At 37.5% G+C, this 72,089-nt stretch overlaps 1 protein-coding gene across 1 annotated transcript; it reads right to left on the bottom strand.

Annotated features, from left to right (window-relative positions):
• Window positions 1–36,286: 36,286 nt before the first annotated feature.
• On the bottom strand, window positions 36,287–60,110 carry DIPK2A (divergent protein kinase domain 2A). Its single transcript, XM_041734200.1, has 3 exons — window positions 59,172–60,110; window positions 44,025–44,328; window positions 36,287–39,132 (listed from the first exon to the last, which is right to left on the bottom strand). Exons 1-3 carry the CDS (start codon window positions 59,826–59,828, stop codon window positions 38,801–38,803), a joined length of 1,293 nt encoding a protein of 430 aa, XP_041590134.1. The 5' UTR covers window positions 59,829–60,110; the 3' UTR covers window positions 36,287–38,800.
• Window positions 60,111–72,089: the final 11,979 nt, after the last annotated feature.

The raw sequence follows: 72,089 nt of genomic DNA, 5'->3' as shown, positions 1-72,089 counted from the left end.
GCTTCAGTTGAAAGTGGCCAAGGGAAAGTCTGGCTGGTTAGAAGGTGGTTCAAGAGAGATGCTGATCTTTATTTTTATGTAAAACGTTTGTGCCTTCAAACATTGGTTCCCAGCTCACAAAGCCAACAAAATGAAACACTGCAAGGGCAAACAAAAGAGTTTTGCTGTCAAACTCAAGACATAGATAGCCATTTTGCAACGTGCTCATCAAAAAATATTGAGTCAACTAGTCAAGCTGGTGGAAGTGAGATTTCCTCTTTGGGCAAAACTGAGAGTAAAGAGAACAAGAAGGCACTGGTTTAAGGGGGGAAAGCAAAAAGAAGGTGAAACATATTTTGGAAACCTCACAATTTTGCTCATTCTAGTCCTGTCTGCCTGTATTTAGATGGAACAATTGGAAGCTGTGCAGATCCATTTGTCAAGCCTTACCACATACAAAGCTTCACTTCCCACAGTTTTAATACTGCCAGTTTCATTATAAAGTAGATTAGTTCCCAGAGTTCTCACTAATCAAGGTATCACACTATATGTTTTTTGGCACAAAGCATATTCATGAATCACATTAAGTTCCATCTACAAGGATGATTTTTCCAAGATGCCACAGACTGAGTGTGGTTTTAGATTCTGCAGCCCAAACAAGGATCTGAGATACTGGCTTTTTTTTTTTTTTTTTTTTTAAGGAATTAAATTGTAGTCTGCAATGCAGCAATAATTTACTACAGAGCTTTGGGCAAAAAGCCTGCTGCAAATCGTCAGTCTGAAATGTTATTAACACATCAGCTATCAAGGTCAACAAAAGACACTCTAGAAGTTTCTTTTACTGTTCTTAGATAGTGAAATATATAAATCACTTAACTGGTGCACAGAAATTGTTTTAAACAAATAAATTCAACATTTGCTATCAATCGATTTCAAGGAAAGGAGCAAGCTGACAAATAGTTCTTATGATAGTAAGAATCCTAAAGCTTAGGTTAGGTAGTAAGAATCATTCACAATGATATCTAAAGATACACATGTACCTCTGAGTAAAAGGAAAGTATATATGTTTATAGGTATATGCATGAGGTATCTGTAGTATATGTGTGAGTACTTTCCTGGAGAAACTAGAAACATTCATATGGTTTCACTATAAATTTTTTAAAGCTGGCACTGCTTGCTCGCTTCCATGCTTTTTGCACTCTGCTGTAAATTTATTTCTATACAAATAAATATTATCTCATTACCAACCATCTCCATTAGAATCTAGCAGACCATGAAATAGGCTTTGCAAGATCAAGCAATGCACTTAGGCCCAAAAAGACATTGTTTTGGCTTCTAGCTTAAGAACTCATGGAGAAATAAAATTTTACATAACAGTTTGGAGAAACATACACTATATAATCCTTCCCAGTCCAAGGCATTTCTAAAAAGGACAGCAGATTACTCATAACTGTGAAAAATAAATGTTTCTATTTCTACCTACTTCTTCTTTGTCTACCTTTCTAGCATTTCTAACTTTTACATTGTTTTCAACAATCCATATTTAAGAGTGTATTTTTGCTAATGCAAAAATAACTTAAGAACAAAATGCCCTGGGATTTAAATCTACTAAATTAAACAGTAAGTTAAGTAATCAATTCACTCTTCCATTCATTTTAAGCACATAACTTCCAAAGGTAATGCCACTAAGAATATTATAAAATTCAAGAGCATGTCAGAGGTCACATTCTAGATGCCATTCTGAAATGCTGCTAAAATATCAACAATGATAGAACATATTCCATTAATTAAGAAAATGATGCCTAAGGGCAACCACAGCAAATACACACAGTTGATTATGGCTACAGGCATTCATTTAAATCTTTATTCAAATTGCATAAATTTTAGTACCTTTCGTATAGTACATGTGTCGAGTTCAAGTTCAAAAGGAATATTTAAGTGTCCTCCCAAAGAAACAAAGAGTTACGTTTTTGCCCAGAATTTAAAGTGAGTGGGAAATGTAGCAACATAAATTTTTGCAGCATAAGTTCTATTGCCAGGTTTAGGAACTGGCAAAAAACCAGCAACCATGAAAGAGGCTGGCAGAGAAGGAATGGTCAGTTTTGATTGGCAGAAGGCAAGCCTTGAGAGGCACAGGAAAGCACACAAAAAGCACACTTGTGTTCTGTGTCCTGAGAGCCCCAGAAAAGAGGGATTGTGAAGGCCCCTGGACATTTAAACAGCAAAAGCCATCAGTTCTGCAACATGAACAAAACATATCAATATTTCTACTTAGCATAACACACAGGAAAGTTCTAAAGGATTAAATTTATACTTGAAGAAAAATTAATCTGTTAAATCATTTGGTCTAATACCATGTTTCTATTGCTTATTATAGGAGGACATTGATTTGGGATGGCTATACTTCAAAGTCAAAGACATTTTTCACATACTCCAAGAGATTTCCAAAACTAAATGTATTTAAATATGAAGTTATATAGACAACTCTTTTTTAAAAGTGATCAATCTAAAAGTTCAACTGCATTGAAGTGCTAAAGCATTACCATAGAGACGATAGTTTGGATGGGAGAAATGTGGCTTTGTGGGGAGGAATCCGGCTAGGGTCTCTTACTCAGGGATCAGTCTTGGCATGATGATGGAGGGGCAACCATACATCATGCACTTTCTAATGGGATGTGTTAGGAGCTAGGTGGCTTCATTCCTAAAATATTTGTGCACAAAATGTTCAACCTGAATCTAATCACTCCTAAAGATCAAATTTCTCATTTATAGTAAAACAGGAGCTGAAAGAAGGAACTAAATCAGCACCATCAGGAATCAATTAAATAAATTTAAAAAGTAGGTTGTTCTACAAGTGTCCCAGTCTCATCATAAGGTTAATATCATGGAGAAGTAAGGAAGTAAGGGAAGGAGCGAGGAAAAGGTAGGTGTGGTAGATAAGAACAGTCAAGAGACATCACAAAAAAATGCACCATGTGTCCCTCTGTTAGGATCCTGGTTTCAACAACTGGCTATAAAAGACATGGATATTTGAATATGGGCTTAGTACTAGATAGTGTAAAGTAATTATTATTAAATTTTTAGTTGCAATATTTGACAGGATATTTGAATATGGGCTTAGTACTAGATAGTGTAAAGTAATTATTATTAAATTTTTAGTTGCAATAGTAGAATTGAAGGTGTGTGGGAAACTTCCTTCATTTTCTAAGAAATCCATTCTGAAGTATTTAGGAATAAACTGTCATGATGTCTATATTTTACTTTAATAAAAGACTTAAGAAAAAATAGACAAAGCAAATATGGCAAAAGTTTTAAGAATTAAAAAAATCCAAGCAGTTAGGTATATATGTATATACATATACACATATAAGTAATATATACACAGACATATATATGTATGATACATATAGTAGTCTCTGTATTTTGGGGTATGTTATAAAATTACAATAAACAAACAAAACAAAATTATTTATTTTTAAGTTACTTCTGTTACAACCTTTCTTAACTTTAGATATTCAAAGCAAGATAGTCTCTGTATTGCATTTAGCTATCTTCCTGTCCCATAAGTTCTAATAAATAATTTTTTATTTCTATTTATTCATATTCTTTAATGCTTTTCAAAAAAGCAGCAGCTTTCTATGCCTTGATTTGATAACTTGTACGAAACTTGTAGGAATATATCTTATTCCACTACTCTAAAATACAAATTAAATATATTTTTAAAAGGTAGCAAGTCACTCAATACCATCATCCCAAAATGACTGTTAATTTTAATATTTTAATCTTTTTTAAGAGTAGATATATTTCTATATACTCAAAATATTACATACACCTTTTTATTCTGCCTTTTTCATGCATTGTGATAGGACCCAGGCATTACAGTCTTTTTCTGAATATTTTAAATGGTTTTAAAGGACTCTCTAACCACAAGGTAGATTCTACAACTATAGCACACTTAAGCATACAAAATAATTTTTTTCCTAGCCGTAGCAATCAGACAGCAAAAAGAAATGAAAAGCATCTGGATTGGTAAGGAAGAAGTGAAACTTTCACTCTTTGCAGATGACATGATACTATATAAAGAAAACCCGAAAGACTCCACCAAAAAACTGCTAGAACTGATAAACAGATTCAGTAAAGTCACAAGCTACAAACTTGCATTTCTATACACCAGTAATGAAGTAGCAGAAAGAGAAATTAAGAAAACAATCTCACATATACAATTGCACTAAAAATAATAAGATACCTAAGAATAAACCCAACCAAAGAGGTAAAAGACCTGTGCTCTGAAAACTGTAAAACATTGATGAAAGAAATTGAAGACAACACAAAGAAATGGAAAGACCTTCCATGCTTATGAATTAGAAGAACAAATATTGTTAAAATGTCTATACTACCCAAACAATCTATACATTTAATGCAATCCTTATCAAAATACCAACAGCATTTTTCACAGAACTAGAAGAAAGAATGCTAAAATTTTTATGGAACCACAAAATACCCTGAATAGCCAAAATAATCTTGAAAAAGAAAAGCAAAGCTGGAGGCATCACAGTTCTGGACTTCAAGCTATATTACAAAGCTGTAGTAATCAAAACAGTATTGTACCATTTTATACAAAATAGACATGTGGAACAATAGGACAGGATAGAAAATCCAGAAATAAACTCACAACTGTATGGTCAATTAATCTTTGACAAAGCAGAAAAGAATATCCAATGTGAAAAAGACAGAAAGACAGAAAGACAGTGTCCAAAAAATGATGTTGGGAAAACTAGACAGCAATATGCAGAAGGATGAAACTGGACCACTTTCTTACAACACACACAAAAATAAATTCAAAATGGACTAAAGACCTAAATGTGAGATGTGAAATCATAAAAATCCTAGATAAGAGTAGAGGCAGTAATTTCTGACATAGGCTATAGCATTTTTTTTTTTCTAGATAGGTCTCCTGAGGCAAGGGAAACTAAAGCAAAAATAAACTCTGGGGACTACGTCAAATTAAAAAGCTTCTGCACAGAGTAGGAAGCAATCAATAAAACTAAAAGGCAAACTACAGAATGGGAAAAAAATCTTCAAATTACATCTGATAAAAGGTTAGTGTCTAGAATATATAAAGAACTTATAAAATTCAACACCCCCAAAACAAATAATCCAATTAAAAATGATAAGACATTAATAGACATTTCTCCAAAGAAGACATCCAGATGGCCAACAGACACATGAAAAGACGCTCATCATCACTTATCTTCAGGGAAATGCAAATCAAAACTACAATGAGATATCACCTCACACCTATCAGAATGGCTAAAATCAACAACACAAGAACCAACTGGTGTTGGTGAGGATGTGGAGAAAAAGGAACCCTCTTGCGTTATTTGTGGGAATGCAAACTGATGCAACCACTGTGAAAACAGTATGGAGAATCCTCAGAGAGTTAAAAATAGAACTACCCTACAGTCTAGTAGTAATCACCCTACTTGGTGTTTACTCAAGATTATAAAAACACTAATTCAAAGGGATACATGCCTGCCTATGTTTACAGCAGCATTATTTATAATAGTCAAACTATGGAAGCAACCTAAGTGTCCACTGATAGATGAATGGATAAAGAAGATGTGTGTGTACACAGTGGAATAAAGTGTATTGCTGTATATATATACACACACACACACAGTGGAATACACATATACACTATATTCCCCTGTGTGTGTGTGTGTGTCTGTGTGTGTGTGTGTGCATACATAGTGAAATATTATTCAGCCATAGAGAAGAATGAAATCTCACCATTTGCAACAACATGGATGATGGATGGAGTTAGAGAGTACAATATTAAGTGCTTCTCATTGTTTGCATCCAGCCCGAGATGCCACCAAAGGTTCATTCCCTTCAAAGCTGCACAATACTGACAACCAGTTTGCTTAGGTTTACACAACTTAAAGCAATTTACCCTCAGGGGATTCTCCTTTAGAAAGGAATAGCTGTGAAATGAGATAATGAAAATTACATATAGAGATAAGACTTAGCTGAACCCAGAAGAAAGCATGGCATGGATACTTGGATTGAGAGTCAAGGTGAAGGTAAGAAAACAAAGGAAGTAACTGAGTTGGAGAAGCATTTGAAAATGGGTATCTCTGGCAGAGACAATATAAGCAAAGGCGTGGCATTGGGAAATGCACATAGTACAGCCAGACACCAAGCTATAGCAGAGAATATAGTCTGAGGAGATCTAAAAGACAATTTTTGTAAGTAATATTAGACCAACGACATAAGATGACCTGGAATGGCAGTCAAGTTCAGTTGGCTTTGAAACTTCAAGCAGGATAGTTACTGAAAGTTCTCCAAGCCGAAGAAAGCCACAATGAAAGCAATGTTTTAGAGAGATAAACCTGGCAAAAATGTGGTGAACTGGGGGTAAATAAAATCTGGCAAAGGAGTGAAATTCTATAACAATAATGAGTCAGTTGAGGTTTTGTAGCTATGGGACTAAGAAGCAAGAGACTTTTTTTCACTGTAAAGAAAAGTAAACAGGACCCCATGGATAATTAAATAAGGGAGATAATGAAGAGGAAAAAATTGAATAATGCACCCCTTAGTGACCAGAAGAAAGGTATGCCCTAAAAGAAAAGAGAGTGGATGATGGGAGAAAATTCCAGGTGAAAGGGAGGCTTGGTTTGGGAAATCTGAGTTTGAGCTGGTAGTGGGACACACATGTGAAAATACTCTGTAGGCATCTGGAAAGATGAACCTGGATCCAGAGTGTACAGGGAAATCTGACAATAAAGTCAGGTAAAGGGTTTCATGAGTAGTTTGCAGAATCCAGCATCTTAACCGAATAGAGCTCCTTATATAGGTCAATAGCTTAGGCGGTCATTGAAATGAAAGTAAGGGACAGCTGGGTGGCTCAGTGGTTGGCTGCCTGCCTTTGGCTCAGGGTGTGATCCTGGGATCCAGGATGAGTCAGTCCCACATCGGGCTCCTTATGGGGAGCCTGCTTCTCATTCTGCCCGTGTCTCTGCCTCTCTCTGTGTGTGTCTCTCATGAATAAATAAATAAAATCTTTTAAAAAAAGAAAGTAAAAATGCATTCATTCATTCATTCATTCATTCATTCATTCAACAAATACACATTTACTTTCATCATCAATGACATCCTAATCTCATTCTCATTAAGAAGATTGACAAGTAAAATTCAAAGTACCTGAGAGTCAGTTCAGGATATCTAGGGAATATGTGCTGTCCTCTTCTATGTTGCAAATTACTTGTATGTTGAAAAATCAAGGCAAACTGTTTTCCTATCATGGAAGATATCAATGTGAGCCCATCTCCACAGTTTGACAACACATTCCGACCATTTAATGATATATTAGCAAACCTAGTCTTAAAATGCTATTGCATCTAAATTCAACATTGCATTAAACCCACTTATAAAAAAATCCCCTGCAATCATCTTTGTGATAACCGTCAATATTACTCAGCCCCCATTATCCACAATATGATTAAGTCCCTTTGAATCTATTCCGACTGTCTTACATAATTATTCATGGCATTTCTGCTAAGTCTCTAACCCAGGTAAGTAGGAGATCACATAACAATTCACAAAACTGTCAAAAAAAAGTGAATCAAAAAGTCCTTAATGTAACACTTTAATCATTCAAAAATGAGTGGTAGTAGCTTCAGACAGGCAAGTCAACTGCCTTTTTAGTATTCTTTCCCATGGTATCAAATTATTGATTTTCTTTATCCTGTGCCATGATCTAAAGGTCTTACCATAGCTTTAACTTTTTCATGAACATGTTAATAAAAGCCAAATATCAGAAATAACCATTTTTAGTATTTCATTTATCAGCTGATAATAGCTAGAATGTTTTCAGCTGCAAATAAAAATCTAATTTAAGCTAGTTCATATAAAGATACGTATCATCTCATACACCTAGAATTCCAGGGAAGGCATAGTAGTTTTGAAACAAGTCAATAGTTCCAGTCCTATTTCTCCATAATTCTCTCCACTGAATCCTATGTGAATTAATTTCATCCTAAGATTAGCTTCTGAGTAATGGAAAAAGAGCTGTGGCAGTTCTGAGCCTTTTATCTGCATCTCCCTGATGACCAGAGAAAGAGAGACTATCCCTTTTGACTGGCTCTTTTTTACCTGCAAAGAAATTTCTTTCCTTGAAACCCTCAGCAAGCCTTTCCTCACATCTTGCTGGCACAAAGGGTCACATCACATACCCATTTCTGAAGGAGTCACTGGCAAAGGAGAGGGATTATTTTGTTCATGACACTAATCCCTAGAACTGGGAAAAAGGGTCTTTTTACCTGAAGCCCATGGTCTGGAAAGGGCAAAAGGGATATGTTAACCAAAAAAATGGGGGGAACCATGAGAAAGGAAGAAATTGATGCCAAAGCAGAGCTTGTTGGTCTGCCACTGGCCATTAACTTGTTTTTTAAGAGCGGATATTTGGTGTGTGGTAAAAGAGAAAATGAAAAAGAAGCCACTCGACAGTTCTTATGGTTATCCACTCCTTCTAATTGCCTTAATTTTTCTCTTTTCACATTTCTCAAGATACTTTGCCTGCCACGGCTCTCCATGTATATGTCTAATTGCAAGTTTAATTTCTCAGTAAGATTAGTGACTAGGATCCCATATACTGGGACTACTTCTTCCAAGTAATTCTTTCATCTATGTATTTTTCTTTCTTCTATTTTTGGAAATATTAGTAAAGTTCCTAATAGTTGGAGGAAAATTCATCAAGAAATAAAAACTTTCTGAGTGCCATTTCAAATCTTTTCCAGGGATGGCAGTATGTGTGGTATTTTAAAAATAGCATCAGTTTATCTAAGGAAATCTCACATTATCACTGCTACAATAAAAGGTAAAATTCTAAAACACAATATACTTGAGACAAGTTGGATTTAATCTTTCCTCTATCTCCTACATGCTGCTTCTGAAAAGGCTGGAGGTTCATCTATTGCCTTCTAAGGGCCTTCAGGCCCTGGGAGCATGCCATCACCGCACATGCCCCATTCTGCAACTGGGATAAAGGATAAATCCCTTGGCCCCAGTAGGAAGGTACCTCAGTTACTCCTCATATCAATCCTGCAACATAAATATTACTTACTTACTTTATTCCTGAGAAAACTGAGGCCCAGAAGAGTTAAATCTCACGAAGTTATCAGACAAATGATTGGTAGAGTCAAGATTCAAATAATGTTTTTCTGATTCAAGGGCCATATTATTTCCAACGTGTCAAATAGCTTCTCAATTCCAAATGCCCTTCAACATTTTTTTAAGTGAATAAATTTATTTTCTTAGAGCAATTTTAGATTCATGGCACAACTGAGCAGACACGGAACAAGAAGTACAGAGGTCCCAAGTATCCTCTGCACCCCACATGCATCACCTCCCCCACTATCGGTACCCCCAACCTGAGTGGTATATTTGTTGCAGTTGATTTACTCTTGTACATTCTATGAGTTCAGACATATGTGTGACACAAGTATCCACCATGGCAGTGTCATGTAGAATTAGCTTCACTGCTCCCAAAATCCTCTGTGCTCCACCTATTTATCCCTGCCACTGCCCTACTTCTGGCAACCACTGATTGTTTTACTGTCTCCATAGTTTTGCCTCCTCCAGAATGTCAGATAGCTGGAATCATAGTATGTAACCTTTTCGAATTGTCTTCTTTCACTTCACAATATGCTTTTTAGGGCCCTCAGTGTCTTTTCATTGGTTCATAGCTCATTTCTTAGCACTAAATAATATCCCATTGCTTGAATGTATCACAGTTTATTTATCCGTGCACCTATGGAAAGACACCTTGATCACTTATAAGTTTTGGCAAATATGAATAAAGGTGCTATAACATGTGCAGGCTTTTGTATAGACATAAGTTTTCGATTGAAGCAACAATTTCCAATCACTTCCATCCCCAACAAATCCCTTAGAAATACAATTGTCACAAAAATATACTGCAGGCTTGTGCTCTGAGTGGGGTTTCCCAGGGACATAAAGAACTCTCTAAATAAAATGAAAATGTTTTAGAAATATAGATTAGCAGTTAATATTTTATGAGATAGTTTATATATCCTGATATTATAAAAATTGAATTTGAAGAATATTAGATTTATGTAGATTAATTTTCACTATTCTTCAGTTAATAGAAATGCAAGTCACAATGCCAAATGAAAATGACAAAGAGGAATTATTTTCCAGGAATTATATATTCATATACCATCCATTCTTCGTACATACTTTAGGGTAAACATATAAGGGAAGGGAAAACACTTGTATAAACAAACACAGGAACCTTATCCTCAGAGGTCTTAGATCCTGTGCTCTCATATGGCAGGTGAAGAGTGTGATATCTGTGGAGAGCAAAATAATTCCATATCATAAATTCTGCTGAGGGCTTAATGCCCAACATGGGCCAAGACGATCATGTTAAAACAAGGACACATAGGATAAATTCCATTCTTCAGTACAATTTTAGGATTTCAAATCAATTTGAGGGAGGGAGGCAAGATGGCAGAGGAGGAGGGATCTTGATTTATCTGGTCCCCCAAACTTACCTAGATAACTTTCAAAGCATCCTGAACTCTATGAATCCAATCTGAGATGTAAAGAGAGAACAGCTGGAATGCTACAGAGAGAAAAGCAATCACTGCTGACAAGGTAGGATAGTGGAGGAGAGGAAAGGCAGGAGAGGGGAGCTGTAGAAAGCTGGGACAGGAAAGTCGAACTAGGGACAATTGGGAACTTTAGAAATCTGTGCCTGAAAGAGTCTTCCCTGACTGAAAAGCACTCAGTGGGGAAATAGGGCAGAATCGCAGGAGGGGCAGTGAAGTCTCAATATTCCCAGGGCCCAGGAGAAAGCTCACCGCAAACCGTGACCCGATGGCGGTAAAGGGCTAGAACATTGCAACCCTCCCAGGGCAACTGGGAGAAGCTGGCCAATCACCCTGGCCAGCACCAGAGCTCTCTTTACCCTAGAGCCTGGCAACGAACAGAGCTGGGCTGTCCTCCGTTCCCTTCAGAAATGGATCCCAGGAGCATCAGTCCAGTGGTGCAGGGCCCTCCATCCAACAGGTGCCCCAGTGGACAAAGCCAGCTATCTTCCCTTCCCTCCAGGACAGGCGGAACCAAGGAAGGCAAGGGACAGCAAGAATTCTCCTGTGCTGGGTGCCCTTCAATTTGTGCAAATCAGCAACCTGGTGCCTGCCCCAGGAGGATGTAGGCCAGTATGCATGGAAGACTGCAGTTTGGTACACTTGGGGAGCTCTTGGTTCTGGGGCTGGAGATCTGGCTGCCACCATTTTTAATTTTCTTTTTGCCTTTCACCTGGGAGAGGTGCATCCTCTAGGGAACAAAGGCTTTACAGGATAAACAGCTCACACTGAGCCAGGCCACCTGGTAAGGGGAGGAGCATCTCCACCCAGGCACAGACACCTGAGAATCAACCCAACAGGCTCATCTCCCAGAAGAACTGCTAGAAGAACAAGGGAAGAGCAAGTTTATTGACCAAGCAGCACTGGAAAGCTCCAGGACTGAGGGAAAACAGTGTATAGAACTCATAGTTTTTTTTTTTTTTTTCCTTACAATTCGTTCATCTTTCAGGTTAAACATTTCTAATATTTTTTTCTCTTTTCCTGCCTTAACTACAATATTTTACCAACTCTTCATTTTTAAGCTTTTTCCTTTTTTTTTTTTTAAAGAGAACTTTTTTTTTTTTTTAAGATTTATTTATTCATTCAGAGAGAGCTACAGAGAGGCAGAGACTCAGGCAGAGGGAGAAGCAGGCTCCATGCAGGGAGCCCGACATGGGACTCGATCCCGGGTCTCCAGGATCACACCCCTGAACGCAGGCAGCGCTAAACCGCTGGGCCACCCGGGCTGCCCAGCTTTTTCCTTTTTGATGTTCATATTTCTATAATTACATGTCTTAGATATGCTCTTCATTTTTGGATTCCTTTCAATGTATTTAATTTAATTTTGGTAGATATATTAGTTATTGGTTTTTGTTTTTGGTGGTTTTTTCTGTCTAGTTTTGTTTTATAATGGTGAAAGTTAGTACCTTCTAACATATGGACCAAAATACATCCAGAACCAAGTAGGAAACTGTCTTAGTTCATTCTGTGAGACTATATTCTCCCTTCCCATTCTGCCCCCCTCTTTTATCTTGTTTCTGTTTTGTAGTAGATGTTGGGCGTCTATATAAGTTTTCCTGGTTTATCTAAGTTTGGAATTTAGCATCTTCTAACATACAAAACAAAATACACCCAGAGCCAAGAGTATCACCCTCTAGGTCTACTTGGTGAGACTATATTCTCTTTCCACCACCACTTCATCTCCACTTTTTAAAAAATTCTTACTGGGGGATCCCTGGGTGGCGCAGCGGTTTGGCGCCTGCCTTTGGCCCAGGGCGCGATCCTGGAGACCCGGGATCGAATCCCACGTCAGGCTCCCGGTGCATGGAGCCTGCTTCTCCCTCTGCCTGTGTCTCTGCCTCTCTCTCTCTCTCTGTGACTATCATAAATAAATAAAAATTAAAAAAAAAATCTTTAAAAAATTCTTACTATTTTTTTTTTTAATTTGTGTTTCACTTTTGTGGTCCTTTTGTTGTATTTTGTTCTGTTTTTCTTTTTCTTTTATTTTCTGGTCTCTGGCCTCTTCAGAATTGTCAAGTGTCTATTTTCCTTAAGTGGTTGATATTTTTGACTCTGCTCACTCATACGCCATTCTGAACTGGACAAAATGACTAGAAGTAAGAATTCACCACAAAAGAAAGAACTGGAAGTAATACTCTCTGCCACAGACCTGCTAGATGTGGATTTATGTACCATGTCAGAGATACAATTCAGAAGTACAATTATAGAATTATTGGTGGTTCTGGAAAAAAGCTTAAAGGACTCTAGAGATTCTTTTACTGCAGAATTAAGATCTAATCAGGCCAAAATTAAAAATACTTTAACTGAGATGCAGTCTAAACTGGATACTCTAACTGCTCGGGTTAATGAGGTGGAAGAGAGAGTGAGTGACATAAAACACAAGTTGATGGAGAGGAAGGAAGCTGAGGAAAAAAGAGAATAACAATTAAGAATCCACAAGGAAAGGCTCTGGGAAATAAATGATAGCTTAAGAAGGAATAATATTCATCTTATTGGGATTCCAGAAGAAGTAGAGAGAGAGAGAGAGAACTACAAAGTATATTTGAACACATCATAGCTAAGAACTTCCCTAATCTGGGGAAAGAGACAGGTATTCATATCCAAGAGACAGAGAGGACGCCCCAAAATCAACAAAAACCAATCAACATCCTAACATATAATAGTGAAGCTTGCAAAATTCAAAGATAAAAAGAAAATTAGTTGTGATCTCTCCTCTTTCATTCATGATTTTTTAATTTGAGTCTTTTTTTCTTTTTAATAAGACTGGCTAGGGATTTATCTATCTTATTAATTTTTTCAAAGAGCCAGCTCTTTTTTCTTGATCTGTTCTAAAGTTTTTCTGGCCTCTATTTCATTGAGTTCTGCTCTAATCTTTATTATCTCTCTTCTTCTGCTTGGTTTAGGCTTTGTTTGTTGTTCTTTCTCCAATTCAGTTAGGTGCAAGTTAAACTTGTGTATTTGAGGGGTGTTTTTTTCCCAATTTTTTTGAGGGAGGTTTGTATTGCAATGTATTTCCCTCTTAGGACCACTTTTGCTGTATCCCAAAGATTCTGAACAGTGTACTTTCATTTTCGTTAGTTCCCATGAATCTTCTCTAATTTCCTGGTTGATCCATTCATCTTTTAATAGGATTCTCTTTAACCTCCAAGTATTTGAATTTCTTCCAAATTTCTTCTTGTGATTGAATTCTAGTTTCAAAGCATTGTAGTCTGAAAATATGCAGGGGATAATCCCAATTTTTGGTATCAGTTGAAGCCTGCTTTATGACCCAGTATGTGGTCTATTCTGGAGAAAGTTCCATGTGCACTTGAGAAGAATGTGTATTCAGTTGCATTAGGATGGAATGTTCTGTATATATCTGTGAAATCCATTGGTCTAGTGTATCATTCAAGGCTCTTGTTTCTTTGGTGATATTTTGCTTAGAAGATCTGTCTTTTCCTGAGAGTGCTGTGCTGAAGTCTCCTACTATTAATGTATTATTATCTACGTATCTCTTTACTTTTGTTATTATTTGATTGAAATATTTGGCTGATCCCATATTAGGGGCATAAATATTCATAATTGTTAGGTCTTTTTGTTGGATAGACCCTTTAAGCATGATATAGTGTCCTTCTTCATCTCTTATTACCATCTTTGGTATAAAATTGAATTTATCTGATATGAGGATTGCTGTCCCAGCTTTCTTTTGAGGACCATTTGAATGGTAACTGGTTCTCCACCCCCTCATTTTCAGTCTGGAAATGTCCTCAGGTCTAAAATGAGTCTCTTGTAGACACTATATAGATGTGTCTTGCTTTTTTATCCAGTCTGATACCCTGAGTCTTTTGATGGGATCATTTATCCCATTCACATTCAAGTAACTATTAAAAGATATGAATTTAGTGTCCCTATACTGTCCCTGTTTCTGCAGATTGTTTCTTTGGGCTCACTCTTTCTCTTACAGGGTTCCCTTTAATATTTCTTGCAAAGCCAGTTTGGTGATCACATATTCTTTCTGTCTTTTCTGGAAGTTCTTTATCTCTCCTTCTATTCTGAATGACAGCCTTACTGGATAAAGTATTCTTGGCTGCATGTTTTTCTCATTTAATACCCTGAATATATTATGCCAGCCCTTTCTGGCCTACCAGGTTTCTGTGGATAGGTCTGGTGTACTCTGATATTTCTCCCCATATAAATTAAGAATCTCTTGTCTCAAGCTGCTTTTAGAATTTTCTTTTTATCTTTGAATTTTGCAAGCTTCACTATTATATGTTAGGATGTTGATTGGTTTTTGTTGATTTTGGGGGGTCCTCTCTGTCTCTTGGATATGAATACCTGTCTCTTTCCCCAGATTAGGGAAGTTCTTAGCTATGATGTATTCAAATATACTTTGTGGTTCTCTCTCTCTCTCCTTCTTCTGGAATCTCAATAAGATGAATATTATTCCTTCTTAAGCTATTATTTATTTCCCAGAGCCTTTCCTTGTGGATTCTTAATTGTTTTTTTCTTTTTTCCTCAGCTTCCTTCCTCTCCATCAACTTGTGTTTTAACTCAGTAATATGGCAGGATACAAAAGCAATGCACAGAAATCAGTGGCATTTCTATACACTAACAATGAGACCAAAGAAAGAGAAATTAAGGAGTTAATACCATTTACAATTGCACCCAAAACCGTAAGATATCTAGGAAGAAAATTAACCAAAGAGATAAAGGATCTATACTCTAAAAACTACAGAACACTTATGAAAGAAATCAAGGAAGATGTAAAGAGATGGAAAAACATTCCATGCTCATGGATTGGAAGAATAAATGTGAAAATGATTATACTACCCAGAGCAATTTACATGTTCAATGCAATCCCTATCAAAATACCATGGGCTTTCTTCAGAGAATTGTAACAAATAATTTTAAGATTTGTATGGAACCAGACCCTGAATAGCCAGAGAAATGTTGAAAAAGAAAACCGCAGCTGGGGGTATCAAAATGCCTGACTTCAAGCTATGTTACAAAGCTGTGATCATCAAAACAATACGGTACTGGCACAAAAACAGACATATAGATTAATGGAAGGAGAATAGAGAACCCAGAAATGGACCCTCAACTCTATGGTCAACTCATCTTTGACAAAGCAGGAAAGAAGGACACTGGAAAAAGGACAGTCTCTTCAATAAATAGTGCTGGGAAAATTGGACAGCCACATGGAGAAGAATGAAACTGTACCATTCTCTTACACCATACACAAAGATAAACCCAAAATGGTTGAAAGATCCAAATGTGAGACAAGAATCCATCAAAATTCTAGAGGAGAACACAGGCAACACCCTTTTTGAACTTGGCCACAGCAACTTCCTGCAAGACACATCTATGAAGGCAAGGGAAACAAAAGTAAATATGAACTATTGGGACTTCAAGATAAAAAAAACTTCTGCACAGCAAAGGAAACAATCAACAAAACTAACAGACAATATACAGAATAGGAGAAGGTATTTGCAAATGACATATTAGATAGAGGGCTAGTATCCAAGATCTATAAAGAACTTATCAAACTCAACACCTAAGAAACAAACAATCCAGTCATGAGATGGGCAGAAGACATGAACAGATATTTCTCCAAAGAAGACATAAACATGGCCCAGAAGCACATGAAAAAATGCTCCACAGCACTTGCCATCAGGGAAATACAAATCAAAACCACAATGAGATACCACTTCACACAGTGAGAATGGCTAATTTTTGTTAAATTAAAACAAAATTTAAATCTTGTTAACTTTAACAAGACAGGAAACAACAAATATTAGAAAGGATGTGGAGAAAGGGAACCCTCTTACACTGTTGATGGGAATGCAAACTGGTGCAGCCACTATGGAAAATAGTGTGGAAGTTCCTCAAGAAGTTAAATATAGAGCGACCCTACCACCCAGCAATTTCACTATTGGGTATTTACCCCAATGACACTGATGTCATGAAACGCTGGGACACCTGCACCCCAATGTTCACAGCAGCAATGTCCACAATAGCCAAATTGTGAAAGGAGTCACTATGTACTTCGACAGATGAATGGATAAAGAGGATGGGGTTGGGACGCCTGGATGGCTCAGTGGTTGAGCACCTGCCTTTGGCCCAGGGTGTGATCTGGAGACCTGGGACGGAGTCTCACATCGGGCTCCCTGCATGGAGCCTGCTTCTCTCTCTGCCTGTGTCTCTGCCTCTCTCTCTCTCTGTGTCTCTCATGAATAAATAAAATCTTTAAAAAAATAAAAAAAAATAAAGAAGATGGGGTATACACACACAAACACACACACCCACACAATGGAGTTTTACTCAGCCATCAGAAAGGGTGAATATGTACCATTTACTTTGACATGAATGGAACTGGAAGGTATTATGCTGAGTGAAATTAGTCAATCAGAGAAGGACAATTATATGGTTTTACTCATATGCAGAATATAAGAAATAGTGAAAGGGACTACAAGGGAAAAGAGGGAAACTGAGTGGTGAAAAAATTAGAGAGGAAGACAAACCATGAGAGGCTCCTAACTCTGGGAAGAAAAGTGTTGCAGAAAGGGAGGAGCATGGGGGGACGGGGTGACTGGGTGATGGGCACTGAGGAGGGTACTTGATGGGATGAGCACTGTGTGTTGTACTACATGTTGACAAATTGAATTTCAATAAAAATTTAAAAAATCAATTTGAATCTGATGAATTTTGTTTAATACAAATTTTTATTTGTAGAGTTCATGTTTAAATCATTCTTTTTATTATAACTGTTAGAGTTACAGATAAAAATTGTTTATAGGAAAAGAAGTATTGAATCAAGTCCTTGCAACCAGTAATTTCAGAGTCACTGTGTAGAGATTGTGTAGCTATGCATCAACCAAGAGGGATCGACCCAGCGTGCAAGTTGGGTCTAGAGAAGGGTAAGGATGGAAGGAAAAGAGCTGACTCTACTCTAAATCATGTGAAACACAAACTTGACAATGACAGAAGTAGCCTGACAAATGGAAATAACTTTATTTCTCCTTTTGAACTTAGAAGAGAAATCAGTCAGGTAACTCACATTCCTGCAAGGACCAGGAAGGTACCAGGTAAGGACTGAAAAAACCTGGAAAATTCATGCCTAATCTAAGGTGGCAACTGCTATTCAGTTCCAGACAACTATCACCATGTAGAAATGAGGATTCAGTATGGCTGGATCTTATTACTTGATGAATTGTCTTTTCAACTCCTTTGCCCATTTTTAAATTGAGTTACTTGTTTTCTTATGAGGTTTGGGAAAGTTTATATATGCTGGATATAAGTCCTTTATCAGATGTGTGCCATGCAGATATTTTCCCCAAGCCTATGGCTTGTCTTCTCATTTTCTTGACAGGGACTTTTGGAGAGTAAAAATTTTTGCATTTGATAAAGTGCAATTTATCAGTCTGCTCTTTTATGGATTGCTCTTTTGGGGTTGTACAGTAGTCCTCCCTTATCTGTAGGGGATACATTCCAAGACCCCCAGTGGATGTGTGAAACCGGGATAGTGTCAAACCCTGTATATACTATGTTTTTTTCCTATGTGTATGTGCTTATGATAAAGAGTAATATGTAAATTAGGCACAGTAAGAGATTAACAACAATAATAAAATAGAACAATTATAACAATATATTGTGACAGAAGCTATGTGAATACAGTCTCTCTCAAAATATCTTATTGTGCTATATTTACCCCTCTTCTTCTGATGAGATGATAAAATACTCAAATTATAAGATAAAGAGAGTGAATGACGCAGATATTATGACCTAGGGTTAAGCTATTATTGACTTCCTGATGATGTATTTTCTGCTTCTGGATCACGGTTGACAGTGAGTAACTGAAACCTCAGAAAGCAAAACGACCTTAATCTAAGACCACAAAGATATTTTCCTATGCATTCTTCGAAGTTTAATAGTTATAAGGTTTACACTTAAAACTCCATTTCAAGATACTTTTATTATATTGCATGATTATAAATCAAGTCCATTTTTTTGCATGTGATTTCTAACTGTTCCACTAACATTTTCTTCAACATTTGTTGAAGACTTTTCTTTCTCCACTGTATCACCTTTGCAATTTGTTAACAATCAGTTGTCTAGACTTTTGCTACCAAGAAAATAGAGCTAATGCCCTTTACCCTATTTCCCCCTTGAAGTACAACTAGAGACTCTGAACATTGTATATGAAACAAGGAGAAAGAGACAGACTCTGAGGGATGGAGAGAAAAAGACAGACAGGTAGCTAGTGAACTTGGGACCCAAGGAGTGACAAAGCAATGGGTTCTATGGGCCCTCTTTTTGCCTCATATAGCCCAGGCTTGGAGCTAAAGAAATCAATCATCCAGAAATGGCAATGGATGCAGACAATCAAAAAAAAAACCCAGCAAAAGCTTACTCCCTCTATCTTAAACGATCAGGAAAAGAACAATGTAGAAAACAGAATCTTTTATACAATTATCACTACACTCTGGCCAAACACACACACACACACACACACACACACACACACACACACACACACAAGCAAGGCCTCCTTCACATCCAAGCCAGCAAAGGATGAGTGGGGAGCCTCGAGGTCTAGCCTGATGAAGATGTAATGGGGTGCTCCAACTCTCTCTGGCCCTACTGTCAAAGAAGGCAAAGCAGGAAGTAAAAACTTCCATACTAGAATAAACATCCTTGTCTTGCATAGTTTCTAACAAATCTGCTGTCAATCTTATCTTTATTCATCTCTAATGTGTTTTTTTCCCCTTTTTTCCTCTAGCTGCTTTTAAGATTATCCTTTTATCATTCTTACTAGCTAATTTAATTATTATGTGACTTTCTGTCATTTTCTTCATGTTTCCTGTGCATGCAGCTTCTTGAATCTGTGGGGTTTAAAATTTCAACAAGTCTGGAAATTTTTTAGTCATTATTTATTCAAACATTTTTCTCTACCCACCACCCCCTCATTCAGAGACTCCAATTACAAGCATACTAAGATACTTGAAGTTGTTCAAAAGCTCACTGATGTTCTCTTCTATTCCTTTCTCTCTCTTGGTGGTTCATTTTGGATAAATTTTACTGGTACATCTTCTGTTGTACTCATCTTTTTTTTTTTTTTCCTTTCAATAGCTTATCTGCTGTTTATCCTATTCAATATATTTTAAGGTCTCAGTCATTCTGGTTCTCATCTCCAAAAGTTTAATTTGGGTCTCTAAAAGATATCCTTTTTAGCTCTTTGAACATATGGAATCGAGTTTAATAACTGTATTAATGTCCTTATTTTAACCCAGTTCTGCATCAGCTTCAAATGTTTGGCTTTTTTCATCATATGGGTCATATATTCCTGCCTCTTTGAAAACTGGCAAACCTTTTATGCCAGACATTGTGAATTTTATATTATTGAAAGCTGCGTATTTTTGTACAAATACTTTTGAGCTTTCTTTTTCAACACAGATAAGTTACCTGGGAAAAATTTAATCTTTTTGTCTCTTGTTTTTCAGATTTGTTATGTAGAACTAGAATAGCATTTAGTTTAGGGCTAAGTATTCTCCACTACTGTGACCATTTCGAGTACTCTGCTCCATGCCCTGTGAATTGTGATGTTGTTCCAGTGTGGTTGATGAAATCAGGTCCTCTTCCTAAGTGTGTGAACACCAAATTCTATGACCTCTAATCTTTTTTTAGATGGTCCTTTCCTTGACCTCCGGTAGTTTCCTCACATGTATGTGTTGATTAGTACTCTACTAAATCCTAGAGGGGGACCCGCTGCAGATTTCCAAGGTGTTCTCTTGGTGTAGCTCTCTCTTTTCAACACTCAGCCCTATAAACCCACGCACTAGAATTTCTCTGGACACCCAGAAGCACCTTCTTAACTCAGGGAGTCCACTGCTCTGTGCCTTAGTTTTCCTTCCCAGCACCACAGCCTGGAGACTCTCTTGGACAATGAAACAGGTAATAGTAGGCCTCATTTCATGTGTTTCTCATCTTCCCATCTTTTAAGTATCACTATCTTTCATTGCCTGATGCCCAGAGCCTTAAAACTACTCTTTCATATATTTTTGTCTTGTTTCCTGCAAGAGGGTATCTTCAATCTCTGTTATTCTCTCATGGCTGAAAGAAGTCTGGTGATACCTTGAAGAAAACTAGGTTTGGAAATTGTAAGTCAGAAGAGAAAGGGATTCTTTAGTGGAATTTAGCATTCCAGTAGCCACCACTAAGCAAGTTTTCTTACCTTCCTAGTCCCTACCTTCACTGACTCCTAGAATGCCTCAGCCCAAGGGAAATGTATGATTAGGAAAAGGGGGATAATTAGATATTGGACCTGGATCATATTCCTCTGTATAGGAATAGACTTTTTCTGGAAAGTCAGTGGAGATTCACTCAGCATGCTTTCAACAGAAGCTTGGAACTAAGGATACAGACTTGAGATTAGGACCTGACATTTCTCTGTGAAGACCTCAATTTTTTTTAATGTATTTTCATCCAGATCTTAGAAGCGCACATGATCTGAAGCTACAAACTCTTCTAGGGAGAAATCAGGAGGAACATATGCCAAAATCTCCCCTTTCCTAATAATATATCATAAAATAAGCATCTCAATTATTTAATTTTTCCCAGAATAGAGTATAAATAGTAGATTCACAAATACAGGGAGAAGAAACTGTGGTGAAAGCCACAAGTTACTAAAGTTAGACTCATTTGTTTAGTCTGAGAGATTGCTGAAACTCGACATTTAGAGTGCAGTGTTTCCTGGCTGTGCAGAAGCAAGTTTGTTCTTAGAGCAAAACAATTAAAGAAATGACCACTGCTGGGGTGCCTGGGTGGTTTAGTCAGTTAAGCATCCAATTCTTGGTTTTGGCTCAGGTCATGATCTCAGGATCAAATAAATAAATCTTTTTTTAAAAAATGACCATTGCAGAAAAAAACAGGGCATCATACTGCAACTTGCAACACATGTTGCAATGTTACCAAAACCTGCCATTCAAGGTGAAATTCTAGTAAAAAAGTTAATGCTTGTGACTAACCAGCATCTTCTTCCAAACACTCCTCAAACTTCTTTTTCAGAGAAATTCATTCTGTTTAAGTAGACATATATCTTATATCCTCATGAAGTCCATTCCTCAGGAAGACAGCCAAAAAGGAAGAGAAAAGAAAGAAAACTATACTTGTATTACTTTGTTTGACTCTCATAAAGAGCCGAAGACCTTGATCAACTTTATGAGAAAACCATGAGGTCCTAACACTAACATTCAGTCTTAACTGCAGATATCCTACCTTGTCATAAAATCTAACTCAAGTCTTTCAAATGTATAGAGATGATTTAAAATAAATTCTTGCTTCATTAACCAAATGAAAAAAAAATCTCTACTAGAAACCCAGTTTAGTAAATAGCTATAGACACTTCTTTGCTTCTCAAAAATTCTTTGTCTTCACTTGAATCTGGGATATTTGCAATAGCCGTGAAATAATAACCTGCAAGTGACGACGAACACTTCCTCACCGAGTGTACAGGTGTCTGGTGTGCTCCAGGCCCCTTTGTAGTTTGAGTACATAATTTCTTGTCCTATACTAAGATAGGACCTCAAACCAGCTGGTAAGTCTTGATTTTCCAACTTCACTGAGCATAGGTATAATAAGTACTTTAAGGCCCCCAATGACATGGGACGGCAAATCCTGCCTCCAATAGAACTAGAAAAAACTTCCCTCTGCTCCAGAACATCGAGGTACCATATAATCTTCCAGCTCCTAGTGCTACATACTGCTCTTAGCTCCAACTCTGTAGTAGCAATCTATGCTCCTAGTCATTTATACAACAGATATTTATTGTGTACATTTTATGTGCTAGGTATTGTGCTAGATGATAGAGACACAAAGAGAACAAGTCAGAAAAGGCCTATTATGTCACAAAAAGCAGAAGGTGAAAACATACAATAGATTAGTATAGAAATAAGATAATTTCAGAAAAGTAAGTACTTTAAAGGATACAAAACAAGGTAATTGTAAAAGAGTACTTTGAATGCGGTGTGGAGGTTCTTTTAAATAGAGTGGTCAGGGTAGATCTCTCTGGATGGTGACATTTGGGCTAAGATGGAATGCTAGCCACACAAGGATTCCAGATAAAAGCATTCTCATAATTAAAAGAGCAGGAAGGGCAAGGTAAGGCTCTACAAGACCTGGGCCAAGCTGCTAGTCTTTTTCTGGTGTTTTCATCTCCTGCACATCAGGTGTTATGAACACTGACTTTCTGATTTGTGCTACTATGACATACTTGTTCTATTCCCAAACTCTCCCCATGTTAAGTGCAAGCCCTAAGGATTCCCATCTCTTTCAGAAGAGTCATGTCCCAGGTCCAGCTGTCTGTCTGATAATGACCAACACTTCATCTGCCACATTAATTTTATCTTTCAAGTCTATGTAAAAATGATCTTTGTGTGTCTTCCCAGCCAGGAGTTAGACCTGTGCTAAAAGTACACTTACGAAAAGAAACAGAGACAAGGGCAGCCCTGGTGGCTTAGTGGTTTAGTGCTGCCTTCAGCTCAGGGCCTGATCCTGGAGACCTGGGATCTAGACCTACATCAGGCTCCCTGCATGGAGCCTGCTTTTTCCCTCTGCCTGTGTCTCTGACTCTCTCTCTCTCTCTCTCATGAATAATTAAATAAAATCTTAAAAAAAAAAAGAGAGAGAGAAGCAGAGACAAGGAATGGGGAAACACTGATATTTTCCAGTCCCTGAATTCACTGTCTTCCTAAAGCCTGGCCACATTCATGTTTTGGAGTATGAGACACTTAAAATTAATATAATATAATATAATATAATATAATATAATATAATATAATAGTATTTCACATATGCTAAATTGAGTTACTCTGTTACTTACAATCAAAGAATATTAACCATAGCACTCTCTCCACTTTTCCCTCTACCATGCAAGTATTTCTCTTTAATGTCAGTGCTAAGCTATGTACCCAGTGATTTAATATAATGATGAGTGACCACATTTGGTCAGCTTTCTCATGCACTTTCTTCCTGATGGTAGAGAAGTTTCACTACACAGTCTGCTATTTTTTAAGTGCTAGTGGCTTGTGCTCTTTTCCAAATATAATACCGGAAGTATCTAGACTTCAAATTGCCCAGCTGCTATTTATATCATATTTTTCATCTGCTGGCTGTGCCCTTTGATAACATAATGTGTTCATTTTCCTGGTCCTTTCATGTTTGCATGTTTTTCTTAATGTTCACTTTGACATTAGAGTCTTATTTTTCTCCCTATAAATATTTTAACAAGCCTTCTTATAATATTTGCCTTTATATCATTGAAAGTTTCTAGGTGAGTTCTATTGGAGCAAAATACCCATACTCTATTCTTTGATCTGTAATAATGTGTAAAAGAAATGTCACTTTTCCTTTCCACTTATTAATTTAGTTCAGTGTACTTGGTATGTAGTATGGATGATATCGATTTTAATCTCATATACAAATACACAGTGAAAGCAAAGTCAAGACTAGATGTTAAAATTTTACAGGAAAGGGGGCACTAGAAACTATTTCACAAAAATAATTTAGAATTTTTTCCTGGTAAGGGCAAGTTTTCCTGAGGACACAAATTCTCTTTTCAATGGTAGCCATTATCATTTCTACTTGTAAGGAACAATTTTAATGGAAGAAGGTTGTTGAAAACAAACAATTGTTGCAAAGTTCAGACTTATAAGTCACTTTCCTTCTTACTATCAACGAATGATCCTTGTTACTATTTCTAAGATGATTTCAGCAATCCATCTACATTTGACTTAATTAATTATGGCAATAAGTATTCTTAATTCAAAAAATAAACTTCATTTAAACAAGTGATATCTAATGGAAACTCCAATTTCAAGTGTATAAAGAAAGACTTTGAAGATGTGATGTGTTCCTATTTGGTGTTTGAAGTTCAAAATGTAATGGAATAATCTAGGAATCTACTATATGTATCTAAGTGGGATTGCTTATTTTCAAAATACTAGACCAATTCATTAGTCATTTACCCTATTCTCTTTCAAATGCCACCCCCCACCTCCGGCCCCAACACACTGAGCTGAGATCTGGCAGCCATTTCTGCAAGTGGCAATAAAAAAATGAGCAACTGAAATACATAGTACATAGAAGACAAAAAGTGCCGCGGAGAAAAATAAACCAAGGAACAGGCATAGTCATATTCAGTGAATCTTTTCCACAGGAAAACATTCATGTTCTGTTTCAAATGTGAAAATAATTTTATTTCACAAATATTTGAGAGAAGTTTTGATGAGAATCATGGTGAGTTTAGGATCTAATAGAATGAATAACTACTTAGAAACTTAGAATAATGTGCAAAAGAGGGACGATATTATAATGCTTTAAAAATAGTTCCTATAAATAAAAAGTATTTACCAAATTCTAGAGAATAACACTTACTTAGCAACATGGTCATCCTCCACATTCATCTACATCAACACCACATTTCCATCAACAAAGAACACACCACACACATACACAAATACGCATCAAAGCAAATATATTTCATTCAGATACTAAAAATCCCTCACAGGAAAGTATGGAAAAATAAGCCTAAGAGGAACATTATCTCTTGGTTTTACTGTCTGCATCAACATGTTTCTCATACAAAGTGTACTATGACCCACCACAGCTTACAGAACATATCCAATCCTCCAGTAAGCTTTTAATATAAGTCATCTTGCTTCACACTATAGTTATAAATGTTCACTTCCCATCATGCTGACAGACTTTCAGTTCCTTAAAGGCTTAGATATTTATTGAAAGTATATTTTTAAATATTTAACAATTCTTCAGTAACTTGCTCATTAAGACTTATCCGATGATATAGTATTTGCTATGTTAGAACATATTTATTTAGAATATAAATTTACGACAAATACCCACCATTTGCTTCATCGTGGATGGAACTGGAGGGTATTATGCTGAGTGAAATAAGTCAATCGGAGAAGGACAAACAGTGTATGTTCTCATTCATTTGGGGAATATGAATAATAGTGAAAGGGAATATAAAGGAAGGGAAAAGAAATGTTGGGAAATATCAGGAAGGGAGACAGAACATAAAGACTCCTAACTCGGGGAAATGAACTAGGGGTGGTGGAAGGGGAGGAGGGCGGGTGTTGGAGGGGAATGGGTGACGGGCACTGAGGTGGACACTTGACGGGATGAGCACTGGGTGTTTTTCTGTATGTTGGTAAATTGAACACCAATAAAAGTTAATTATAAAAAAAAAAAAGAATATAAATTTTTGAGAATTCTTAAAATATGTTTTTTTAAGTATATTCTAAAGACCATAATAACTTTATATCAACTTGAAACTATAGGAAATTGCAGCTGAAAATGTCCGTAGGAATGATTTAATCCTTCTTCCCTTTAAGAAGAGAAAATTGAGAATCAAATAAACAAAGTGATTTTCCCATGATTATTCAGCTGACTAGTGGTAAAGAGAAGCCTCAATGATGAGTATCCTGGTATCCAAATCATATCTCCTTTCTCTAAAACTTAGTAAATTCCCTCGGTCTTAAAATTTAATACTCTGGATTATTTAGCAAACTGAATCTTTTTAAAGAATTAGATAAAATATCCTTAAAGTGCTTAGATATACTCTGAGAATGTATAGCTCTAAATATATTCATAGGCACCACTAGTTTTAGCATAGCAAAATAGCAGCATTTAAATCTTCTCTGGCAAATCATGTTTAACAGAAGTCAACACAGACTTTGCCTTGAGGTAGCAGCCATCCTGAACTTGTCACATCATTGTCTAAGATGAAGACATTTAGGTAGACATTGTAGTAGCTCTCAGCAAAGAGCATCTATTCTGAAATCCAAAGAGCTAATTCAACCTTAAGGATGAGGCATTTTCTCATGTTATTCTCTAGGCTCCAACCTCAAAGACAAAGAGAGATTATTTGTGGTGACTCAGCTCTAGAGTGGCAGCAAAGGAGCTGAAAGGTAAGTGCAGATGGACTTTAAATCTGAAACATTATAAGAGAGGAGATTAAAAAGAGTTCTTTTAAGACCTTGGGGGTCCATATGGAAATCACACTGAAGATTTGTGAAGGACTGCCTCCCTACATGTTACAGAGTAAAGCACACAACTGGAATGTTATGTTTCTGAGTAGAGATCAAAGAAATGTCCAAATGCTCTCTTTCCTTCAGCCAACCCATCTACTGACCAAGCAGGCACATTTATTTACAAGGCAGCTGTTCAGAGGAATAAGGGGGAAACCCACAATTTCCCCCAAACTTTTAACTTAAAGTAAACTAATGGATGAATGATTAACTGTGATAAGACAGCCCAAAGTGATGTAATTTTAACTCTCTTTAAAGTGGTAAAAGTGAACTTGCTTTCCTAAAGACTTCAGATGAAAATAGAAGAAAAAAAATTAATGAACGTGTCTCACTTTTTCAAATTAGGCTTTTCCATCCTTTAAGAATGATTTTCAACAGTCTCTTATTTGGAAGCAGTCTAAAAATGGTTGGAGCATTTCTTCTTGGTCTTGTTGGAGACAGGAGGTGAATAGATGAAGGATAAGTTCCTGTGGCCACAACTCTTCTTCTTTATCTAATATCTCATTTATGTAACTCCAGGTACATTCATCCACAAATAGAAATGCCCTCCAAAGAAAGGACAACCTCTCAAAGTGTGGTAACACGTACGAACATATATTTTGTTCAGCTCAAGGCCTGGTGCAAACTAACTTTTTAGTGTCAAAAAATAAAATGGTGCAAGGCAAGTATTGAAGATCACATCACAGACATATATTTTTTAAAGCATCAAGTTGTCAGAAACTTGCCAAAAGGAAACAGATATCACACACACTGAAAAATCTTGCCAAAAACTTGAACAAAGTTGAAAGATCTGCAGACCCATAAAATTTTTTGCCAGTAGCATTAAATATAACCTAAGGTGGCATATAAACTCAAAAGCTAATCTCATCCGATAGGTCATTTTCTAACGTGACTTTAGAGTATCTTAAAAGCAAACACAAAACAGATATGAACGTTACTTTTAGCAGTTGTCAATACTCAGATTTAGAATTTTTATTAAAACCATATATAAAGGGTAAATAAAAATTTCAAGGCTTGAATTCTTGGTTTTAAAAAATCACTTTTTTTATCCCTATAGAAAGCACCAAAAAAAAAAAAAAAGCAGTAAGTAAATGTTTCTTAATTAAAACAATTTAATGCTAGTTAAGTAAAAACTCTTATGAAAAAGAATTGCTGGGAATTTCAATTGGGATCCAAACTACTGACCTGTTTTTTTAAAAGGTTTCTTCATGCAAAAATATGACATAAATAAATGTTACTTCAAGGACCAAATTATCTAGTTACGTTTTTGACAGCCTGGACAGCATGTCAGAATAACAAAAACATTGCTAAAGATCTAGAGAACTTATTTTTTTGCCATGAGCACCAAGATTCCTCTAGATTTTAGAAATAGTAACAGCATACTTACAATTCAGAATTTAGTTTTATGAGTTCAGTTAAGGGTGAGCAAATCATTTTCTCAAAATCAAAACTGAAAAGCCTCTACTTGAGAAAAGTATGCATTGCAAGAAAAAAATTAGAATCTAGTGAGAAATTCAAAGATACTTCTTATAGATTAGAAATTACCAGAGCCTGGGGGAAAGGGGAAATAGAGAGTTATTACAAAAAGGGTAGAGTTTTGTTTGGGGTGATGAAACATTTTGGGAACGATAGTGGTGATAGTTGTACAATACTATGAATGTAATTAATACCACTGTGTTGTACACTTAAAAATAGTGAAATGAGGGTGCCTGGGTGGCTCAGTCGGTTAAGTGTCTACCTTCAGCTTAGGCCATGATCCTCGGATCCTGAGATCCAGCCTTGCATCTGGGTCCCTGCTCAGTGAGCAGTCTGCTCCCTCTGCCCTCCCCACCCTCCTCGACTCATGCTCTCTCTAGCTTTCTTTCAAATAAGTAAAAATCTTTAAAAAAAGGTGAAATGACAAATTTTGTTGTATATATTTTACCACAAAACATGAAAAGGAAAAAAAAAGACTCATGACATGCAGGGAAAACAGCACTATAAATCATCAATTATAACATAAATATTTCTTTGAATTAAAATTCATATCTCAAATTAACATTTGTTGTACAATCAATGGTGTCTTATACTTGCTGTTTGCCAGGCAGTAGTTGTGAAGCAGAGGCATTGCCTGCACATGTTCAAATTTGGTTGCTATTCACATTATTATTGGAAAAATAGAATCCTAACACTTCACTCAACACACTATTTAAGAACCATTTCTGAAGGAAAATGAGTCTGTTTTTTTGTTTTGTCTTGTTTTTATCTGAAACCTTATTACATCTACTGATAAGTTCATGAAAGTGCCAGCATAAAAAATTAGAGAATTGGTGACTATGGCTTGAAAAAAAAAATTCTAATGACAGTAATGAAGAAATATGGCTCTGAGAAATATGACTGCACCAATGTATTTGATGACACAGATGATATATAGTGTGGAAAACCATGTATAGCAAGGGCTCTGGACAGAAAAACTGAGTTAAGAGAGTTGCAAACTCCGAATAAAATGTTTTGTGAAGGGGCACCTGGGTGGTTCAGATGGTTAAAGCGTTTGCCTTGGGCTGGGGTTATGATCTCCAGGTCCTGGGATTGAGCTCCAGGTCTGGGATCCAGTCCCATGTCAAGATCCCAGCTTAGCAAGGAGTCTGCTTCTCCCTCTCCCTCTGCTTCTCCCTGATTGTGTTCTCTCGCTCTGTCTCAAATGAATAATAATTAAAAAATCTTTAAAAAAGTTTTGCGTATACCTTAGTCAATCTGTTTTGCTTATATTTACCTTTTAGTGTTCATACCAAAAAAAAAAAAAAAAAATCTGAGCAAGCTATTTGAATTCATATAAATTCTAAGTGATAAGACTCATTGTGAGATAGCTTACTTAACACGGTGTTTTTAACCTACCCCATTAGGAGTATATAAAATAATGGTGTCTTATAAGTAATGGCATCTTAATGGGCAAGGGAGGGACACCTGGGGGGGGGCTCAGTGGTTAAGGATCTGCCTTAGGGGGATTGAATTCCACATCAGGCTCCCCAGGAGAGCCTACTACTTCCTCTGTGTCTCTGCCTCTCTCTGTGTGTCTCTCATGAATAAATAAAATCTTTTAAGAAATGGGCGAGGGATAAGAATAAGCAGCTCACAAAAAACTAAATGGCCATCAGACTCATTGAAAAGATGGTCAGCCTCACTGAGGCTGGAGCTGGAGTGTTCCGGGAAGATATGGACTTCCTACTCATGTTGGAAGAACAGTCTAAGAGTGGCATTCCTGATGGGTCTTCCTCACTGCCCCAGTGACTCATCTAACTGGTAAGTATGGGAAAGGGAACTGATTGGGTGTAGTTCAGCCACTTTCTCTCTTTCCTTTTGGGATATGACTGTCTTATGAATCACAAATTCTGTTTCTTCATCTGTTTTCCAAGGAGATGGCTAATGGCAGGTCTGTTATTTTCCAATATTGTCTGTGATAAAAAGTGAGGAAGATTAATTCTAGGATACAGGATTCAGAAAACTGTTGTTATCACAGATACAGGCCAATCTGTTCAACAGCTTTATCAATAGCATAGGTGATACTCCATGTTCTGATTCCTGCATCTGCCTCTTAATTTGTTCTAAATCAGACAGGAACATAAAGGGGTATAACAAATCAACAAATTATTAAGGAGTGCAAATAAAAACAAGGACATAATATTTAATTTTGGTAAAAATAAAAAAAATGGTGTTGGCAGGTAGTAAGAGATCCATTCGCTTACAGTTTGGGGGAGTATAAACTGGTAAAGGCCTTTGGAGAATTTAGAAGCTATATTTATAAACATACACATCTGTAAATAAATGAATAAATAAACAAACAAACACATCTTTGACCTGTCAATTTCTCTTCTTTCAGAAGTACTCATACATGTACAGGATTATTTATATAAGGATATTCATAACAGTAATGTTTAATAGTGAAAAACTGGACATGATTACCTAGAGAAATAGTTAAAACAAAATATGATGATTTTTATGCAGAAATACTATGCAATAATTTAGAATAGTTTGGTCAACTGCAACCCATGGGCCAAACTTGGCCTGTTTTAATGGCAGAATTTAGTAATTGTAACTAAGACCACATAGCCTGCCAAGTCTAAAATACTTATTATCTGATCTTTAAAGAAAATCTTTGCTGTCCCGATTTAGGAAAATGAAATAGTCATTTAAACTAATAGGCTGTGAGGCCAATCATGAAAAACAAAACTGAAAACAGCTGAAAGCTCACATGATCCCTATTATATAGTAAGCATGATCTTCATTATATAAATAATCTATATGTGTGTTTACATAAATGCAATCCAACACAAACAACATTAACAGCAGTTACTTATTTGAGGGAAATAAGGGCTTGGGTAGGGGAAGGGAGCTGATTTTAATGTGCATATATTCATGTATTCCTTTTGGACAGTTTTGTTTAGTGTAGACATCAAAAAGGGCAAAAAAAAAAAAGGGGGGGTGGCAAATTAAATGTCTGGATCTATCCAGGAATTTCTCTTTGCCTTCTGTAGGGCATCCAGTCTCTCCACTAAATCCTTGCCTAACACCATGTTTTGTCAAGCCAAGAGGAAAACTCTTTATCTGACTCTACCATTTTTACTGGGACTGTCACTTTCCAATGAGGAGGGTTGAGATGAAGTGGTTTATTAGTAGTAGTAGTAAGATTGCATATTTTGCCATGTCTTTCCCCACTGTGTTTCCTCTTTTGAGAATTCTCAGTAACACTTAAGTTATACAAACTGGTTCCATTTAATTTTGATCAGATAAACTAAGGAAAATTCTAAGTGAAACCATGAGCTGAAAACAAGTAGCCATACCTAAAGTATCATGGTAACTTACCTTTTTTCCTTAGTTTTGGTATTTCAAAAAAAAAAAAAAGGTGAAAAAATAAGTTAAAGAATGAGAATTAACTTCACCAAAAGTTTGTGAAGTTTTTGCCTGTTGATTATAAATTATTATTCTATAAAGCAGGAGAAACTGGAATCCCTTAAAGTTATAATTTTGAATCACATATTTGGCAATTTCACCCAAACTACAAAAAGTTTTCCAAAAATATCTGCTTCTCCCCTTCTGCTAAAAGGGTTTAATCTGAGGGATGCCTGGGTGGCTCAGGGGTTGAGCATCTGTCTTTGGCTCAGTGCATGATCCTGGGATCCTGGGATCAAGTCCCATATCAGGGTCCCCACAAGATCCTCCTCCCCCCTCTGCCTATGTTTCTGTCTGTCTCTGTGTCTCTCATGAATAAATAATCTTAAAAAAGGCAATTTAATCCGAGTTATAAAGAGATAAAAGTCATGGTGGTCATGCACGGACAGCAAGAAGCCAATTTTTAATTCTTAAATGAAGCTCCTTCTCTCTCTGGGCAAACCATCGATGTTTATTACAATACACTTGTATACTGCTTTGCAGCTAGTCTTACTATACATTACCCTATCTGTCCAGTAAACTTACAATAGAGTCAAAGAGGAAATTCTGAGTTTCCTTGATGTGAACACTGTCTCATAGATGTTAATTTGTCTAGGGTAAAAACTGGTAAGTAGTAAGAGATTGAGACTCTCCTTCTCAGAAACATCTAAGTATACATTTTTAATTGTTTCCTCACTTTTTAATTGCCTTTTCTCAAATGACTTAAAAGAAACATTATATTGTTAAGTGGTGGAGATTCCTATTTATTATGGTTTGAATAACAGCAAGTGACTTTTTTTTTTTTTTTTTTTTAGAGAGAGAGCACGAGAGGGGCGGGGAATGGGGAAGATCAGAGGGAGAGGGAGAAGTAGACTCCCCACTGAGCATGGAGCCCAGCACAGAGCTTGATCCCAGAACTCCCATATCATGACTTTTTTTTTTTATAAATTAATTTTTATTGGTGTTCAATTTACCAATATACAGAAAAACACCCAGTGCTCATCCCGTCAAGTGTCCCCCTCAGTGCCCGTCACCCATTCTCCCCAACCCCCCGCCCTCCTCCCCTTCCACCACCCCTAGTTCGCTTCCCAGAGTTAGGAGTCTTTATGTTCTATCTCCCTTTCTGATATTTCCCACACATTTCTTCTCCCTTCCTTTATATTCCCTTTCACTATTATTTATATTCCCCAAATGAATGAGAACATACACCATTTGTCCTTCTCCGATTGACTTACTTCACTCAGCATAATACCCTCCAGTTCCATCCACATTGAAGCAAATGGTGGGTATTTCCCATATCATGACTTGAGCAGAATGCAGACACTTAACCAAATGAACCACCCAGGCACTCCAAGATAGAATCTTAAGTAGGCTCCACAACAGCATGGAGCCCATTGTGGAGCTTGATCTCATGACCCTGAGAGCATGACCAGAGCTGAAATCAAGTCAGATGCTTAACCAACTGAGCACCCTGCAAATGACTTTTTTTTTTTTTATTTTAAGATTTTACTTATTTGAGAGAGGAGGAGGGGCAGGGAGGTAGGGAGAGGGACAAGCAGACTCTATGCAGAGCGTGGACCCCAGAGCAGGGCTCAATCCCAGGGCTGCAAGATCATGACCTGAGCCAAAATCAAGAGTTGGCCACTCAACCACCTGAGACACCCAGGCACCCTGCAAATGACTTTTTAAAAGAATAATTGATCCTCAAAACTTCATCACATCTAAGAGTGAAACAATTATCATTAACTAGTTCCATTAAGGGCACAATCTGCTTGTAACTCAATTCTTAGCTTATCCTACTTTTCCAAACACTTGAAAATAAATGGTCTGAAAATCATTACATAAAAAGACCACAAAAATATATATAGTGTCCCAGTAAAAGTGAGAAAATCAGAGAAACTCAACCCATGGTATTACTATAAAAATATAGGCATTGATTTAAAATAAACGCTAAAAGGTTGATTTTTAAAGTTGCTGATGACAGCTAAAAACACAGCTTTTAAAGCAAATCTCAGAAAATATATAATTTGGGCTGGGTGTGTTTTTCTCACCACTCCCTCCCCACTAACTCAATATTACTGATTGTTCAAAAAATGGAAAGATAACCTCCATAAACATCCTTGGGATGCTGCAAGTATAATGAAGTAATTTAGGTAACTAAAAAAAAAAAAATGGATGAAGACATATTACAGGAAACTAAAATAAGAGTACAAAAAAAAATTAGAGTCCACTTAATGACGTTGGAGGGCCATTAACTTTGTTTCAGATTAAAATGAAATACTGAAAGATCATTGCTTTCGCTAGTCCTATCTTCATCTAACAGCTTATAAGACTTCTTTCAATATTTACTTAAACATGTGATACACATAGAAAACGAAAAGCTAAAATTAACAAAACACCATGCCTAACTGTTGAGCTTAGTTTTTAATGTCCCCTTACAAGGGAGACTTTTTACGAATATATATTCTTAGAACTTAGAGTACAGGACAAGGTCTACAGTTTCAACAATATCTGTGGGATTAAAAAAAAGGTGAAAGTAAACAAAATTTTAAAGGCTGGTAGATTCCCTAGAGAAAAGATATTTGTAAACTCATTATGGGAACAGTACTGTGGGAATAGTAATCTTACTATATAGATCTAAGAGAAGCCTAAAGCTTTAAAGTCAAAGGGAAAAAGATATTACTCCCTTATGAGATTTTGTTTTCAAACCTTTTTCATGTCTCTTCTGAACCCTGACTTCCACTTCTTGACCTTGTCTGTATCTCACTTGGGATTGCTCTCTCATTGCCCTCATAAATCTCCTCCAGTAATTTATAACAATTGAGGAAATACATATGAATGTGTTTTACAATTATATATATTCTTTCCTTAAACCATAACTTCTGATTCTCAAGAGCTGCAACATGGTGTATAGTAGAAAGAATGTTGAAGTCAACCAGAAAATTACTGTTAAGACCCAGGTCTGCCACTATTTTTGTGATCATGGGCAAGTAACTTTTCAAAAGAAAAAGAATTAAAATAGGGATGCCTAGGTGGCTCAGTGGTTGAGGATCTGCCTCTGACTCAGGGCGTGATCCCAGGTCCCGCGAATGAGTCCCCTTTTCAGGCTCCCTGCAAGGACTCTGCTTCTCCCTCTATGTCTCTGCCTCTCTATGTCTCTCATGAATAAATAAAATTTTTAGAAAAAAAAAAACCTAAAATACTCTTACTCAAAATTTAGACATGTAGTTAACTTTGTATAGAATAAAGTATATAACCCAGTATAGAATAGGTACTTTTATGGTTTTTTCCACATATTAAAACAAAGTACACACTAAAGTGGATGAAGTTATCTAAGATCTTATTGTTTAGTTGTTCGAATCTGTTTCCAGTTTTAAAGTTGATTTGTTCAAATCAGGATACAAAGGTGATATTTCCATTTATTCTGTATGTTAAGATTCTTTTAATGTGAAATTTGTTAAACAAAACCAAGTCACTTATCCTGCAGAATTACCCATGTTCTAGATTTTGTTGACTGTAGGCCCATGCTATCTTTTAACACTTTTCCTTGTGTTGTGTATCTCCCATTAATAGATCTACGGGCTTGATCCGATTTTTTTTTTTTCCTTTTCTTGCCGATTTCTTTTTTCTCCTTTTCTTGTGGTGCTGGATACTTTTCTTTGAGTCACAATATAAGGCATATCATTAAGATTGACCAGGGGGTTCAGGTCTTGTCATCTTCATCTATCCATACAAAGTTCCTCATTAGCTTTTCAATTAATGGCTTCAGTAGCAACTGATGACCATTGTCTAGCTCTCCTTTTATTAGGAATTATGAAATGGTGATATTCTAACACTCCTTCTGCATTTAACTGTAATAATTCTATATATTTTATGAATTCTTCTGCTCAATTATTTGATTACCCTGGGGTAAGGCAGGATGAATGCTTCTTTGTCTCCAAGTTACCAGTTAGTTTGCACACTAACTCCTTAATATCCTTCCAAAGATGAATGGATTGGTTTGTCTTTGTTTGCTGTTAGTATTTTGAATGCATAATTTACATATTTACAATGTTTTGGTCCATTTTAGTTATTATCCTTATTTATCATCAAATTAAATCCCTGTATATAGCCAGCTGGATCTTCAGTTTTTGAGAAAAGATAGTGGTATTTGAGAGCTTTCCTGCTTTGGTGATACTGAGGTATTACTGTTAATTTTTAGATGTAAAATGATAATGTGATTTTGTTGGAAGAGAAATGTATATCTCTGAATCAAATAACATTTCAGATTTGCTCAAAATAACCTGGGGTCAAGTAAGTTGGGATATAGATGAAAGAAGTTTGGCCACATGTTTGCTAACTTTTGAAGTTAGTATAACCATAGTTAACTATTGTTCCTTACATTATTCTCTTGTATACATTTGAAAAATCCCATGTTTTATTTTATAACTCCTATTTCAGCAGTAAAAGTTATCTATTACAGAAAAGAGTTTACTACAGAAAAACAGAAGAAAACACACAAACTTTAAGTCCAGCACACTACCAACTGGATAGTTTCTGAAAATGGTATCATAATACATGCAAAAGGAAAAAAACAACTTATCTACACAACTTCACTTTCCATTCAAAAACATTTGGATATTTGAAGTTAAGAGATAGTCTGAAAAGTGTGATTCTTAAAGTATTCTTTATTAAGATCATTAAAAGTTGTAGAAACAACTTTATATTATAAAGGCACAGGGAGACATTTCTGATAAAATATTCAAATTAAACAGTAACTTACAGTACAAAAGACAATTTTAATGCACATACAAACCCCAAATGTCTGATTCAAAAATATTTTACTGTGTCTATTAATGGGCAATGATTAAAAATATAAATTGCTGCTGTATAATAAATATCTGATAGTGAACATCTTGATAGCAAAGTGAACAAAATATTTATTGCTTTTCACGTACATATTTTTCCCTGTAATTTAAAATTCCTAATTCTTTTACTATCTTCTCAACTTTTTCCAAGGATAAAAGAAATTCCACATAATCTCATGGGGGAAGTGGTAGTTTTAAGAACTACCTCCAGTAGCAATCACTGCTGGCAGTATTTTCTCACTTCCTTTTCTGCAATCACAATCACTTTTCCAAAGTAAGATAAAGGTTTGCTAAGCCGCATAAAGACAACCCTCTGTGACTGGCATTCTAAAGTTTGTAATGAACACTTATCAAATATAAAAGGTGCTCTGTTTTGAAAATGTGTATTTTATTTGAAGTTCTGAGTAATGGTGAATGACAAATGATTTTACCTGCTCCCCTCAAAAGTTTCTGAAGTTGTAAAAAGTCAGCTTTAGTAAAATTTCTAGGACTTAAGTGTTTCTTTGAGGGCTGTAATATATGGATGTATAAAAATTAACATAATGCAACCTATTTTATAATGGAGAGACCTTACTCTTCTCCTCCCAGTTTTTAAACTGGGGTTAACAGTATTCATTTCATCATGCTTTTTGTAGCAACCCAGTTATAGATGGTACAAGTAAGTAGAATTTCTATCACAACAGTAAAATAACATGAATGTACCACACTAACTCAATGCTATCTCAACTTAAATACCTACATTAAAGTATTTGATAATCATTGTAAAGTTACTTAACCATATGTCATGTTCAGACAGTGTGTAGCAGCTAGTAATGTGCCTGGCACAGAGTTGATGCTCAATAAATAGTTGCTGAATGAATGAAACAGAAAAGAAAAACTTGGCTTTGGTTGTGCATATTTTAATCACTTTCTGATTTAGAATAAAGTCAGTTTAGAACTAGATACTGCGTACTATACCAAATTTTGCCATAAGTTAAAGCAGTAACTAAAAAAAAAGTTATCACCTATGTTAGTGATAGTCAATTTATATACTGTAACTTTTTAAAATAGCCCACAAATTTCACATAGTTGTTAATTTTTATCCAAGTACTTAAATTTGATGTTTTGATGTTTAACAATGGGGCAATGAAGACCAAGCTGGGCAGACTGGCTAAACTATGCTTTTGAATAAAAATTACTAGTCCATCAATAAATAAAAAGTTATGATGCCCAAATAAACTCAAATGATGACTATACCGTGTTAATTTCTGTTACTACCAATGAATATAAAGTAGGATATCTTGAAGTCACATATGCTTGGAAGCAGTAGCTTACCTTTGCAACATAAAATAACCAGGAAGATGTGAATGTAATAATGACAAAGTTATAGTATTGGAAGTGTGACAGTAAGAATACGTAGGTGATCAATTTTAAAGTCTAACCGTGACACTAGATCTAACATTTCTTTGGCATATGCATTGGACTATACTGGACTAGTTAGCATTTAAAAAATACTGTTGTTTTTTTCTCAATCAAAATTAACATAAAGGTGTAGATTGCTAGTATACTCTTCTTAAAGCCTTTTAAAGGACAAGATGACATTTTGTAACATATGCCAAACTTCGTGTTTAGTGTACACTTATAGGCATAGAGGGATGTAACTGTTAAATAACCTTGAATGATTTCATGCAATGGTGAAACCACAGAAAGTGGGGAGAAAAGTATTTACATAATAAAATATTCAGCTCTCTGAAAATACAGTAAACCTGGGAATCTTGCCCTACCAGGAAATGTGTACCGCATAGCACTGAACAAAAGCTAGTTCAAATTTAAATAAACACCTAGAATAACCTGAATGTGTGAAATTTAATAAAAAACATAAAAATGGGGGGAAAATACCTACACATCAGAAGGAAAAAGTGGCCTATAAAACAGGCCAATCTAACTTGACATTCAAAGTAAATGCAAGAGATTCACAAAATCATGATAGTAATGCAAACTAAGTCAAATACCAAGTACCCTTTGATACACAAGCCAATGTAACTATCAGACTCATTTCCAATAGCTTCACAATATTTAATAATCCACTCAGGCATTCAAGGGAGCAAAGCAGTCAATGATAGCTCAAGTCTCCAAAGTGTAAGAACAAACTTATTTGCAGAAGCATCATGTGATTTTTGAAGTAATGTCTTATTTTGATGTTAACATAAGATATCAGTGCAAGTTTATCATTCTCTGAATGTATTACTTCCAAATTTCATTTTTCCAGATAGTTTTTGGTGGTTTAGTTTTAGCCAGTGCTATTTAAATGGAGAAAAGAAAAGTTCACCATAGACTACCTCACATTGTTACTCAATTGTGCTAGGTATTCACGCAGTTCTTTTGCAGCCTGGAATCTGCCATAGCGCTTCTTTGGGTTGGCACACTCGTCCAGCAAGGCCTCTAGACGGCCATCTTTGGCAATTTCACTTGGTGGATCATGAAGAAGTCCTCCAGAAGTGCCACGCCAGGTGGCATGTCTGGATAAGAGGTTCTGACAAACAGCGTAGTAATTGTGGTCCACAGTTGCACGAGCACAAAGAATTTCTTTTGAAAATGATAAGCAAGCCTCCTTATCACAGTCATCAAATTTGCTTTCGTACCACACATCCCAGTTTTCAGGTTTATCTGTAAAAGGGGGAAAAGCAGAAAGAGAAAAATACATTTTAAGAGTTTCCATTCCTTCCCAAAATATTTTACTAATTAACAGAGTATTTGTTCCTAAAATTGTATTATAATTTTAAATACTGAAATTTATTGATTTATATATAAACATGGGAATTCATCAATGCCAGAGCAAAAATCAGAAGAGGTCTCTAACTATTGAAGGGTTCAGTCTAGATGGAAACTTTCTATCACATAGAGAAAGTGCCACACAGAGAAGCAGGACCTAATGCTTCAAGAGTACAGAGAAGCAGTACTGCCTGGCACTGAAGAAAGCTGTGTAGAAAACATGTGATTTAGGTCTTTAATAAGCAAATGTGAAAATAAGTGAGGGAAAACAGTATTTTGGGCCCAGTATAGTTTGTGCAAAGGCATACACTTAAGGGTTTGTTCAGCTGATTCAGGAGATAGTAATAAGTCCATGGAGGCTAACCTGTGAGACAGCTACCTGGGGAGTTGGTACAGATGAGGCTATGAAGAGATGATTATAACAACCTGCAGTCCAGGGAAAAAAGCCAAATTGTAGAAACACAGGAGTTTAGTTTTGAGTAAAGTTTAAGGTTCTAATTGGATGGCAAGGTAGATACTATTTACATACTAGTATTAACATTTTATATATAAATAGAGAGTAAATATAAAGTAGCTATGAGGTATTCAGGTGGGTATATCACATATGCAACTAGAAATAGACTTGAAACTTAGAGGACTTAAAAAAAAAAAAACTTAGAGGACTTTGAAGTCAGAGGTACAGTACACATATTTAGAACACATCAACATACAAGTGCTTAATGGAGCCAAGAGAAGAGCTGTATTATATTGGAAAGCATGTTCAAAGCAAAGGAAAAAAACAAAGACAGGGCAGACCCTTGGAACTTAAGGGGTTGGCAGAGGAGAGATAAGTGAAAAACACTCATTCATTCAGCAAGTAACTATTTGAATGCCTACTCTATAGCAGGCAAGGGTGTATACTGGTAAAGAAAATAAATAGATGATTTCTGCCCTCACCAGCTTACAATCAACTATGTGAAACAGACATTAAATAAATAGATAAACAAATAATGGGAAATGCTACAAAGGAAACAAACCTTTTTAGAGTAGAAAGGTTTATGAAAGAAACAACCCTCTAACATTAGATATACTGGTCAAATGTAACATTTAAGCTAAGGTTCAAAGGAGAAGTAGTTAGCTGTATACAGAAGAGAGAGGAAGCATTTTTAAAAAATTTGTTTTTATTTTATTTAAATTCAATTAATTAACATATAATGTAATATTGGTTTCAGAGGTAGAGGTCAGTGATTCATCAGTCTTAAAGAATACCCAGTGCTCATTTCATCATGTGCCCTCCTTAATCCCATCACCCAGTAACCCATCCCCCACCTCCTCCCTTCCAAGGAATTTCAGTTTGTTTCCTATGATTAAGAGTCTCTTATAGTTTGTCTCCCTCTCTGATTTCGCCTTGTTTTATTTTTTCAAAACTCTTTCTCTATGATCGTCTGTTTTATTTCTCAAATTCCACATGTGAGTGAGATCATACGATAATTGTCTTCTCTGATTGATTTATTTTGCTTAGCATAATATCCAATAGCTCCATTCACATCGTGAGATGAGGCATTTTAGGCAGAGGAAACAGTATATAGAAAAGCCCAGAAGCAAAAAGGTTCATTCAAGAAACCAAAAGGCCACTGTAGCTAAAGCATCAAGGGCAGTAGACAGTGGAATATTAAAACTGAAGCAGATTGGGCCCTGATTAAGAATATTTTTCCTGGGGATCCCTGGGTGGCTCAGCGGTTTAGTGCCCGTCTTCGGCCCAGGGCGTGATCCTGGAGTTCCATGATCGAATCCCACATAGGCTCCCTGCATGGAGCCTGTTTCTCCCTCTGCCTGTGTCTCTGCCTCTCTCTCTCTCTGTGTCTCTCATGAATAAATAAATAAAATCTTAAAAAAAAATTTTTTTTCCCTTTCTTTCTCTTTAACGTTTCTTTTGAATATTAGAGAGTATTAGTCTACTTTTGTTTGAAACATTCACATTCAAATGTTACAAAACATAAAAAATTCGTTCACCCTAAGCATTTTGTAATTGAAGTGTAATTAAGATACAATATTATGTTAGTTTCAGGTGTACAACATATTGATTTGCCAATTCTATACATTATTCAACGCTCACCATGATGCTGTCAACTGTCACCACATGTTACTACATAATTGACTATATTTCCCATGCTGCACTTTTCTTCTTTTGACTTACTTTGTAACTTTAAATTTGTATACCTTTATCCCCTTTATCTATTTTGCCCATCTCCCCTCTGACAACCATCAATTTGTTCTCTGTATTTAAGTGTCTGGGTTTTTTGTTTGTTTTTTCCTTTTTTTATATTCCACATAAGTGAAATCATAGTATTTGCCTTTCTCTTTGTGACTTATTTCACTTAGTGTAATACCTTCTAAGTCAATCCATGTCATTGCAAATGGCAAGATCTCATCCTTTTTTACGGCTAAACTTTCATTTTGTGTAAGTATGTGCATGTATATCATATGTATATATGTCTGTGTATCATGTGTGTATACACACACATATACCCACCACTACCTCTTTATCCATTCACCTTGAGTTCCTTCCGTATCTTGGCTATTGTAAATAATGGTATAGCAAACACAGGGGTGCATTTATCTTCTCAAATTAGTGTTTTTGTTTTCTTTGGATAAATACACAGTAGTGGAATTACTGGGTCATATGGAATTTCTATTTAATTTTTTGAGGAACCTCCATACTATCTATTTTCCACAGTGGTTGCACCAATTTATATTCACATCAGCAATGCATGATGGTTCCCTTTTCTCCACATCATTGCCAACAGTTGTTAATTGTCTTTTTGATACTAACCCTTCTGACTAGTGTGAGGTATTATCTCACTGTGGTTTTGATCTGCATTTCCCTGATGATTAGTGATGCTGAACATCTTTTCATGTGTCTGTTGGTAAGCTGTATGTCTTCTTTGGAAAAATGTTTAATTGAATTCTCTGCTCATTTTTTGATAAGATTACTTGTTTTTGTGGTGTTGATAGAATGTAAACAGGAGCTTGATTTTTACTTAAAGAACAATGGGAAGTTAACCCTACCATGAGACACTTGGAAAGAATTGGTGAGAGTTAAAGTAGCACTGGGGCAATGTTCACTGTATGAATATACTGGTGTGGCTGTGTTCATCCAAGATTAGGAATTAGTTGGTATAAAATTGTGGCATATTATTCCAAGAATGTCTGCATAAAAAAAAAAGTTACAAGAAATTATTTTTTTCAAAGATTTTTTTTTTTAATGTAGTCAGGAGAGACACAGTGAAAGAGAAGAGAGAGAGAGAAAGAGAGGCAGAGACATAGGCTGAGGGAGAAGCAGACTCCATGCAAGGAGCCCAATGTGGGACTCAATCCCAGATTCGGGGATCACACCCTGGGCCAAAGGCAGACACTTAAGTGCTGAGCCACCTAGGTATCCCAAGAAATTATTTTTACAAACATATTTCAGTGTTTGTAAATTTGTAAAGTTTTGAAAATTTTAAAAGTTTAGGCAAGTTGCACAACTTTGTAAGTACACTAAAAACCACTGAACTGTACATTTTCAAAAAGAAAAAAATGGTATAGGGCAGCCCCGGTAGCACAGTGGTTTAGCGCCGCCTACAGCCCGGGGTGTGATCCTGGAGACCCGGGATCGAGTCCCACATCGGGTTCCCTGCATGAAGCCTGCTTCTCTCTCTGCCTGTGTCTCTGCCCGCCCCCCCTCTCTCTCTCTTTCTCTCTCTCTCTCCTCTCTCTCTATCTCTATGAATAAATAAATAAAAATATTTATTAAAAAAGAAAAGAAAAGAAAAGAATGGTATAAGTTACTGCAACATTCACAAATGTAGGAAGAAGTGGAGAATAAAACACTCCAGCAGGGTGTTTACTTCCTGTGGGAGGATCTATGTGGCAAGTCAAGAAATAATAGTTTCGTGAATATGGAATCAGAACAAGATACTGGGAAAAATCAAGTATTTAACAGGATAAAGATAAGATCATGCCAAATCTAAGCGTCAACATAATAAAATGCTGTTGTTGCTTTCACTACATTCCCCAGGTGCCACACATTTTTGGACTGGGTTCATCAAAAGATCCTCATATGACAGGGGAGAAGATTAAAAATATAAGACCCTCACCATAAAACGACTACCTTTCAGTTTCTTTTATTAAGTAGATTAATTATAGAGTTACAGGCTTTGTCCCTGGCACTTTAAAATTCCTGTGCCATTTAATTTTAAAAAAACTACAGAGAGTCTGCCCACCTATACCTACCATACAAGCTCACAAACCAATGGAGAGCCAAGTTTGGGAAAGATGCAATATCAAACCAAAGTTAGGGGTCTGCAGCGCTAGAAATTATATAAATGGTTAAAAGAAAAAAAAAATCACCACAGGAACCCCAGAAAACAATGCACAGAACATCACTGTAGTGACTCCACAGAAAAATAAGACCTCCATGAGAGCAGAACAGTTTCTCTGGTAGTCTGTAACTAAATAAAAACCTAATTCTTCATTATACTCCTAAACTACAGAATGTAGATTAGATTGTAAGAAAAAGATGTGCACATACACACACACAGACACAAAGTATATCTGTGTCTGTTTATATCCAAAGGATATTTTACGAAATATGGAGAAACTGTGATTAGGAGTACAAATATAATAAACTGGTATGCATTTACTGATACTGGTCAACTAAAACAATGAGGCAAGGCTTCCAACTAAGAAGGAAATTAAAAGTTTGTTTCATATAAACTTTGACATAAAAAATGTATACAAGAAGCAAATATAAGTTATGTACTTACTTTGTCTAATTAACCTTTTGTCAGCAACCAAAACATTTTCAGCATCCACAATGATTACCTTCCCATCTCTAGGACCAACTGCAAAATTGTCAAAGCTGACATCCAGGAGGTAGAGTGCAAATTCAAAGTCATTGTTTGTAAGTTGCTCTGCTATTTCCATTAATTGCCAAGCGAGGTCAACTCGTTTCTCCCATGGTGCATTAAAGTAACTCCACAGTTCTTCTCCAACATAATTTACAGCCACCATTCTTCCACAAGCTCCAAGATATTTTGCAAATGGCCAACCTTCATCAGATGGAAAACTCTACAAAAGAATTACCTTAATATTATAAGAGATTCAGATGAAAATATTTGAGGTATACCCCAGATCCTCTCAGCAGACATTGTTACTAGGTATATGCTTGGATGTTCTGTTATATTCAGGAGCTGAAAAGAGATAAACTTGATTTCTTTTCTAATTCTACCATTATTAGGGACCTGAAAAAACTTAAATAGGTAACTTTACATTATAAAGCTAAAACAGAATAAATAAGTCTTGCTTATCAAAATTGCAGAACCAAACTGATCAACATATAAGGCACCTTCCTTATTACCAAATCTAGAAATATTTACATTTTCTTATATCTTTTTGACTTATTTAAGTACAGTCAACCATCCTTACTTTTGAATGAACACCACTGCAGGCCTATTAGTCAGCAAGTATATACCAGGCACCAGGCACTGTGCTGTGCTGGCAATTAAGAGTGAACAGAACAGAGGGTCTCTAAAATACAGATTTTCGAAGAGAAGACAGATACTAAGCAAATAATTTTGAGTATAAGCAGTGTTAGTTACGAAGAGTAGTACAGGTCCTAAGAGAGCATTTAATAGAGACCTTACCTAGCCCACAAGCAGGCAGGGGTACAATTTACAGAGAGATTCAAAGAAGTGTTTCTTTTTTTTTTTTTTTTTTTTTTTTAAATTTTTTTTTATTTATTTATGATAGTCACAGAGAGAGAGAGAGAGGCAGAGACACAGGCGGAGGGAGAAGCAGGCTCCATGCACCGGGAGCCTGACGTGGGATTCGATCCCGGGTCTCCAGGATCGCGCCCTGGGCCAAAGGCAGGCGCCAAACCGCTGCGCCACCCAGGGATCCCCAAAGAAGTGTTTCTTAATGTACACCCAAAGGTTGGTTAAGAGCAATCTGATATCCTATTGATGCAACCTGCACTCTACGTACCTTTGGTCCCAAGTCAGTCTCGTTTCCCTTTCTACTGCCACTATATTATCTGTTCACCTTTAGTTCAATTTCAAAATTATTTATTCGCTTAATCTTAGCAAGGTTTCCTAATGGATTTTATAAACACTGGGAAAATTAATATCCTAAAACAAAAGTCTTTTGTGTTGATGAACAAGTCACTTTAAACTTAAAAGTAAGACTTTATCTAAGATCTTTCCAGTGCTAAAATGACCACCTACAAAATAAGCACTGTGGTGCAAAAGGATGGGAAGTAATGTTTTAAACTTCTTGGAAAATAACATGACTACATGAAGTATAGAAGAAGCCTAGCACCTTTCCTTAAGTTTGGGGGGAAAAAAAATTACAAGATGATATTTACACAAACACTGTAGCAGAAACAAAGCAAGACACTGCAGAATATAAATATAGATTACTTCAATTGCTAAAAATTGAACAATCTACATACATTTAAAGAGCTAGCGATGAGGCTCTTCTTATGAAAATAAGTAATATTAACTTTACCTTGAACTTTCATAAAATTGAAAAAAAGTCAGTAATATCCTTAATATTTTTATCAATTGTAAAACAAAACGTTCTTAGAACTAAACTTGATCCATAATTACCTATTTTCATTTCTGCTTCCTTTCCTTAATATGACTATTAAGGCATAGTAACTATACTTGTTTCTTTAGATGTGTAACTTTCTAAAGATTTTATGTATTTATTCATAAGAGACACAGACAGAGAGAGAGAGATAGGCAGAGACACAGGGAGAGGAAGAAGCAGGCTCCCTGCAGGGAGCCCGGTGAAGGACTTGATTCCAGAACTCCAGGACCAAACCCTGAGCCAAAGGCAGACGCTCAACCACTGAGCCACCCAGGCATCCCTGTATATGCAACTTTCTTTTAAATTTTAATATCTGCAGTTTTGTGATAAAACACTAATTATGTAAATTAAAAATTTAGATATGATAGTATGAATCTTTAAATATAGTAAGTGAATTGAGTCCATCTTAATTCAAAGGCAACATCCGATTCTTTAGCAAGAAGGAAGAGGGAAACACATTTCTCATCTTATACATGAGAATTTTTTTTTTTTTTTTTTTACTTCCTTGGGTACTGGGGAAAAGTGAGATTGCTCATGTCCAATGTAAACTGCAAAAAACTGTCTGCTAACCAGGTTATTTTCAACTTTTACTCTCAATTTTAAAATGCTTCCTTGACCTTGAAAATCTACACAAATTGCAAAAGATTTAACTCTTTCCCATTAGTATTCATGTACAAAGTCCCTGACGTTAAAAAAAAGGGGGGGGAGGGAAGACTAAAAATTGGTAATATATGAAATTGTTTTTTGTCCCACAAAAAAGTAAAACAAAATTCCTCCATACATTATTGGTATATTATTCACATGCCATACTGTAAAACAGATACAAACATATCTTTGTGAAAATAAAATGGTCTTTGACAACAGGAGAAAAGGGAACCCTGCCAACATCTGCACATGTACAAATGCCTCCTTGTTTTTGGAGCCTTTCCAACTGGCAAATGACAGTCAAATATACACTTCATTACCCAAGTCCCTAATAGGAGAAGATAAAATATATGAACAAATGTCACATTGAGCAATTTTGTATTCATACAGTGATTTCTGACAATATTAACTGAAATCCTGTTATGCCTCATTTTAAGAGCACTACAATTCTCTCATATAGCTTGTTACCTAATCTTTTGGAAGAACTTTAATAAATGAATCCACATTACTAGCTCAGATGACAAGCATTTTTATTGTATAATCAAAATAGTCAGATTTCATTAATGATTAAGGAATTGTATTGAATACACTGTAGTACAAAGAAAATGCTCAAAGGAAGCCAAAACATAATTTTTATTTAAAACAATTCTGGCTTAGAACCAAATTATCATGATCAAGCAGAGTTTGAGAGTTAAAATTTTAAGATGTAACAACATGGATTTGTTAAATATATCGAGCAATGAGAAACCTAACTTCTTACTTTTTGATTATCAAACTCTCAAAGGGCAAAAAAAAAATCCAGTGTAGCTGGAATGAGAAATTTATTGCTGAGATCCACAGTTTTTATTTTTAAACAAATCTTAAAATCAGATTTTCAAATTGCCTACAACAGGCACGTGGTCTTAAGTAATCAGACATAAAATGTGTGTATTTTAAGGAGTTATTTACAACTGAGAAAATATGTAAAATACTTTTCATTTGAAGGAAGGAGTCTTTAAACTTGGAATGGTTTAAATTCTAACTGGACTGGAGGCTCTTGAATTATCTGTCCAGGGCTTTAAATCAGGTTGAATGTACATCGAGGTGTAATATGTAAAGTTTTTAAAAGTAAATTATTAGTTTAAAATTGTACAGAGGTATAAAATAGTTATAAAACTATGTATTTCCTTCCATCACTGTATTTTTTTAATTAAATTGGTGAGCACCCAAAGACAACTTCTATGATTATAACTACCAATGTAAAAATTAAAAATGGAAACTTAAGATTAACACTGTCAACTGGTAAGATCTTATGATCCATTAAATGTCTCTTGTTATGAAATCTAAGATAAATCAGTATGTCCCTTTATCTCTCTCTCTTTTTTTGGTAACAGAAAACTGCAAGCTACCTCTTGGATACCATAAAACTCAATACTAATAACAGTATTACAAGCAGTGACAGTAGCTTAAAGCCAAAGTTTCAGAAATAAGTAAACAAAACCACTAAGGTCATTTTCCATTTTAAAAGAAAATGAAATCAAGGTGACAAAATGCATATACTTGATATTAAAATAACGATTAGGAAATTTAGGTATTTTATATTCTTTATGGTATATAACATTTTATAAAATTTGATATTTAAAAGACAACAGAATATACAGGTAAATAATGAACTTGAAATCACAAGGGGAGCTTGAAGGTCCACCTTAACTATGCATCTCATAAATGTGACTGTGGCAAAGCCAAAACTTCTTAGAGTTTTAGTCTCTTCCTCTGTAAAACTGGAATATTTGTACCACCATATATATTCATCAAGGCAATCCAAGAGCCAAAGGAAAAAGAGTATGAAGTGTACTTTGCAGATTTATACTACCTTATAAAGAATTATACTACCAAATAAAGAATTGCTTACCAAAACATATTATACTTCCTATTTAAATAAGAAGTCCAGGTATTCATCAGGTTATGCTTATTTTCATATTACATACTAAAAGTCATCTACAAACAATGAACAGCTTCCAAATATAGTCAAGAACCACCAAATTCGAAAAGCCTCGCCACTATCCTCTAGCAGTTTCTAATTTACAATGCTCTCTACTATAAATTAGCTACCAAACTTTAAGGAGGCTTACTGCTATGAAAAATGTATAGGGCATCCACAAGCACCAAAAATACAAAAAAAAAAAATTAAACCTTGATACCATGTATACACATAAAAGCATTGTAATTTGATTTTCATTTATAATAGTTAAGCACCTCAAAATAAATTCTAAATGCTGAAGTAATCTATCATCTATTTATTGATCAAAACCATCATGTTAGGTTATGTGATTCATAACGGGGATGTGAAATCTAAGAATTCTAGAGTTGGAAGTACATGAGTTGTAAATCAAGTTCAATCTTACAAGCACAGTTTAAATGATTTGCCTAAAATCATACAGATAAAAGAGGTAAAGTCAGGCTAGTACAACCCCTCAATCCACTATCTTCATGTTTCAGAAGTTACCAAATTTTGGAAAAGTTAATAGTGCATATATTGCATACTCATATTATGGAGAGTCTGGGACATATTATGTTGTGAATATAATGTAAGCTTATACATCCTAAGTGGGATAAAGTACATAAAAATCTCATGTGTTTTTATATTTTTTAATTTGACAACCCCTATTTTTTACAGGTTTTTAAATCTGGAATTGCAGGTAAGGGATTGTAGGTTAACCCACATTTCACTGACTGCTTACGCAGCTAGAATAAGAGAGAGTGTCACTGTAGAATGAAGAGAATACAAGTTTTGTATTAAAAAATTCTAGACACCATCATGAAATGCTAAGTAAACAGTTGTAAATAAACAGTCCCTACTCTCAGGAAGCTTTTTTAACTTGAGTTGGGAGAAAGGTTACTAAATACACATAAATTATAAATTACAGAATTTATTACAAATTATAAAGTAGAGTATGGTGAAAAAGAAACATAGGGACCTATTTCAGATTGTGTGATAAAGGGCAGCCTAAGAAAGTGCTACTTAGGCTAAGATCAAAAGGATGAGTATAATATTAGACAGACTGGGGAGGGGGCAGTAAGAATGTCCTAGGCATAGTAGAGTCAGGAACAGTATTCTCAGTACTGAAAAAAAGGCCAAAGCAGCTTCAGAAAAATGGATGAGGAAATGGCTTGAGGTAACAGTTGATAAGGGGAGGTAGGGATCAGATCATGTTGGGACTTAGAGAATGAAATGCAAAACTCCACAACATGGTTGATGTGCTTTGAAAAATAAAAACCCCAAAGCAACCAAAAAAAAAAAAAATCCTTAACATTCAGAAACATTGTACATACTGGAATTTAACAAATATCCTGTGATATATAATGCTGTTCTTAAAACAAGGTTTTTACAATACCACAATACCCTTTGATGAATAACCACACTGTCCTACCAGATTAATAAGATCATTTTATTCTGTCAGAACACAGTCACTTTAAAGACATACAGCATGTGAGTAAAACTGATAGATTAAAAATAAGGTCAACTCTAGAACTTGTGATCTATTCTTTTTCCTTCCTTACATGACCAAAAGTAGGGTTTGCATACTAAATTTAAAAGACGGGGGCACCTGGGTGGCACAGTGGGTTGTTTCCAACTCTTGGTTTCAGCTCAGGAGGGGATGGATGTCAGGGTTGGGAGAGCCAGCCCCTTGTTGAGCTTCCTGCCCAGCTTGGGAGTCTGCTTAGCTCTCTCTCCCCTTCTGTCTCCCTCCCCCACACTCACTCCTGCCCTCCCGAGTGCGCTTTCAAGTGCTCTCTCTAAACTAATCTTTAAAAAAAAAATCATACTTTCTTTAAGATATGAATATTTTATAAAAATGCCATTTACTTCCTAACATTCCATTAAAAGGAACATAACTTTGTAGTTTGCCTAAAGAGATATATTATAAGACATTTTTTAAAGGAGGAAATTCCTAGTAAAAAGAGGCTGACCTGAAAAAAAATCTACTAATAATCAAAACATACAATCTAAAATCTAGTTATAGGTTTTCTACAGAACTAGCATTTCTGCACACACACAAATTTAAACTTGAGAACACTTATAGAAAGCAAATGTTATCAAAAGAATAGAAAATGCTTAAAGGTTCAATTTAAGTTTCAAATTATTTTTAAAAGCCCAAATCTGAACAAAATCCCATTGTAGTAACGCATGTTATAACAGCTGTTCATAGAGATTAGTCAACCATACTGGTGACAGACTAATGTGTTCACAGTTTTGTGAACTGTCTAGAGGGGGAATATAGTAAAATTACTGGAATGATTTAATGGTTACCTAATTTTTACTAAAATTTCTCTAAGACCGTTGCTTCTTAATTTTTACTGCTAAATAGTGGCCAAAATCCATTGTAAATACTGTAGAATCTTAATAATCTCAAGATTTTTCAAGTTACAGGATATGTTCCATTTATTTCATTAAATCATTTCCTGAATGCCACTTTCCACCCACCTAGAATTCCAACAATATTAAGCAATGCCTTGAAAATAGCAAGGTTATGTTATTTCTCTGAATATCATATCCAACAGCTGTTTCTAAAATTGGAAACTAATGTCAAAACGCATCAACAACAAATCTACATAAGTTTAATAGAAATTAATAAACTTTAAAACTAAATAGCTTAATAAATGCACCCCCCCCCCACCAAAAAAAATAAACATCTGGCCAAAGAGATGCCATTCAATTAGTGACAACTTAATTAATTAATGCCATTTAAATATGCATAAATTTACTAGTCTCAACTGATGCTTTACCTACAGTCACAATCAGCAAGTGTGATCCACATTTCTAAGTTGAAATACCTATCTACAAACACTATACTCAAACATTTACTTCTAATAAGACAAAACTTCAAAGAAAAAGGATAAAATAAGCTTTTTTGGACCCAATAACCCAAGAATCCTTCCTTGCTTTCTTTAGTCAAGACCTGATTTCTTTAAAATCTGCCAAGTACTAACTTTTTTTAAAAAAAAGATTTTATTTATTCATGAGAGACACAGAGAGATGTAGAGACATAGGCAGAGGGAGAAGTAGGCTCTCTGCAGGGAACCCCATGCGGGTACTTGATCCCCATCCTGGGATCATGCCCAGACCTGAAGGCAGATGCTCAACTGCTGAGCCACCCAGGCGTCCCAGTAAGTACTAACTTACTCCCCTGGTTCCTTTAAAACATAAACTGAATTAATTTCGCCCTTCCAGAAAAAAAACAAACTACCCGCTAGTAGCACAGTATCTCCCTCTAGTAAACCTGGTGCCTAGTTTTAAGATTTGTTTTCCTGTCGTTGCCTTAATTCAATATTTACAAGACAAAATTCTTGGTTCCCCTACCCCAAAGCCATTCCTTCTCTGGGCTTACACATCATAAGAAGGAATTATTCCAGTAGTTGCTCAGACCCAAACCTCAGGAGATATCCTTTATTTTTCCCTTTCCATCTTACCTTTCTCATCAGCAAGTCTCGTCAGCTATTTTTCCAAAATATTTTGGTTCTGACCACTTTTTAAAACCTTCATCGCAACCATCTTAATCCAAAGCACTATACTTTCCCATAATCTAGCAAAAAAGTTTTTCAGATTTCTATCTTATCCTTTACAACCCATTCTGCCAAACCAAGCCCTACTAAAAACACCTCTATTGTTTCACATTACCCTGAAAATAAAACTCTAAACTCATTAAGTATGGTTACACAGCTGTATTAGGTATGATCCTTGTCTACCTCTATGACCTTATTATACATGCTTCCTACTCTTCTGGATTTGCCATATCTCTTGTCCAAAAACACTCCGCCCTCAGACCTTTGCATCACTGGCTATATCTCTCATCATCCACTACTCAGCTGAAATGGGACTCTTTCTGACCACCCAATCTAGAGTATTCTATCCCCAATCCAATTCTCTATCACAGGAGTCTGTTTTGTTATTTTTATAGTACGTAAAATCTGAAATTTCCTTTGTTTTTTGTTTGTTGCCTGCACATAGCATCCCAGAACACATCGGCTGCATGAATTGTACCCTGGCCTGCCATCTTCACTGTATCCTAAGGGTATATAGATCAGTTCCTGGAACTACTGAGCAATGCCACACAATTCTTGCCAGATCTTTTCACTTCAGTTAAAAATCCAAATGTGCTCTAGAAAGGCAAAATATGGAGAAGACCCTGAAGCATCATATCTACTTCAGATAATCTATCTTTTAAGATTCTGTCTCAGAGTCTAAGAAATTAGACCAAACTTAACCTTTTTTTTTAATTATCGCTTGTTACTGTACTAATTAGAATTACTAAACTATAATAACTTAAAGAAAAATTGAATTATTTGCTTTGTATTGCAGAATCTTTATCTAAACCCTATTTCCTACAATATTCTTTCTATTCAAAGTAATTCGTATGGGACAAATCCCTAACCCTCTTTTTAATTACTATTCAAAAAACCTATAGCCTGAAGCAGCAACTACATAGGTATTATGATGTATATATATGTAAATAAGTTAACATTTCAAAGTTTGTCATAGGAAGAGTAAAACATATATTTCTAAGATAGATGTCAACATAATATACTAAAGAAATTTTCAACTCTAGGTATCTAAGAATGAAGTAAGTTGATCTGCAAAGTAGTAACATATTGTAAAAAACCTTTCCAATTAAAGATATTACATATATATTATCTGAATAACCCTATCTCCTTTAATCTTTAAAACAATATTCTTATAAGTAACTATTATAATTCCTATTTTATTGATTAAAAAACTAAGGTTCTAAAACATTAACCATTCAACAACTTTGAGTTAGTATAGAATGCCATTTCAATACTACCGCCACCACTCTGCCTGTCCCCCCCACGCCCCCACCCCTGACCTCATTCATGGACAAAATCTCATTTATCCTTCAAAACTCAATATGCCTATGAAATCTTCCCTGGTATCCACACCTAGAAAGGTACACTCAGATGTCCCTCCCTAAAGGAGTCATTTGACAGAATATAGGTATCTTTTAATAGGACTTATTATGCTATACTTATTATAATTATTCTTTTATATACCTATCTCCTACATAGTACACTACTTGCTGCCTAGACAGATCCTTTGAATCTCAAGGCCTTCTAAAGGGCTATTTACCAAATGAACAAATAAAGTCCAGTTCTTCCGATTCTAAATCCAGGGCTACAAAGTCCAAAGAGCTTCCAGGTATTTCACAGATAACTCCCCATCAAAAATCTATTTTAGTAAAGAGATACAAATTGGACAAAAGATTTGATTACATAATTTAAAAACTTTCAGGGTCTATGTCCAGGATGAATAACTATCCACATCTTACAGTAGTAATTTACAATTATTTACTAAAGTTCATTGTATATGTAGGGAAAATGCAGGGCCTATATTCTAAGGTCACATTAGTTCAATATATGCATAATGAATGAAAAGTGAAGACAGAAATAAATATCAGCCGTTCTGTGAAGTTAGCAGCGATGACTGCAATAGAGGAACTAGGCCAGAGATCATAAACCAGAAAAACAGAAAATAAAAACCAGTCTGATGATCCCAAGAAATTGACTACCCATGTCTAGAAAGTAGATACCCAAAAAGTAAGCTTTCTATTCCCGACTAACATGTGTGAGGAATATGTAGTTATCCATATGGTGGAAATATGAAGGAAAACAGTTCGAAGATTAGATGAAAGTACACAAAGGACCTCAGAATTAATAATGGTGAGAAGCGATGAATAAATCCAGAAAATAGGCCAGTGGAGCAAAATAATTTTGCTCCACTGATCTGGAAGTGGTGCTATCCTAAGGGTGAACGCCTGTTTCTTTAGGCTTTCCAAAATAAAAGTCTCCTTGGATGTGAGGTACACAGAAATATTTTATTATTTTTGTTTTTTCATGAAGGGTGTTCAAGTGTCAATGTCACTTCTAATTCAAAAAAAAAAAAAAAAGAAAAACACTAAACCTCCAGATTTAAGGTTATGATTCTACCTATGCAGAACCACCTCTGAAAACTAAATATGGGAATGCAGTTACCACCACCGTAGCATCCAGTGGGAAGGTAGGTGGCTCCCTAAGCTGTTGCTTGCAAAGAAACTCCTGATACAAAGTCTGGAACATCTTTTCATAATGCTATTACCCCACATGACACTTGGCTACATTTAGCTCCATATTTTTTTTTTCCTTTAAAGGCAAACTCTGTTTTTTTGTTTGTTTGTTTGTTTGTTTTGTTTTGTTTTAAAATCTGATTTCATGTGTGTAAAAAATTTGGGAGGAAAACAAGCTCGAAAACAGGGTTATCTACTTTGGCCTCCCTCCCATACCTTCTAGCAGGGACCAAGTACCAAACCCCCAATCCCCTTTTAGAAGTTTAAAGCCACTAGTCAAAATCAAACTCAGAAGAGAAGTAGAAAAACAGTAATTTCTCAAATCAAGGGTTTGAGATTCACAGGATACTGGGGCTAAAAAGGAAAGGAATTCATTAGTTTCATTTTATAGGTAAGACCAATAATAAAGTTTACCAACTTGTCCAAAGTAAGGCAGCTAAATGGCCATAATCTTTTGTTTACTTCAAAACCTGTATCTTAGGCAGTGCACCTTAAAAATATTTTCCTCTTTAGGAAGTATTTTTAAGGACAAAACAACAACATTCACTCAAGGTTTTCTATAAAAACTCATTCTGTAATAAGGGATGAACTAAACCAATGTAACTAAAGGTACGGTTCATAGTCTGAATCGTAACTAATTTTAAGGTGATCCATATTCCAAACAAGCTTCAAAACAGCTGATTAAGCAGATGGTTAAAGTTACTTTTACCTTATTCAATGTCTAACACTTACTGAGTGCTTAATAGGCATTTAGCACTATACAATGCATTTTGCATGTACTATGTCATTTATAAGAATTGAAATAAAAGATAAAAATCTATGGCATAAGTGACAGCTACGTACGGTAAAAATTAAGGAACTTCTATTAAAACCATGATTCAGGAATTTAAGACAAAGTCCTATAAATGTAGTGAAACATATTCCTAAATCCTCCATCCTAAACAGACAGCTTTGTTTAAGTAAGATCATCGTCACTAGGTCTCTAGGTCATCAAGTAAGATAGTTTGGGCTTCAGGAAATCCAGACAGTATTTTTCTGTAACAAACACACAACTTCTATAAATTCAAGAATAAGTAACTGCAAATATTGGTAGAAAAATTTACCAACAAAGTAACAGAAAACATCTTGACATCTTGTCAACAGTTCAACATCTTGATTTTCCAATATTCCAAGAATGCTATTACAAAATATAAAATCCACAAAGTCCCTCTCTCCATTTGCTTCATAGGATTATGGTACTTATAATCAAAACAAACTTCTTGGTGAAGTAAAACCATGAAGAAGGAAGGAAAGTATCAGAGGAGAAGATAATAGTTCTAGCATTATCTTGTTTGAGGTTTATAAATTTTTTTAGAAAATGATAATTCTATGGCCAAACTACTTTCCTTTGAACTAGATAAGCTGCTGTAAACTAGTAAAACTAACCAATGATGGGAAGAGTTGTACTTTCACACCTTTTCATACTGGTTAAGTCTATATTACAAATCTGCACAGCCTTAAGTAGGTGAGGTATGTGCGTTAATAGGTCTTACAGACACTTAGTACCTTTCAAAGCCTTCTTTCAAGGCATAATAGAAAATGCAATTTGTTACTGTTTCTTAAAATCCGAAGAGGCAAATTTAAGTGAGCAAAATTTACCTACATTTTCAGTTCTTTCTTTAGTACCTATCAAAGGAAATCTTTAAATATTTATTTTGGAAGCATATTTACCACATTGAAACTTTTAAGAATAGTTTGATGAAGTCAGTTCAAAAGACTTTTTTCCCCCCCTAAGTAGTTAATTTTTGGACAATATAAGAAAAATCTAATTTGTCACCAAGTGTCCAAAAATTCAATAAGTAGCTCCCTCTCCTGGAAAAAAGAAAAATGTGAGTTCCTCTTTAAGCTGTAAAATACAAGCTTCGATCTTTAAAATATTTTTTAAGGTACATGAACCAAAATACATAAATAGTCAAATTTGAGTGAGGTTTTCTATCATTGTTAATACCGCATACTACCATAAACAGCAATTAACAGTTTTATACAAACCTATATAAATACTAAACTTGTATGTCTTGTTAGCAGAAATAACGAACATCATGATTTGACTTAATAATGATCTTTGTACCTGATCACACAATTTTAAGATTCACTTTAGTGGTTTTACTCCATCATCAAACCTCAAGTGCATTGTTCATACTTCTTAACTCACTAATGTTTCCCCCAGATGAAGTAGTTCTATAAAGAAGGTAGCATCTCTGTGAACATTTATTTGAAAATAAATCCTATTCAACTTGCTTGTTCATCATATAAAAAAACTAAACATAGCAATAGGACTACTGGTATTAAAGACCCCAAATTTATATTTCACAGAGCACTTAACAGTTATAGAACTGGACTGCTTAAATTTCAAATGCAACACACAGAAGTCAAAATGAGCAATGTTAACATGTATTTCCTCACATACTAAAACCAAACTCTTATTCCATAACCCATCTATCCACTCATTTAGAGCAATTGTGTCACCAAGTTTAAATTACAAGACTATAACTGATTTTTTTTAAAAAATTGTTTATCACCAAAGATGAAAACAGAGAAAGATTGAGGGAAGAGTTAGTCAGAAAACAAGATACAAGCACACTTGACTATCTCAACCAGAAAGTAAACTGAAAATGTCAAGACAGCTTCAAACTTCAAAAATTTATATAAAAGCTTCCCAAATAAAACAGATTTTCCTTAGTGCAAATCAAGCTCGAAGCTATCTTTACAAAGAGCTGGACCTAGAATGTTCTTAAAATATCAGTCCTAGTATTTGTTGTTGCAACACATGCAGATGTCTGTGTTGGATACATCAATATTCAGAGTTACTTGATAAAAATCTTTCGGTAGGCACCCACTATTACAAGTGCAGAAGATGTGTATGTACTACTACTCAGGTAGGTCCTTTTAAATTTCTGGGTCCCAGAGAATTTGACAGATTATCTGCAAATACACTGCTAAAGCTTTCTACAGGGATCAATCTTCCTAATATAAACGTCTATTCCTCAAAGAGAAAATAATAGTTTAAATAAAAAAAAAAAAAGTTGAGGCAAATGTGTACTACAAATATGATCTTAAGCTTTATAGGGTGACTAGTTGCATTGAAACTACTTAATAATTTCTTAAAGGGAAGTTTAACCAGTTTTATACCCCATTCACTGTTAAAGTGTTTAACAATACAATCTGTACTTGAAATGTGACCCATTATGTACATCCTATCACAGCTTAAAATTTACTAAGATCCACACTAAAGTTTTGAAAAGTAATTATTTTGTGTTGAAATTATTCGGCTGAACTAATCAAATGAAGCTGGTTTCCCTTACCTAAGATGGGCATTAGAGAACTTGAGAAAAGAAAGCACTATAAATGAATACTGTACATTCCTATTGCACTTGACTTTTAAAAAAAACCCACCAAGAATCCTGTTACAACCCCCCCCCAATAGTAACATTCTCAGCCGCACAAAGAGCATTAAGTATATCAAAGTTAGTAATTACTAATTTTAAGTCATGCCCCCCTCATATTTGATAAACAGCAAAACTGGTATGGAAAAGGGGCAAGGTAACTTTCCTGCAGTTACAGGAAGGATCACAAACCCACAACTGTAACCACTATTCAAGAACCCCGCACGAAAGCGGGTGGGAATGTGTGGAAACTCGGTAACTACTCCAAAGGTCAACAGTTTCTTTTTTTTTCTGGGGGGGGGGGGTGTCTTTTTTTTTTTTCTCTGTCACCTGTTAAAAGGATGCCAACCTATTCCCCTAAAAGGTGTGTTTGTTTTCAAAACAAAGTCACGAGAAAGCCAATAACTCAAGTAGACCAGAGATAAGAATCTCCTTCCCCTGTTCCTCACCCCGGCCTAACACTTCATCTCCTTCCTGCAGCCCAATCACTAGATGAATAAGGCGGGTCACAGAATCAGGATGCAAATGTCCGTGTTGACCTCAAATCCTCGCAGCCCCAAGTCCGGCGATGCCTCACTTTCTTTCCTTCCTCTTCCTAATCCCACGCAAAGCACCGCCCAAGGATTAACCTGACCGCAGCCTCCATTCCCCAGCTTGTCCCCCAACGACCCGCCAGGTAAATGAGCTAAAGGATAAAACAAAGACTCTGGGGCCGAAGTCAGGCCAGGCAACAAGAGCACTTCTACTGGGGGGGGGGGGGGGGGCGCAGGCGCGCTCTCGGGGCTAGAAACACCGCAGAAGAACCAGGGCAGCTCCAAGGGCTCGTGAACAGACTGCGCTGGGGAAGCGCAAACCCCGGCGGATAAAAGCAGCAAGGCGGAGAGAGGAGCCCCCGAGGAGAACTCACGGGAGAGACATTTTGGGAACGTACGAGTCGCGCTGCTCCCTCTGGCGTTAAAGGATCCGCAGTCAAGCGCGAGGCGCGCCCGAGTCGAGGTGCCAAGAGCGGACTCTCCAGCAGCCGGGCCGGCCGGGTCCACGGCGGGCAACCGACGAGCGCCGGCGGGGCCGCTTCTCCGACTGCAGCCCCCCGCCCCGCGCCCCCCGGCCCGCGCCGCCCCTCGCGGCAGGACGCCCCCCTCCCGGGCCCCGCGCCTACCTGTAGCACCAGCGGCTCGGGGTTGAAGGCCAGGGTCAGCAGCAGCTGCATGCGCTCCGAGTCCTTGAGGTTGCGCAGCAGGAAGCTGCCCGAGTCCTTGGTCTCGGCGTAGCGGCGCACCAGGCGGTCGAGCAGCCGCTGCGAGGGGCAGTGCACCAGGTCGGACCAGCCCTCCACCGCCTCGGGCGTGAGCAGCCGCACGTCGCCGTTGAGGCGCGCGAACTCGGTGCGGGGCATGGCCTGGAGCAGGTCGCAGCGGGGGCGGCCGGTGGCCCGCTTGCAGATGCTCTGGTCGAGCTGCGCCAGCTCGCGCTGCGAGCCGAGGCGCTTGAGCACCACTCGGCGGCGGCCGCCCTCGCGGGGCTCGCCGTACTGCGCGAAGTAGACGTTCTTCACGTTGAGGAAGTCCAGCAGGCGCAGGCGGCCCCACGCCTCGAACACCACCTGCCCGTTGAGGAAGCGGCGGCACCAGCTCGTGCCGAAGCACGCCGGGCACTTATTGAGCTGCAGGAAGCGCCGGTCGGCCAGCTCGTTGCGCTGCCAGGAGGCGAGCAGCGACGGCGAGTGCAGCACCATCAGCACCAACAGGCTGCCCAGCGCCGCCAGCTTCAGCGAGCGGGACAGGCGGCCCAGCTTCGGGGGCACCAGGCGCCACATCCCGCCCGCCGCCCGTCCGCACGCACCCGGAGGGCGAGGGCACCCCGCGGGCGCCCCCGCCGCGCCGAGACCCGGGGAGCGACCGGCAGGGGCCCCCGGGCGAGAGACGGCGCGGGGTCGCGGGCCGGGGCGGCGGGCGGCGGGCGGCGCGGGCGTGCGAGGCGGAAAGGCGGGGAGCGGGCAGGAGCCGACCCGAGCGGGCTGCCACTTCCCCCCGCCACGAGTCTCCACAACTCTCGAGCTCCCTCCTCCGAGCTCCCCGCCCTCCGACTCCGGCGGCGCCTCCCGCTCGCCGACCAAGTTATAGAGGGCCGGGCCGGGCGGGGGAGGGAGCGCGGGGAAGAGCGCGCGCGGGGGAGGGAGCGAGCGCGGGGGCGGGGGGAGCGCGGGGACCCGACGGCCGCGCGCGCGCGCACGCGTACTGCTCGCTCGGGGCGCTGGAGCGGCGGCGGCGGCGGCGGCCGCCTGCGGGGCGAGCGGGGTCTCCGAGGGGAGAGGAAGAGGGACTCACGCAAGGGGAAGAGGAGCTGGAATGTCTCGCACCGAAAAGTAGCAACAGTGTAGGAAGGTGGGGAGGAGGAGGCGCCCGCGCGTCCCTGACGCCTCACGCCCGGATTCGTACGCGCCGGCTCTCCAGAGGGAGGGAGCGGGGCGGGGGGGGGGGCCGGGGGCCGGGGGCGGGGCTCCGGGGCGGGGCCAGCGCGTCGCGCGCCGCCCGGAAAGCGTAAGCGCGAGCCCGCGGGGGTGGCTTGCGGGGCCCGCTCCGCGGGGGCGGGGGCGGGGCTCGGGCTCCTGGAGGCGGGAGGAGCTGGCGAGGTCGGGCGCTGAAGCGACTTCGGCTTCGCAGTTCGTCTTTCATGACCGCTGAGGCTGCCTGGGGTGGCGTCTCTCTGGCCGTCACGGAAAGCGCCCTGTGAGGGGGAAGGGGAGAAAGAGGCGAATCGGCGGAGGGCCGCTCGTCCGCCCCGGGACTGCGCGCGCCGGGGGAGGCGGAGGGGGCGGGGCAACGCGCGCCTCGGCCCTCGGGCGGGTGCGGCGCGCGCCTGGGGGCGGGGCGAGGGGCGGGGCGCGCGCCTGGGGGCGGGGCGAGGGGCGGGGCGCGCGCCTGGGGGCGGGGCGCGCCCGGCGGGACTTGGCAGAGCCCGGGGGCCGCGCGCCTCCTGGCCGGGGGCGGGCCTGCGCTGGGAACGTGGGAAAGGCGTGAGTTGTCGGGGGACTCGTTGGGGGCCGCGTCCTTGGCGTCTGTTATTATCTGCCGAGGCCTCTTAAGTTTCCTGAGCGGGTTGCGGGGGGTGGGGGGGGCGGCTCAAAAGGAAGTTAAGTGGGAAGTGTGGTGAAGCGAGAAGCGGCGCGGCCTGCTGTGGCGGCCGTGAAGCAGCGGGGAGGAGCCACGTGGGCAGGTTCGCCTCGGCCCCCCCCCCCCCCCCCCCCCCGCCCCGGCTGGTTGCGCAGCCCGCGCCTGGAGCCGCTTTCCCTGCTCGGAGAAGTGAGTTTCCCGGCGCCGTCCTAGCGCAGCCGGCTGGTGTTTCCAGCCCCGCCCGCGGCGCCCCGGGGCTGGGGGCTGGGGGCTGGGACCTGGGACCTGCCCCGCGGCCGCGGCGCGCTGCCCTGGCGGTAGCCATGGGGACCCGGCTGTCTGGCGCTCGGCGCGGGCACGGCGGCCCGGATTCGCGCCACGGCTGCAAAAATAGCTCGGGAATGCCGGACCGTGGAGCGCCTTGTTTTGGTATAGTTTCGGGGCTCTAGCAGCAAGCCGGGAACACGTAGCGGGGCTCCGTGTTAGCGCCCTTAGAGTTCCGAGGAGCAGCCGGTCCGAGAAGAAGCGAGTTCCCGAGTTAACGTTAGGGACGGAGCCGTGGTTTTTAGAGGACGGCGGTGCCCGCACGTCTACAGACCGACGGACTGCGGGCAGCCCCGCTGGAGGAGCCGAGTCGCCTCCCCGTGGTGTTCGCAGCCGCTGTTTGATCGTCCAGGTGAAGGCGCAGCCATCCTCTCGTGGAGGACGATTGAGTCTAGGAGTCCTTCCTGATACAAGAATTCAAGCTTTTTTTTAAAAAAAAAAAAAAACACCCTGTGGACAATTAAGTATATTCAACACAGAAGTCGTTTTTAAATGGTGCTACATTGGATACAGGCACATTGGAAGATGTGGTCTTCAGTTTTGTGTAAAGCGGCTGAGAACGCTGGCTGCTACAGCTAAGGACTTTTTGCCCCCCTCCGGCAGTGATTTTTACATAACTTGCCTCCAAGCGTCCCCAAGCTCCCATGCAATGTGAAATTATGAGCGAAATATCAAATGGGGACTTCCCAAAATAAAGCGTTTGTTGTGATTAGTCTGGACATGTCCACTCTGCTGCCGCTGCTCCTACCACTGCTGAATTGTAAACTAGGCAAGTCATCCCTAAACTGCAAGTTTCCTATCCCTAATCTCTTTTCTTACCTGTCCCGTAGGTGTGTTTGGTTAATACCAGATAATCAATGTGGAAATTCTTTTAAAAAAAATAAAAGCATTACATACATACATTTTTGCATTTATAGATAGAATGGATGATTCCGTTAGTATCCTTGAGGGTAAACTGATTAAGCTGAGAGAATTGGAGCATAGAGACTATTTAGGTGACTAGTAACAGGATTTAAGAGGTAGTTAGCTCCTCTGTATGGAAAAGACCCTGAGTCCTGAAACTATTCTCAGGCTCCAAATCCTTGGATTTTTATTAAGGCATTATCTGAAGAGTGGAAGTAAAGAAGGTTACTAGTTTATACAAGTTGAATTTTGAAAAGTATTTGCTTTGTCTCTAAATATTTTGCATTTAAAAGCTCCGATACTTTCAGTTAAGGTTTCTAGACCTTCATCAAGAAAGATCCAAAAATTTAATGACATTTTAAAGTATATTTTAAAAATGGCTTACACCTATAAGAGAGAAACTTAGAGTGTTCCAAGTACTATATTAGGGTTTGGAGAAAGATCAGTAAGTGAATGTTAAAGTACATTACCCACCTATCCTATAAATTACAGGATGCTTTTGGCTAATGGATTATAAACTAACATCCAAAGCTTTTCCCCTTAAGTTTAAATAGTGGCAAATAATGTAACTTCCAGTGCACCGTAAAATGTTATTTTGCAATAACAGTCACTCTTTTAAATGTGTGCCACAGAGTGAAATACGGTATTTTGATACCCATCATCCATTTTTAAAAAGTGAACTAACACTTTGATTATGTAAGTATTATATTGTATTGCTGTTTTATTCTTTGCAGTAGTGATTTTCAGGAACTATTGCCTCCTTCCCAGGGGACGTTTGACCATATCTGGAGACATTTTTGGTGTCCTAGCCAGAGAGCAGGGGCTACTGGTTATCTAGTGGGAGGAAGCCAGGGATATTGCAAAACATCCTACATTGCACAAAGCAGCCTTCAACAACAAAAATTCACCAGCCGAAAATCTCAGTAGTGCTTTGCTACTGAGAAACCCAGACCTACAGAATTCTGATCTTATGTAGAATGGTTTGGGACATTAAAGTCTTAGTGGTTGTCATTCTTTGTTGCAGCAAAAAAAAGTTGTGTATATTGCCTGCATGTCCTGTGGTCATAATGTTCTAAATGTTAAGTTAATCCAGGGAAGTTTTTTTTAGCATTATGACTATTATTAATATACAACTGATCAATATGTAAATATTGCAATTTTGAATAATTATAAAAAATAATACTTTATTGAAATGTATTTCTTGGTAAGATTGGGCTCTATCATTTAGCTTAAGTTTTCATGGATGAATATTATTTATTGCTAGCATCTGACAGAGTTCAACATCAATTCTTTTTCTCCTTTTCATTTTGTGAGGTGTAAAGGCCTAAACATCTTGTTCTTTTGAGAGGAATAAAAAGAACGGTAATATAGCTCTGTTGTTCAATTCCTTTTATTCCTATTGAGTTATCTGCCAAAAATCATGGCACATCATGATTCTGATGGCCCATCATATCAATTAGATTCTTCAGTTAAGTTCGGTTTAGAATGGAAAGTATTAGGATCACAACTTGGAAAATGATACCTGACCTAGTCGTTTATTTTCTCAAAATTGACTTTTCGTTGCCCTGGCAGTTATGTCCTGGAACAATGCACCATAGTGAGATTCAGAATAGATAAGAGGTGTTTATTCTTTTGTAAAGGCTAAAAGGGCAATTCTCTATGTACTGAAGTATCTCAAACAGTATCTGATTTAAGTAGTTGTTTATTAGTAGTTATTGGATGGGTGGATGAATAAATAGTTGAAGGAACACTTTAGGATTAAATATTATTGTAATAGTCCAAGCTAGAAATGATGGGTGATGCAAGGAAGCTGGTGGGAACACTCTGGATATATTCCGAAGACAGACCTGACATAATTTACTCAAGGTTTGGATGTGAGAGAAGGGGAAGCATCAGCTATCACTGTGTGGTTTTTATCCTAAACTACTGGAAGATTTACTCTTTGCTGAGATGGGGGATGCTGAGAAGAAAAGAATGAGGCAGTTAGAAATATACTTCCTTCCCCCTGTCCATTTTCTTTAGTGCCACATTTGTGCTTCTAAGTGTAAAGTAGCTGTTGAAACTTATAGTTACCTATCAAAATATAAATAATATTATACATTACTCTCAGTCCAATTAAGACATCCCCCAAAATGATGAGGTCTTTTCCTTTGTTTCTAATTCCATTGCCTAAAATTCAAACACTTGACAATATTAATTGTAACTTTGCTATGCAATGTTAATCATCTGATTTGTGCATATTAGATTACCTTGAAGACAGCTTTTATAGTTGAAAGCTGCTCAGTGTTTTATTTATTTTTTTATTTTAGACACATTGTATTTTAAAACAATAACTGTACACAGGTACTTTTTTAAGACAGGTTCAATGTCAAACAGTGGGCTTCATTGGATATAGAAAACTCAAACACTCAAATGATGATTTTATTTTGATAATTGAATCATATACTTTTCTGACTTGTACAAAACAAAACAATGCAACTTAATTCAGATGCAACTGCAACCTGTAATTTATGATTTATATTAATTCAAATTAACCTTCAATATTATTGGCTAGGCCAACCAAGAGAGGCACATATTTCTCTTAGTAAATTTTTATACTTGCTTTTTTTCCAGTTTGTTTCAGCAAAGAAAATAATATATGCAAAAACAAAAATTAACACCATTTCAATGACAGGTTACTTTCGTACTCACTTGTTAACGATCTTTTGAAAAGTTAGCCCAAAATGTGTACACTTGTGTAAATTAACATTAATATTACATATTTTACGGGTTGGCATACGTACTGAAAGTGTCCCTTAAGTTTCACCCAAATTCAAGAGTCTGAGGGTATGGGTTCTCAGTCCAGTGGATGAGACCGATACATACATACCAGCTTTATTACATATCTGTGATAAATGTTGAAGTATAAACAAATATTGGAGCATAAGCAAGTTGGGAATTCCTGTAGTTACTGGCATTATATTTGCATTGATAGCTCTCAGGAGAGGGAGTTGTGTGCACTAGGATAATATTGCTTCTTTCTCCTTTGACAGCCTTTTTTCTTCTTAAGCCTCGCATCATCCTATGTCTCTTGCCTCTCTGAATCTACTGACTTGTGCAGATGATTTTCCTGTCACCTCTAGTGGATGATGACAGCTGCAGCCCATTTCTCTAGCCAGCCAAGCATGCCAGAAAGCTTGGAGAACCTCAACTGCCCTTTACAGAGCAAAAGCATCCTCTGAGTAGCTGAAGCTCAGACTTCTAAATAAGGTATCTTTACCAAGATCCCTTTATGGAAACCACATGTAAAAGACTTGCCCTAGTCTTCAGCCTGCTGGCTGTGCCGGTTGTAAAGATGAGCCACAGGTGAAGAAAGCTATTTATGTTTTGCACTTAGGTATCAAATGTAATATGTATTTAGTGTTCAAAATTTTATGGTTCAGATGTTTTTGTTTGTTTTCCTTACAAAAGGGCGTATAAACCCTGTAGTAAATAATTAAGAATTCCCATTTTGGGGAACTTAAAGATCCTGGCCAATTCTAACATGGGTGTGTGTGTGTGTGTGTGTATTTGTGTATTTATGTATATGTACGTATGTATTTATATGTGTGGAGGGGTGGTTTCCCACGTCAGCAAGCAATTCTCCCAACCCCAGCTGGGTATCCGACAACTTAACTCAATTCTGATACTATCTACCTGGAGATAGCATCAAATTCCACAGGTTAAGGGCTTGGTCCCATAAGACTGCCCTCTATTTTAGACACCAGTTGCAAGTCCAGGTAGTTACCTATGCTTCTGAATGACCAGCTATAAGTCAGAGGTTTCCACGACTCCCGGCTTTGGGTTACAGGTTAAGGGTTCAGTCCTATAAGACTTTCTGTTCCCACATCAGATGCCAGTAGCAAGTCCAGGTTATCATCTATGCTTCTCTCACATAACCCCTCCTCAGGTTTGATTAATTTGTTAGAGTGCCTCACAGAACTCAGAGAAATGTTCTATTCACTAGATTACTTACTTATTATAAAAAGACATAACTCAGGAATAGTCATATATATGGAAGAGATGCATGGGGCAAGGTGTGGGAAAAGGGCAAGGAACTTCCATGCCCTTCCCAAGTGTGCCACTCTCCCCTGACCATATGTTCACCAACCTGGCAATTCTCTGAACATCTTTTTGGAGTTTTATAGAAGCTTCATTACATAGGTATGATTGATTTGGTCTTTGGCCATTGATACTGATTCAGCCTCCAGCCCCTCTTCCTTCTCTTTCTTTTCGTCAAAGAGTGGGACTAAAAGTTCTAACCCTCTATTCCTGGTTGGTTTCCTTGGCAACCAGCCCCCATCCTTCTATGCTATTCAAGTCATCCATTAACATAAACCTAGTTGTGGTGGAAAGAGTCTTGTTATGAATAAAAAGACACTCATTTACCTTTATGGCTCTGAAGTACTTTCAGGAACTGAGGACAAAAGACAAAATATTATAACAAAAGATGCTTCCATTGTTCTTATGCTCAGATATTCCAAGGTTTGGGGGATCTCTGAGCCAGAAACCATGGATGAAGACCAAATATGTATGTATTATAAATCACAGTATCATAGAAACTAATTGTAGGGATGTCCTGTCATCCAGTGTAATGTAATTACAGAATGTGGCCCATTAAACTATGGGTTTATGGCAGATTTACCATCTTTGAAATGTAACTCATTCACTGGTCTATCACTTTGACAGATCATCTACTAATTTCTATCTATCCTTGTGCTACCATGTACTTACTGTAGAGAGTAGACTGATATGCAGGGCTTTTTCCTACTCCCCCCTCCCCCGCCCCCAGGAAATAGTAATGCTTTAGTTATTTTTTTAAGAAGCCAGAAATTAAGAAGTGAAATTACAGAATTAATACATGTCTTTATTATAAGTAAGCTTCCTTGAAGATTTGCTTTATTCTTAGAAAGTAGAACTTGAATATTTATAGAGAAAAAATACTGTGTGCTGATCTAATCACAAGATAACACCATTAGATTGTGTTGACAAACTAAAAATAACAACTTAGATTAAACTGGAATTTCATAATAATTTGTATTTTTTTTTTAATTTTTTTTTTTTTTTTTTTTTTTTATTTATGATAGTCATATATAGAGAGAGAGGCAGAGACAAGGCAGAGATAAAGGCAGAGGGAGAAGCAGGCTCCATGCACCGGGAGCCCGACATGGGATTCGATCCCGGGTCTCCAGGATCGCGCCCTGGGCCAAAGGCAGGCGCCAAACCGCTGCGCCACCCAGGGATCCCGATAATTTGTATTTTTATAGATGTTATATCATTCTAAGGTAGTGTAACATTTCAGTTTTGAGTTTGCAGACTCAGGAGTAAATATAGTTTTGAAGTTATAGGACTTGTTTTATTTTTTTCTTTTATTTATTTATTTTTTAAGATTTTATTTATTTACTCATGAGAGACACAGAGAGAGAGAGGCAGAGACACAGGCAGAGGGAGAAGCAGACTCCATGCGGGGAGCCAGATGGGGGACTGGATCCCAGGACTCCAGGATCACGCCCTGGGCTGAAGGCAGGTGCTAAACCGCTGAGCCACCCAGTGATGCCCAGGACTTGTTTTAAAACAAGCTTTAAACTTTCTGTAAGGGTAGGTTTTAATTTTTTTATTAGGTTTTGATTCCCAAGTCTTTAAGGCACTAATACTTAATTTTGAAGAGTATGTAGTGAAAGACAATTGAAAAAAAGTTATGTAATCTCCAGTATCAAAAAGAAAAAAATAGTTCTGTGTGTTAAAGTCTCAAATATCAAAGAAATGACCAACAGTAAATAGTAAAAACTTTCCTACAAAAATTATTAAACTGTAGCATTTCTTTTATTTATTTTTTAGAGCATATGTTCCTACCACGATGACTACCAATGAATTACATTTTTTACATTGTTCTTCTCTTGAAACTGGAAATAACTGCAAAGGAAATTTCAGGGAAAATATTTTTTAGATTTTATTTTAAAATTATTTTCAAATTCCACAGATCTCTTTAAAAGCCATTCAGGGAGCTCAATGTGGGACTCAATCCTGGGACTCCAGGATCACGCCCTGGGCAGAAGGCAGCACTAAACCACTGAACCACCCAGGCTGCCCTAGCCTGTCTTTTTTAGATTTATTGCTTGTATTTGGAAATAAAGTATTTTTGTTTATTGTGTCCATATTGGCAATAACGTTACATTTCTTATTCTGATTGAAGATTCTTTGGGGTTTTTTTTTTACACACACCAGTCATAAATTATAGTAGCATCATTTAAAAAAATAATTTTTAGGAGTAAATCTAAAGAAAGAAAAATGGACAACTCAATATTGAAAATTACAAATCATTATTGAGAGACAAGAACTAAATAAATGGAGATAGTGATATATCATGTTCGAGGAATAGTAGACTTAATATTGTAAAGATGTTAGATGTAAAGATGTTATTTTATAATTCAACATAACCCCCATCAAAATCCCAACAGATTTTTTAGATTAAATTGACAAGCTGAAAACTCATACAGATATACACAGAGCCAGGAATAGCCAAGTTGTTCTTGAAGAACAAAAAGCAGGAGGGCTGAGTAAATACAAACAGTAAAAACAAACACATAGGTAGTCAGCTGATTATGACAATATTGACCTGTGTCTTCACATGCCAAATACCAAAATCCAAAAATCAGTTCTAAAGGAATTAAAAACTAAATGTGGATGGTAAAATACTAAAGTTTTCAAAGGAAACAACATTTTCATGACCTTTGATAGGCTATGATTCAGAAAATCCCTAAGACCACTCCCAGGTTCGGTAATTCACTGGAAGAACAGAATTCAGCAAAGCTAGTATATTCATGGTTTTAGTTTACTATAGTGAAAGAATACAGATTAAAATCAGCAACAGGAAAAGGTGCATAGGGCAGGGTGCAGGACAGACCAGTCACAGAGAGCTTCCAGTTTGTTATCTCCCAGTGGCATTATGTGAACAGTGCTTGCTTCTCCCAACAGTGATATGTGGCAATGCGCAGAGTCTTGTCAACCACTAAGCGTTAGTGTCCAGGGTTTGTTTTGTTTTGTTTCTATTTATATTCAGTTTATCAACATATAGTATAATACCCCTTGCTCATCCTATTAAGTGCCCTCCTTAGTGTCCATCACCCAGTCACCCCATCCCCCTGCCCTCCTCCTCAATGTCCAGGGTTTTTAATGGGCATCAGTCCTCATAATCATGGCTCTCTTCCCACATTGCTAATCTTAGTCTCCATTTCCTCCAAAGGTCAGTGTGATACCATATGGGCCAAGGCCCCCACCATAAATCACATTGTTACTATAGACTATTTGGCATAGCTTAAGGCCCCAAGTAAACAAAGACACTCTTATGAGCCAGGACATTCAAGGTTTACGGGTTACCTCCTGGGAGTCAGGGATAAGGGCCATACTTTTCTTTGGACAAGATTAATCTTTTGCTACCCATAGGTAAACAGAGTTCTTAAACAGGAAGTATCAAAAGCTCTAGACATAAATATAAAATGATAAATTGGTCTTTATTAAGAACTTTTATTCATTCAAAGAATGATTAAGTAACTCAGTTTAGGAGAAAGTATCTCCAACGCACACATTTAACAAAGATGTATCTAGATTATGTAAAGAGCTTGTAGAAATTAATAAGAAAAAAAACCAATGATGGTGGGGGGTAGGGTCACAACAAGCAGAACACTTAAGAAGTTACTTTAAAAAAGATAAACTTCACCTTTATTAAATCAATAAGAAAAAAACTCAGTGATGGTTGAGGGTTAGGGGGACAACAGGCAAAAGACTTAAGGCACTTTAAAAAACATAAATCTCACCTTTATTATCAGCCTAATAAAGTCATAATACTACTATGTACTTAGACAAATGACTAAAAGGAAAAATATAATACTAGACTTGGCAAAAATGTGGAGCAATCCTACCTCTTATACAATGCTGGTGGGAATGTCAATTGGTACTTTGGCAGAATCTACTAAAGGTGAACATAGGCGTACCTTATGACCTGGCAGTTTTATTACTAAGTGTATACCCAAGAGAAAACTCATGCGTTCATTCATCAACAGAATATTCTAGAATGTTCATTGCAACTCTATAATACAAAAAACTGAAGAATAGTCAAATGTCCTTTAACAATAGAAAATGTGGTTATATTCAAATGGTGGAATATGACAGAGCAATGAGAATTAGCAATCTACAACTGGGTAACACAATATGGATGAATTTCACAAAATGTTGAAGGAAAGCCAGACCGTGGATTCTGCATTATTGTACTTACATAAGTACAAAATCATAAATTAAGAATCAATTTATCAGTTATTCTTAGGCAATACAAAAGGCATATAGTGACTGGGAGGTGCACAAGAAAGGTTCCAAAATGCTTAGCTTCTCTGTCTAAGGTATGTACATTCAAGGTACTTGAAGTTTTCCTAGATGTAAGTAGGTACTTGATTTTCATTTGCTTTACAGGCCATTCTTAAAGAGACAATTTACTTTAAAGGTAATTAACTTCTTAAAAGGTAGACATAACTTATAAATGACTTTTTTATGGTTTGTATTTATGAAGGTTTCAAAAGCAGTGTGCCACCATTTTGCACAAATATGGGATGATAAAATATTTTATCTTTGTCCCTGGTTCCTGACACAAAGCTCCTAAAATTTTGGAATTTCCTCAGTGATAAGGCAGGCCCCTATAGCTTCAGGATAGGGGCTGGTCACTGACTGGAAAGACCAAACCATGATTAAAAGCTTGGAACTCCCAACTTCAGAAAGGGGAGAGGGGCTAGAAACTGAGTTAATCACTAATGACAGAATAATCAGTCATATCAATGTAATTAATATCTCCATTAAAAACCCCTAATTGATGGGGTTCGGAGAGTTTTCCAATTGAACTCATTAAGGTGCTGAGCATGTAGTGCACTCAGGGAGGAGTGGAAGCTCCATACCCCTACAACCACCCCTATATCTTGCCCTATGCATCTCTTCTATTTGACCATTCCTGAGTTATGTCTTTTATATTAAACCAGTATCACCAGTAAAATGCTTTCCTGAGTTCTGCAAGTTGTTCTAGTGAGTTATTAAACCCAGGGAGGCAGTCAGAGGAACTCACAAATAATTTAGTTTTGCTAAGAAGAAATGCAGGTACCCTTGGCATCTGTTTCCCTAGCTTCTGAAGTGGGTGCAGTCTTGAGGGACTAAGCTCTGAAACTTGAGGAGCCTGATGCAAACTCTTAAGAGTTGCTGCTAGAATTGAACTGAATTGAATTGTTAGATACCTAGTTGGTAGAAGAATTAGTTGATGTGAAATAAAACACTCAACAAATATCTCTTCTTAGAGTGACATTATTTATGATCTGAATTGTGACTCCTCTCATCCCCCAGTTCATGGTGAAATCCTTACCCCTAGCACCTCAGAACGTAACCATGTTTGGAGATAAGGTCTTTAAGGAGATGATTAAGTTAAAATGAGGCCACTAAGGTGGATCCTAATCCAATCCAATGTCCTCATAAAAATACGAAATTTGGACATATAAGCAGAACCAGAGGTGTGTACGCATGGAAAAAAAACAAAACAAAACGTGAAGAGGCAACAATGTACAGCCTCTACAAGCCAAGGAAAGAGGCCTCAGAGGAAACCAACACTGCTTGCACATTAATCTTAGACTTTCAGCCTCCAGAACTTTAAGAAAATTAATTTCTGCTATTTACATCATCCAGTCTGTGGT

Source organism: Vulpes lagopus, chromosome 19 (genome assembly GCF_018345385.1).
Source record: "Vulpes lagopus strain Blue_001 chromosome 19, ASM1834538v1, whole genome shotgun sequence".
In the NCBI taxonomy this organism is placed as follows: domain Eukaryota; kingdom Metazoa; phylum Chordata; class Mammalia; order Carnivora; family Canidae; genus Vulpes; species Vulpes lagopus.
Note: the sequence above shows the minus strand (reverse complement) of the source record. Positions and strands in the feature narration are given on the sequence as shown.

Bases quoted from the DNA above. Each gene is read 5' to 3' on its own strand.
- DIPK2A (XM_041734200.1), bottom strand. From the start codon at position 59,828: ATGTGGCGCCTGGTGCCCCCGAAGCTGGGCCGCCTGTCCCGCTCGCTG. The intron at 44,329-59,171 runs GTAGGCGCGGGG...ATTCTTTTGTAG, and splicing joins CCGAGCCGCTGGTGCTACAG to AGTTTTCCATCTGATGAAGG. The intron at 39,133-44,024 runs GTAAGTACATAA...CCCCTTTTACAG, and splicing joins CAAAAGGTTAATTAGACAAA to ATAAACCTGAAAACTGGGAT.